Source organism: Manihot esculenta, chromosome 9 (assembly GCF_001659605.2).
Source record: "Manihot esculenta cultivar AM560-2 chromosome 9, M.esculenta_v8, whole genome shotgun sequence".
Classification (NCBI taxonomy): domain Eukaryota; kingdom Viridiplantae; phylum Streptophyta; class Magnoliopsida; order Malpighiales; family Euphorbiaceae; genus Manihot; species Manihot esculenta.
The window spans coordinates 10160664-10231460 of record NC_035169.2 but is presented as its reverse complement, the minus strand read 5'-3'; the positions used below and the strand labels follow the sequence as shown (position 1 = coordinate 10231460).

The 70797-nt window shown below is 35.8% G+C and overlaps 5 protein-coding genes across 15 annotated transcripts in view; 1 reads left to right on the top strand and 4 right to left on the bottom strand.

The window, feature by feature from the left end:
- Positions 1-13224, bottom strand: part of LOC110623074 — a 21862-nt gene extending 8638 nt beyond the window's left edge. For 4 of the 5 annotated variants that reach the window (XR_006351967.1, XM_043959711.1, XM_043959712.1 and 1 more), the window contains exons 1-17: positions 13008-13224; positions 12101-12894; positions 11895-11972; positions 11565-11769; positions 11343-11451; positions 3556-3648; positions 3244-3336; positions 2895-2987; positions 2635-2727; positions 2430-2511; positions 2291-2350; positions 2167-2219; positions 1903-2069; positions 760-970; positions 524-581; positions 212-268; positions 1-107 (exon numbers count right to left, since the gene is read on the bottom strand). The exon at positions 1-107 is cut by the window's left edge and continues 139 nt beyond it. Coding sequence is in view for 4 of the 5 variants with exons in the window: in XM_043959711.1 (XP_043815646.1) it covers positions 1-107; positions 212-268; positions 524-581; positions 760-970; positions 1903-2069; positions 2167-2219; positions 2291-2350; positions 2430-2511; positions 2635-2727; positions 2895-2987; positions 3244-3336; positions 3556-3648; positions 11343-11451; positions 11565-11769; positions 11895-11972; positions 12101-12868 (2327 nt within the window). In the remaining variant the exon portion in view is untranslated. The remainder of the gene's footprint in view (positions 108-211; positions 269-523; positions 582-759; positions 971-1902; positions 2070-2166; positions 2220-2290; positions 2351-2429; positions 2512-2634; positions 2728-2894; positions 2988-3243; positions 3337-3555; positions 3649-11342; positions 11452-11564; positions 11770-11894; positions 11973-12100; positions 12895-13007) is intronic. The other variant, XM_043959710.1, reaches the window with a different exon arrangement.
- An 18653-nt stretch (positions 13225-31877) lies between these two features.
- LOC110622421 (UDP-glycosyltransferase 73D1) lies at positions 31878-33521 on the bottom strand. Its single transcript, XM_021766915.2, has one exon. It carries the CDS (start codon positions 33460-33462, stop codon positions 31969-31971), a length of 1494 nt encoding a protein of 497 aa, XP_021622607.2. The 5' UTR covers positions 33463-33521; the 3' UTR covers positions 31878-31968.
- A 24408-nt stretch (positions 33522-57929) lies between these two features.
- On the top strand, positions 57930-62900 carry LOC122724525 (aspartic proteinase 36). Of its 5 annotated transcripts, none has more exons than XR_006351969.1 (10): positions 57930-58313; positions 58965-59094; positions 59195-59442; positions 59936-60163; positions 60264-60426; positions 61158-61231; positions 61353-61449; positions 61578-61798; positions 62049-62120; positions 62246-62900. XR_006351969.1 is itself a non-coding variant. In XM_043959719.1 (10 exons), exons 1-10 carry the CDS (start codon positions 58087-58089, stop codon positions 62410-62412), a joined length of 1470 nt encoding a protein of 489 aa, XP_043815654.1. In that variant the 5' UTR covers positions 57930-58086; the 3' UTR covers positions 62413-62900. The 5 variants fall into 5 exon arrangements, 2 of the variants coding, with proteins under 2 accessions (XP_043815654.1, XP_043815653.1); XR_006351968.1 differs by having other exon boundaries at positions 61575-61798; XM_043959719.1 differs by having other exon boundaries at positions 61578-61641.
- A 1551-nt stretch (positions 62901-64451) lies between these two features.
- LOC110622763 (peptidyl-prolyl cis-trans isomerase FKBP16-4, chloroplastic) lies at positions 64452-68274 on the bottom strand. 3 transcript variants are annotated; one of them, XM_021767385.2, is made up of 10 exons: positions 68093-68274; positions 67869-68006; positions 67584-67639; positions 67439-67494; positions 66974-67031; positions 66734-66808; positions 66470-66559; positions 66077-66154; positions 64965-65005; positions 64452-64839 (listed from the first exon to the last, which is right to left on the bottom strand). In XM_021767385.2, the coding sequence occupies exons 1-10, from the start codon at positions 68169-68171 to the stop codon at positions 64812-64814; spliced, it is 699 nt and encodes a 232-aa protein (XP_021623077.2). In that variant the 5' UTR covers positions 68172-68274; the 3' UTR covers positions 64452-64811. The 3 variants fall into 3 exon arrangements, with proteins under 3 accessions (XP_021623077.2, XP_021623078.2, XP_043815655.1); XM_021767386.2 differs by having other exon boundaries at positions 67584-67636; positions 68093-68270; XM_043959720.1 differs by lacking the exon at positions 64965-65005.
- A 253-nt stretch (positions 68275-68527) lies between these two features.
- LOC110622367 (protein CHUP1, chloroplastic) lies at positions 68528-70384 on the bottom strand. Its single transcript, XM_021766851.2, has 3 exons — positions 70245-70384; positions 69297-70139; positions 68528-69206 (listed from the first exon to the last, which is right to left on the bottom strand). The coding sequence occupies exons 2-3, from the start codon at positions 70122-70124 to the stop codon at positions 68745-68747; spliced, it is 1290 nt and encodes a 429-aa protein (XP_021622543.2). The 5' UTR covers positions 70125-70139; positions 70245-70384; the 3' UTR covers positions 68528-68744.
- Between the last annotated feature and the right edge of the window lie 413 nt (positions 70385-70797).

The following is a 70797-nucleotide window of genomic DNA, read 5'->3' as shown; positions in this document are numbered from 1 at the left end:
AAAAGTGAGATGGGGAGTTTTTCAGATCCACGGACTATCAACTTCTGCAAAGTAGAATGGATCCTACAACAATCTGGACAACAAAACCATTTCCCTTTTGGCAATTCCTGTCAAACAAGTAAGCATTGGACAACCTGAACACTGGACATGAAACTGAGTTGATAAAAGCAAATATAAGTTAAAAGGAAAAGCGAATTCTATAAGCACATACCTTTAGGTTTGCCATTTTATGACTCCTCAAACAACCCACATGAAATTCCTTCTCACACTGTCACAGGATGAGAGCAAAAAGAGAATGATGACCGATAACCACTGGAGCGATTAATGTAATTTCACGTATGTAGCACTTGACACTTGACAACTTAACATGACAAGAAGATAAACATGAACAATAGGAAGAATACCAATTAATGGTAAATTTTGTCTTTTTATGTTGACAGATGCAAGCAAAAACAATTCATTGAAATTCCATAGAAAGCATTTGCAGTGAAAAGCATTAGACATGAATGGCAAAGACGATTACCTGATCACACAGTATAATTGTACGTGGACCAAACCCAGATCTGCTAAAATCATAAGCTCTGCATAAAGCACCAAAAAAACAACAAAAGAAAAACAAAGATATCTATGTTAAATGGGGTTAATAGAAAAGAAAAAACACATAAATAGCAACAAGAAATCCGTTCAAATTGCCTATGCTTCAATCATGGGGCTTATGGTTGACAAATATGCTTCAATATCTAGCACTGTAACTTTTACCTGCATAGCACACATCCACTAAGTTCTGCTTCTATGTTTTTGACAATAAGAATGCATCTCTTGCTTATTTGTTCTATGGGATCAACTCCAGAAACCCTTCCAGCCGCAACAGCATTGACATTATGTTCTACAAACTTTTCCCTTTGGAACATATTCTCGCAAAATTGGCAAAACCATTTACCTCGGGGAATACTTGACAGAGATGCACATCCTACACAGGCCAAAGAAGACGTGTTCATCAGAGCCAACTCAGCCAAATCACTGCTCTGGAACTAAATGATAGTATTTCCTATGTTCGATCTACTAATCATTCTGAGAAGACCCAGATACATCTTAAGGAGGAGAGACTACAGCTCCCCTTTCTCCTAATAAATTCTTGTCCATTTTTTTTTTTACACATTAAAAAAGACAATTTTTTATTAACTTTCTAATTATACCTATATCAAAGACATTAAATTTTATTAAATATTAAGAGATATTTTGAAAATAAGATAAACTTAAATAGGATTATAATAATCATATTGGACAATGGACAATAATTTGGGGGCAACAAAAAAAAATTGACAAAAATTACGGAACGGAGAGAGTATAAACTATAAAGTTTATAGTCCCTTAATTCTCTCACTGCCTACTATGAAAGTCATGGATCATCTCTGTTTTCTAGTAGATCTGATCATGGTTATAAAATAATTTCTAGCCAAAAGAAAACTTTGAACCTAAAATACAATTAGAGAATTACATTGAAGGTAGCAACATGTCAACATTAATGGAAAGATTGCTTTTCAAATTCAATGATTGATACATAATAGTTACTTGGTCGCTCAGAATAATATATAATCACTATGGAGTATGGAGGATTTAACAAATTATGAAGAGCAACACTCAAAATGTTGCCTGGATTTTCAGAAATAATTTTGTTTCAACTTATTAACGTCCAGTTGCGATAAAATCCATGCAATATAACTGAACATCTCGTATAATAACAAGATTCAATCAATAGCGGCCTCTACCCCCCCTGCCCCACAAAAAAAAAAAAGAAAAAGAAAAAGAAAAAAATAAAGAAGAGAAAAAGAAAAAAGGGAGGAAAAGAAGAAGAAGATTTGAACATTTCCAATAATATTAGGAATAACGTTAGTCGTTCACCTTTATGGAAGGCCCTTGGGCACCCATCACAAAGGACAAGACTCCCACCATCAGCACAGACAATGCATAGATCATCATTGTCCCTGGCAGAGTACTTGCGACCTTTTGACAGCGATATTGCCAATTCATGAAGTGACACACCATTAGAAGTATAAATATATGCATACCTATCCAGAAAACATAGTAATGACTTCAGATCTAATAAGAGAAAGAAGGGTGAACATCAAAAGCTACCAGATATGAGATATCACATTGTAAACTTACGGCTTTTTGCGAGTAGCCCACCCTGCATGAGCTTCAAATGTTGAGGGGCTGACCTGCACATAAGTTTAAATAATTCTGTCTCTGATGAAAAATTAAGGAACCATGAAGTTAAAGTGAGAAGTACCTCACAGTTGCAGCAACAACAAAGTATTCCAAAGCCCCTTTTGTAACCCACAAGCAATTTCTGTTAAGAAGAATTAATTTAGTTACACACTAAGATGGTGTAAACACATCGAATAATAAATGACCATTATCTCAACCACCTGCCCACGAGCATAGTATGCTACTTCAGTCCCATCAGGCAGTCCACCTTCCTCAAAAACCAATTTATGCAACCTCTGATCTCTTGCGAAAATAAGGTAGAAAACACAAGATTACTTGCCAAAACAGTAAGTAGTAATTAAACCATGCTACAACTGGAATCAGTCAAGCAAAGGGAAAGGGGAGAGGGGGAATAAAAGAACCAACTTCATTGTTATTCTCCACTGGCTCTTATTTTGTGAAGAGACACCTGCTGATGCACTTTTCAAGGACTTGGACATTGCAGCTAGTTTTGGTGTCCTGAAAAAAGGAGAATGGGAAGTCATACCATTTCAAAACAGTTATCCTTTGGGCTCTCTTCCTATTTGAGAACCAAATATATCATTCACTTGATAGAAAAAGAGGAAAAACTGAAACATGAATAAGCCATTATCAAATCCACACAAGATGATGAAAACAAATTTAACCTCGGCGTTATCTTCCATTGCTTCCTTTTTCGCGAGGAAAGATGCAGAGAAGCATTTTTGGATGACCTTTTCATGATGTCTGGTTCAGATGGCCTGAATCAACAAAGTCAGATTCTTAAGATCTCTGAATTACCAATGTCCGACCAACCAAATGCACATGGAAACAGCATTTAACATATATTTATGCGCCTTCCACACCAAATGCACATGGAAACAACATTTAACATATATTTATGCGCCTTCCACACAGTTTTAGATTTTAGAACAAAGAAGAAACATTGAATACTAGTAAAAAATGGAAAGCCAAGAATATGTTATACAAAGCTAGAGAACAAGATAAGATACTAACTTTGTTGTTATTTTCCAGTCACCCATTTTCCTTGAAGACATTCTCGCTGGCACACTCTTTACCGACTTCATGTTTAAATCTCGTTTTGAAGACCTGAAATGGTGCAAAACAGTATAAAAATGGAAAGATAGCCATTATCCATACACAAACTAAAAGGCTGGACTGGGAAACATCAGAATAATACATTATTGGGTATCCATATTCATTCAAACAAGAATAAACTAATATTTATTATCCAAGATTAAGACGCATAAACCGAAGAACAAATATGGAATAATACGAATGAAATACTAGATGTATTAAGATACCAACTTTTTAGTACTCTTCCTTAGAGTATTATCTTGTGAGAGGGTAGAGATAGAAGCACTTCCAGAGGCCTCGACAGACAGAACCGGCCCTGCTAAGCTGAAACAGCATAGATGGGAGAGATTAGCACAACTACATACCATTTTATTTGCATTTTTGCAACTAGTTAGATGAAAAAGCGCTTCCTTAGAGTTTCCAGGTTAAGCAAAAACACTAGCATCTAATGCATACAAACGCAAAACGTATCTATGTAGTTATTAACCTTATTTCATTTCCACAACACTCCAAAACAATTAACTTCCAGAAGTTGATAGACAAACAAAATGACATTCAATAACAATTTACCAAAGAAAGGGACATCTAATCTGCAGTATTCACTGGGGAGCTCATACCACACAAAATAATACTCACACTCACTTAGCTCTTCATTTTTCCCTATGGTGACCAAATTGGATAAGGATACATGGATATGGTAGTGGCAAGCAATCCAACACTTTAAATTAGTAATAAAGAATAATGAAATTAAATAGGCTTAGTATGACATCGATTCATATCTGCAAGGGATCCTTGGTCCATGAGTCCAAGTACTATAGATACTGACTGGAAGAAAGCCCGGAATAAGCTGTTAGGTCGTCTAACCTAAAATCACTGGAAAGTAGACAATTAAAACTTCTTTTATCGGTTCTTTCAAAAAAAAAACTTCTTTTATCGGCAATTTTCACATTCACATGTGCTGAACGCCTGAAGCACAAGTTTGGACCAAAATTATATGAAAGAAAAAGAAAGAATTTTATGCATTATATAGCAATAAGATCTGACCAAAATTACGCAACACACATTACTAAAAGAAGAAATACAAACTTAAACTAGAACTGCTACCTGACATAAAAAATTTTATAAAAAAAATAAATCACAAATGTGTTTCAAAAAAAAATCTGGAAACTTGGAGGTCACATCTTAACATTATACCAAACATTTGGGATAAAATGCTAAAAGGCCAGGGAATTTAAAGGAATGAGTAGGCTACTCTAAAACTCTGCCAAAACTACAATCTGGGTGGAAGAGGGATGTTAAAAATGGTGAGGCATGCAAATACCCACAAATCAAGGTGATGTTTGAATTTTAGAAGGGTCAAGGATTTTGATTTCAAACTTGGCTATAAAACTAGCAAAAACACATTTTATTAACATGCATCTAAAAAAATCAGCCTGCTTCTCCTGAAACATTGATAAAGTAGCAGACTCTTGAAGGTCAAATGAAATTCCATCTTCTTAAGGATATGGAAGACTCAAGGAGAAAAGGGTAACAGAAAGGAGGAGGTTGTAGGGAAGAATTAATGTGCTGGTGCATGGGGGAAAAGAAAGTGTATAAATACCAGATTCCAAAAGCTGAAGAGAGCCTTTTACAATCAGCATTTCTCAAGTGCAATGTATCTCTATTCCTTTCCCAATTCTTCTCAAATTATCACAGGAACACAACTAACAAAAACAACAAAGAAACAAGGAAGATATAAATGGTTGATAAACAACCCCCAGGAGTCACTCCCATGCAGATATTACTCTGCCCCTCTGAACAGAGAATATACCAGATTCCAAAAGTATGCCTTTCTTATGAATTTCTGCCCCTAGTTGTACTCTTTCTTTTCCCTTTTTCCAGCTGGCACTTCACATATTCTAGCACCTTAACTCTCTCCACCAACCTCCCCCTTTCTGTTATCCTTTTCTTCAAGAATACTCCATATCCATGGAACACCTAAGAATTACTTTTATCTTGTACTGCTTCAAATTTACCAAGTTAAATTTGTGCAGATGACAAGGATAAATACCATGACTATCTCCATTCTTGAATATGCAAATCTATAACTGACTAAAACTGGCACCCATGATTACAATACATAGTCAATCGAGACACCACTGTTGTTAGAATTTTATGATTATCGTTTCAATTTGATTCCCCATCCTAGCAATAAGCATCTATGCATTGAATAGCAAATTTACCTAAATCATAATTAAATTAAAAGAATTGATAGTAAATGGGGTGAATCAATATGAATCAATTGATTACGTTGATTCTTTTTCTCCCAGAGTTATTAGACCCTTTAGTTTCAAAATTTTAAGATTTCACTTCTTTTTTTCTAAGAAAAGTGCACATAAACCCTTACTTGGTTATTTTTCTTCCACCGGTCATTCTTTTCCCTCTCCCTCTTCTTTATGTTTTTAATTTTCGTCTCTAATTGTAGTTATCAAGTTATGGTACTTTATATTAACATATTCTGACCTTCTAATTTAATCTACTAGGTTTTTTATTATTTAATTATTTGATCAAATTTAAATGAGAGTTTTAACACATGCACAATGAAATCATTGTCTACAATTTAGGAGTTTACAATTGATATTGTGGGTCTGGAGTTTAGAGTTTAGGGTTCCACTATATCATAGGATAAGAAGAGTTTTATTATAAAATATACTTTTGATTAGCTATATGATAATTTTATATTATTAAAACATGTCATTGTGATTTTCTTTTTATACTTATTTTTCAGAACATACATCATTTTTAGTTACTTTCGAAAATTCTTAATGACTTATTATTCGATTCTCAATTCATTGTATTCACAACATGAAGATTTCCATAGTCCATACAAATATTGATCTGACAACAACGAGAGATACAACTTTCAAACCCTCTGTATTTTTTAAAGCCTACACCCCCCTCCCCAACTTTACTACTATGGTACAGAACAAAAGAAGACACTTTTTCTTTTAAATCAGAGTCATTTTGTTTATCCATCATGACACATTAAATGTAAAATAAAATGAAGAATTTTGGGAAGTTTAGAGTATTTTTGTATTTCACTCTTGATCTTTACAATTGGTTTACATGATTATTTATACACAGAATTATATCTAAATAAGAAATAAATAATCAAATAATAATTACAAAGATAATTAAGGATCATAATCAAATCAAATCCCTAGAATCAGCAAATAAGTCAACACTCTCCCTCAAGTTGGTGCAAAGATATTGCACATGCCTAACTTGCAAATCAAATTATGGTAGATCTTATTGTTGAGCCCTTTGGTAAACACATCCGCAAAGTTGGCCAATAAAACTAAGCTTAAGACATCGTCTGTTAATTTTTCTTTAATGAAGTGCCGATCAATCTCAATGTGTTTCGTCCGGTCATGTTGGACTGAATTTTGTGCTATACTAATAGCAACTTTGTTGTCACAATACAAAGTTATCTTGTCTCCCTTGGGCAACCTCAACTCCTCCAATAACTTCTGCAACTATAAGAGTTCACACACACCTTGGGCTATTGTTCTATATTCTATTTCAGCACTTGACCGAGCAACAACACTTTATTTTTTACTCCTCCAAGTGACAAGGTTCCCTTCCACAACTGTGCAGTAGCCAGAGATGCATCTCTTATCATGGAGAGAGCTTGCCCAATCTGCATCTATAAAAGTTTCAACTTGGAGGTGACTATGTTTGGAGTAAAGGAACCCTTTCCTGGTGCAAACTTTAGGTATCTCAAGATGCGAAGTACAGCCTGTATATGAGTCTCGCGAAGGTCATGCATGAATTGGCTGACTAAGTTAACAGTATAGGCTATATCTGGCTGAGTGTGTGAGAGATAAATCAACCTTCCTATCAATCTCTGATATCTTCCAATATCCACGGACTCACCAATTCCCGCTTCCAGCTTGTGATTACTTTCAATGGGAGATTCTGCTGGTTTACGCTCCAACATACCAGTTTCTTCCAAATCTTTGGGAGATAAAGATTTCTTTTTCTGATCTAGCCACCTCAATACCAAGGAAATATTGCAGTTTTCCTAGATTTTTCATTTCAAATTCTTGAGCCAACAACCTTTTTAGTTGAGCCATTTCTTCTTTGTCATCACCTGTCACTATTATATCACCAAAATACACAATAAAAAAAGGTGATCTTACTCTTGTGATGTTTAATAAACAGAGTGTGATCAGCATTTACTCTGTTGGTAACCAAATGACATTATGGCTCAAGTAAACCTGTCAAACCAAGCTTTGAAAGATTGTTTTAGCCCATACAAAGCCTTTTTTAACCTACACACCTTTTCTTGTGTCTTCTCATTAGCGAACCTATGAGGGATTTCCATGAACACTTCTTTCTCTAAATCTCTATGGAGGAAAGCAGTCTTCACATCAAACTGTTGCAAATCCCAATCCAAGTTGGTTACGCAACATAATAGGACTCTAATTGAGTTCATTTTTGCAACTGGGGCAAATGTCTCTTGATAATCCATTCCATAGGTTTGGGTGAATCCTTTAGCAACCAATCTGGCCTTAAACCGTTTAATTGTACCATCAGCTTTGTGTTCTACTGTAAACACCCACTTACAGCTAACTAGTTTCTTCCCAGGTGGGAGAGTGACAAGCTCTCAGGTCTCATTTTTAGCCAATGCTTTCATCTCTTCAACCATTGCTCCCTTCCATTTAGGATCTGCAAGAGTTTTCTTCTAATCCTATGGAATAGACACAGAGAAAATAGACAAGGCAAAGACTATATAGGAGAGAGACAAGGATTTGATAAGAAACAAAATTAGAAATAGAATGTTTAGTACAAGATCTGACCCCTTTTCTTTGTGTAATAGGTTTATCTAAGTCATTGGAGCATTCAAAAGTTGTGGATAACTCACCAGAACAAGATTTTTTACTCTGAGTAGACTGCATAATGGCTTCTTCTACTTTGTCTCTCCTCAAATACCTCCTCAAATCTGACTTGTCCAAACGTTCAATTCTCTGTCCCTGATTGGACATCTCCCCCTATCTACTAGAACTCAAACTCTCTAACTGAACCATATCATTCAGAATGACAGAATTCAGGATCACCTCTTCTTGCTCATTATTCTCCCCTTGAAGATGTGAGTGGGTGGTACTAAAGTAGGGTTCAGTTTCTCGGAAGGTAACATCCATACTGACAAAGTATTTCTTAGATGAAAGGTGATAATACATGTATCCCTTGTGTCAGAGAATACCCAACAAACACACATTTAAGGGTCTTGGGGTTCAACTTACCTGCCGTCCTAGTATGGACAAAGCAAACACACCCAAATACTTTTGGTGGAACAATGTATGAATTATTCCCTTGTAGAACCTCCAAACGACTCATAAAGTCAAGGGCCTTGAGAGACATTCTATTAATAAAATAAGCAGATACAAGGACATCTCCCCAATATACTTTGAGTAGATTCATAATGAACATAAGAGATACAAGCTACCTCCAATAGATGCCTATTTTTCCTTTCAGAAACGCCATTTTGAGCACTATTATAAGGACAACTAGTCTGGTGTACTATCTCATTATTCTCAAAATAAGCAGAAAAACTATTATCCATGTATTCGCTTTCATTGTCAGTTCTCAAAATTTTCATCTTAATTTCAAATTGAGTACAAATTATTTTATGAAAAGATTAAAAATAAGAAAAGACATCACTTTTAGGTTTAATCAAATAAACCCAAGTCATTCGAGTGCAACAATCAATAAAGGTGACAAACCATCGGTTACCAGATAAGGAGACAATTTGAGTAGGCCCCCAAACATCAGAATGAATAGTCACAAAAAAAATTTGGCTTTTATTATGATTCAAAGGATAGGAGGTCTAGTGTGCTTAGCATACTCACACGCATCACAAAATAGAGAACCAAACTAAGTTCTAGCAAACAAATTGGGATAAAGTTTTTCTAACATAAAAAATGATGGATACCCTAACCACCTGTACCACTGTATTATTTTCTGATTGACATTCTTATTTTCTCCAAAACAGGCTTGAGATACCAGAGAACCTGAATCACCTTCCAACATGTATAAGCCATCTTGCAACCTACCATTACCAATCCTCTTCCCTGTGCGAAGATCATGAATAACACAATGATCAGGAAAGATTTCAATCTTACAGTTAAGAACATTGGTGATAGCACTGACAGATAAAAAATTGATAGGAAAGCAAAGAACATGAAGGACAGATGATAATTTAATATTGGGTGTGCAAATAACAGAACCTGTTCTGGATATGGGAGTAAAAGAGACATCAACAATTCTGACACTATTTTGGTTAGAGAAGGAAAATAACTGAGAAAGCCTTTACAAGAGCATGTCATGTGTCTATTCACACCAGAATCAATAATCTATAGAACATTATCAAGAGAGAAAGCATTACCTGACTTTACAAAGTTAGAAGTGGCATCAGAGGATGAAGAGGTGTCAATATGAGACAGGAGGCGCTTGAGACTCTGAATTTCACTAGGAGAAAGGAACTCAATCGTTGTTGTCTCCTTAAAAGGCTCCTCCACAGTTTCTGCTAAATTAGCGTGAGTTCTAGAGGTACCTCGTTTCTCTCCACGGGTAACTTCCAACAAGTCTCCTTGATATGCCTCGGTTTCCCACAATAATCACAGTACAGATGATCTTTCTTAGAATTAGGAGGCTGTGGTGTACTCAAACTAATAGTCAACCCAACCCTTTCAACTAATGTAGTATAAAGCATAGCATGTAGACGACTTTCCTCTTATTGAGCATGGGTGTGGACCTCTTCTAGAGAAGGAAAAAGATTTTTTCCCAACACTTGGACCCGAATTGGATCATATTCGTTATTCAACCTAGCAAGAAAATCATAGACCCGCTCCTTTTCAATCATTCTCCGAAATTTGACTGCATCTCCAGTGCAGTCTGCTTGGAAGTCTTGATAGTAATCAAGTTCCTGCCATAAACCACATAACTCAGAATAAAATTAGGAGATAGTCATTTCTCCTTGCTTAGTACCATGGATTTTATTCTGAATATCATATATTTGGACATCATTACCAATCTTGGAATAAGTTAAGAACAAGGCCTTCCATATTTTTGCAGCAGTATCAATTAACAAATAGGACTTAGAGATATGAGATTGCATAGAGTTAAGTAACCATGTCATAACAAGATAATTATCCGAGTCCCATTGAGGAAAATCCGGATCACTCTCATCCGGTTGCTTCTTATTATCAATGACATAGCTCTGCAGTCCTCTAGCCTTGATAAACAACAAACAAGACCTTGACCAAACAAGGTAATTGGTTCCATCAAGTTTTATGGGACTAATTTGCAAAGAAGGATTATCACAGTTAGGAATCGAGACTCTTTTACCTTCTACTATGGTAAAGACAAATGAACATTGAAAGAATAGGGGTTACCCAAGGTTGTATGCACAAGAGAGCCCAACCGAATCACTAAAAGACCGGTAGCGGCACGGGAAGGCCAGAAAGACGATCAGAATCGTCGCCGGAGTGATCAGAGCGGCGAAGTAGCATCAGGCGATGTATCACGCACTAGGAAGGGAAGGCGCGTGAGCCTCACGCACGGGCTTTTCCGGCGACGGTCCGGCGATTCCTCTGGTGCGGCAGTGAGAGGTGAAAAGGCTCCAAGATGGGTTAGTACCAAAAGGTAGATTTAGAGTTTTGAAACCCTAAAGAGGAAAAAATTGAATTTAAACCTTAAAATCAAAAAAAAATCTCTCATGCCATGAAAAATTTTGGGAAAGTTTAGAATATTTCAGTATTTCACTCTTGATTTTTACAATTGATTTACATGACTATTTATACACAAAAAATTATATCTAAACAGAAAGCAAAAAATCAAATAATACTTACAAAAATAATTAAAGATCATAATCAAATCAAGTCGTATCCCTAGAATCAACTAGAATCAGCAAATAAGTCAACATAAAATAATCCACCACGAAAACCAGAAAGCATATAAGAAATGCAATTGCATACCTAATACTTATACTAGTTTCACAAGCTGGGGTGCTATCAGATTCCTTTGACTCCACACAAGAGTTGCATAAAGGCCCTATTTTGCCAACACAAATCGTAGGGAAAGTACCTTGAATTTTTAGCACCAAAACACTTTAGGAGAAGATTTCAACATCATCAAGCAGCTCTAAACATTTGACACAATTTGAAGTTTGAATTGAACATATGAAGAGAAAAACTCACCTTTGCATCTCTTACAGGTGAAAGTTTTCTCTTTTGGCAATCCACTAATGGCATTCTGAATTGTTTCTTCTAGAGAATCCAAAGGAGATATACGGCATGCATTCAGAACGTCAAGCAGGCTCTTCCCATTCTCAAAACAAATGTACTGAGCCGCACGTCTGTATTGTTTGATGGCATGAATCTCAAATTGTGATGGTGGAATAACCTAAATTAATTAGAAAAAAGAAAAAGAAAAAAGAAAAGAAAAAAAAAAGAAGAAAGAAGCAAATTAATGAAGAATTCATCCATTCATGAAAACAAATTACATGTTAAGCAAAACAGAATACTCACTCTACATCCCTTGCAGAGAGAGCATGAACACAGAATTCCAACATCTTTGATCGTACCCCGGAGACAAAATGCCTGAAACTAAGTGCCCAAAGAGGAAAAAAAATAATATTTTTTTTTGTTAAAAAAAAAAGGGCAAACTACTAAACAGAGTAACAGGGGAGAACAAATGACAAACAAGACCAGACAGGGCATCAAAGAAAAGAAACCTTCTTGCCGCCCATGTAAACAACGGGCACCCCCTCAAGCAAACGAGTCTCAAAGAGCTCCTTGACTGTCATTGGTACATTATCCAATGCAATCTTTTTAGACATTTTCAATTCTAAATTCTTCTTTGGAGGGTTTAATGCACTTCCTTCAGCTACCGTCTCCACATGTATTTTTGAAATCATTTTGCTGTCAATATCTTCTAATCCATTTACTTTTACCTCCACAGGCTCTAACTTCAAAGTTGACCACGTCAACCGTCTCAGCGTATTGTTCTTCACCTCAGTACCCCCAGCAACCAATTTTGGCGCCTCTCCGGTGCCTCCTTCCTCAACTGGAATTGGCCTAGGTTCACTCATTGGTTCATCTTTACAAAAGGGCAATTCCACATTGCTAATAGATTGCTCTCCGCTTACAGTTCCTACCACCTCTTGATTCCCTTCAATTACAGTTTCAACTACTGGGCACTTCCAATCTTCATCAGGCGAAGTATTTATTCTATTGGTTACATAAAGTTGTGGCTCCTCAAGGGTATTAATCCTTTTATTTAGTACATCCTCACTGATTTTATCACATTCACTAGCTTTACTCTTCTTCACTCGAGAATAAACAATGAAACCATTCACCTTAGCAACTTTGAACCTCTTACAGTCACCATCCTCAGATACTTCCGACTGAGAATGTGTATCAATTGGGAGAGTATGGTTAAGACCAAGTGAGCCAGCGAGCTGGGACTGAACTCCAACCACAGAAGGTAGCTGTCTCTTCATGTTCACAAAATAATCAAGCAGAATCACTGCAAAAAAAAAAATAGGGAGGAAACCAAAGAAACCGACGAATCAAGAGAGAAAACACTAAATTGAGAAGGAAAAGAGGTTGATTCTAGGGTTTGGAGAGAGGAAGTCCTACCTGAGTATCAGATGGGAAGCATGAAGAATTGAATTTGAAATGGAAATGGAAATTCAACGAATTGAGGTCGAATTAAGGGGATTTTTGAAGGGTTTTAATTGAATTGATTTTGAATTTGATTAATTGGAAGGGAAGCAAAGGTGGGTATTATTGGGAGCCGAACTGGCCAACAACAGATAAGAGCATACAAGTTGAGAGAGAAAGAGAGGGAGGCGAAAATGGCAGGATCTGTAAATAAATGCTATTATACCAATATTTACCTTAATACCCCCGCTGGCTTAATGCTCTAGTCAGAAAATGTTGAATTTAGCTTCTTCTTTTTTCAATTTTTTATTTAAATTAATTTAAAAAAATCAATTTAAATTAAAATAAAACCTACAATTTGTTTTTCAATTATTTAGATTTGATAATATTAAAAATCAATCAATTAATCCCTACTTGATTAGTTAATAATCTTAGTTTTTTTTTTTATTGAAGCTAATATTCTTAGTTAACTAGTTGACTAATCTGTGAGAATAATAATGGTGAGGTATGATGTTAGAGTGGCTATAGCCATTCTGATTCTCAAATTACTCATCTAAGGAAATAAAGTGCAAATAATAACTTTAAATGTTTAGTGATTATAAAGAATTATATACCTAGTAGATTTATATTATTTTGTTTATAATTTGAGATAATATATATAATTTTTAAATTATGCACTTTTTATATTTGTATTTTTAATTTTTTTTAAATATTCTATACTAATGATGTTTTTATAACTATATTTTTTGTTTGTATTTCTACTAAAAATTAACGGTAAAATTCAATTTTAATATTAATAATTCGCTAATTAATAAAAAAAATTTTAATTAGAGTAATATTTAATCTTAAAAATTAATATAAAGAAAAAAAATATTTTTATTCTGTGATTAGATCTCCGGCGCCCGTTCAAATCAAATAATAAAAATAAGATGGATGAAATAATTTTATTTAAATTTTTTATTTTTTAATTTAAAATTTCTTATAGTAAATTAATTTTTTGCATCAATTTTTAATAAAAATATAAAAGGGTGATACAATTATAAAAAATTATTAATATAAAATATTTTTATCGAAAAAATTAATAATATAATTATAAAAAGTGCAAAATTTGGATTTTCTATTTTTTGGAAATTCAAAATACGTTATTTATTTATAAAAAATATAAAGACTAATGTATATTATATATTTCATCAGCTAAATATCAAATTGTAGTTTATCTTTCAATTTAATTAAAAATTAAATTACGATTACTGCATTAAATCAAATATATATAAAAAAAACTTCAATTCAAAAATTTTAAAAAAAAAATTTTTTACTAAATCAATAAAATTGGTTCATGATCTTTTTCAAATAAATTAAATTGAAATTATTTTTTTAGTAATTTAGATATTGTAGTACAATTGTAAAATTGAATGTATTCCTAGGGTTGTGAAATTGTTCGGTTCACTTCTGAATCGAATCGTACTGAAAAAATTGAAAACTGAATTGTAAAAATAGTAAAAATCAAAAAAATTGATTATAAAAATATAACCGAATCGAATCGAACTGATAAAAAGCTGTTTGATTCGGTTTGATTCAAACCGAAATCTGTAATTTTTTTTAATTTTCTGCTTTTAATTTCAGTAGAATAATTTAATAAATATTTCACATAAATTTACCAATAAATATTGTCTGAATACATAATAATAATACTTAAAAATCCATAAAAATGCATATAAAATTTAAAAATATATATATAATCAGTATTTCACATAATAAAAGAATGTATAAAATCGGTTATTTGGTTTGTCGGTTATTTAACACGTTTAAATCGAACCGAACTGAAAACTGAATAAGCTGAAAAATACTAATAAAACCGAACTGAATATTTCAATTAACCAAACCATTAAACCGAAATTGATCGGTTCGGTTCGGTTTTTCGGTTCAAACCGATTTATGCTCTCCCCTATATATAGCCACTATTTTTTCATGATTCCAAACTACAATACTTTAATTTATTTTATTTGTTACTATTTTGGCAATTTGATTAGAGAAAAATAATATATCATGATTCATGAAATGGATAAAATTAAATTAATTATTCTATTAAGTATTGATACCTAAGATCCAATCAGAGGTCGAGTTATGTGTATATTTTAGTAAGTTTGTTTTGTTTCTTCACTCTTATTTCTTTTTTTTCTTTTTCTTTTTTGTCATCTACTAACGTATAACTGTCGTTCTGCGCTCATAATCTCCTATCATAGTCATGCTTGCCGTACGTACGGATGTATTACATCATTTTCTACCATTAGCGGCCATTTAATTCTATTCGACTCCACTTAGACACGATCCCAGGTATCACAGGGTTTGTTGTTCCACGGGGCTAACGGATATTTGAGGCCAAGTACCCCACGTGCAGGTCCACGCCTAACCTGACTCGTCGAGGTAAATCCTAGGCTTATACAAGGAGTAGACCCGTGTATTGGGCCCTAATAGAACTAAGGCGTAATCTTTCTAGCGCAGGCTTAACTAAGGCCTGGACGCCCAGGGCCCGACCATCATCAAGTGCCCCTTTACCGCTTATTTATTATTCCATGTTTTATGAGGGGATAAACTTCGAGATACCAATTATTATCGTGCGGCTCTAGGAGAGTTCTGTCAAAACATCCCTTCTTTGCCTTTATCCATTTCAAACTTATGCTCTTGCTTTCACTCGTTACTCTGCCTCTTGCGCCGCTTTTGCTATCTTGCTCTTTATCTTCTCTTTAATCTCTAATTTTCCAATTCGAGGTACGTCTTACTCCTCTCATGGCTTTTACTAGGATTTTCGATGTAGTGGGTCTGTTGTCCTCTGTTATTCCTTCCTCCTTCTCCCACTATTTTTTTTGTGACTATTCTGGCACCATCATCTTTAAAATTAGGATTCCTTTGCCTAATGAATGAATTGTTCTTCTCTACCCACCGCCGGCGGGCCTGATAGATGCTCAGCAGGAGGCATAGCTTGGTTTTTTTGTCAAACAGCAGGACTTCGGGCTGTTCTTTCCTTTTACCCCTTTCTTTATTGAGATTTTCCATCATTTTAGGGTGAATTCTCAAATGTTGTCCCTAACTCTATTATGTTCATGTGTTGTTTCGAGTCTGTTTGTCTGTATTGGAGTTTTGCCCCTTCTATCGAGTTGTTTTGTACTTTCTTCCACCTTTTTCGGTCTATCCATGGGTTTTATTACTTTGGTCTCTAGGTTGGGTTGTCTATATTCGCAGGGCATAAGGATTCAATTAAAGGTTGACAGAAAATTTTGTGGTTGTTGAACTAAAAGAAGGCTTAAGGGTTAATTGGGATATCGACTTCTCTTGGTGAGAAGTTCCTCAGGGCTGTAATGACTTGTCTAAGTTTAGCCTAGTAGACCAAATTTACCTTCTTCAACTGACCTCTATAAAGAAGAAATACAATGTCGAGAAGTGCATATTTATCTATAATCTGTGGGACTATTGGGAAGCTGATATTTTTTGGTTCTCATTCTTTTTATGTTATTCATTTGTTGTTTCGAGCTCTGACTGGATTGATATTTTCTTTTTAGCTTCCTTCGTACCAATAGATTCCATCAAGCTTCCCAAGAACTTCACTCTATCTAGAGACAGCATGAAGGAGACTCTGGTCGCCTTTAAGGCCAACAAGTCTGTGGCTGATGTGACCAGGGAGGTTTTCCAGGCTATAACTCCCACTTCTTTAGCTCGTCGCTCTATTCCCACCCTTGCACCTTCTCTGGCTTTGGAGTCCATGTCAGGGGGCTCTCGTTCAGTGGCTTTTAGGACGTCAATCCCTCCTAAAGCGTCTGCTTCTTTCAAGGCTCCTCCTACTTCAAAGGAAATCCCTAAGTGTTAGAGTCCTAGAATCCCAAGGACCAAAACTATAATTTTCCAAATGAGTGTCAAAATGCGGGCCCGTGACATTAAGGAGCCTATCACGATTAGCAAGTCGGCTGAGAGCAGTTCGGATGAGAGCACCAGGACTGCTCCCTTGGATGTCCCATCTATTCAAGCCGTGGGTACTATCATAATCGAAGGCAGGGCTAATAAACGTAGCTGAACTTCAGAACCTGCAGGGCCATCCCTTTCCCTTCTTGTTGATAAGGGGGAAAAAGCAATAGAGCATTTGTCGTCTGCCTGGACAATGAGTTACTGAACACCCTGAGGTGACTGTTGAGTCTACACCGACTTCTATGGTCGGGATGTTGTGTGAGAGGATATTTAGGGGGGGTCCCCGATGCTTCTGACCCCCGCTTTCTAGCCCTTGTCAACTATCTGACCTGTGCTACCAAACAACAGGCGGTCTTTAGCTCGTGCTCCCTGGAGGATCTTAGGGACAGTCTAAGGGAGATGTTCATTATGGTAAGTTATTTGTCTTTCTTGAAAGTGTTTTAATTTCCTAGCTTTTTTAACTTTACTTTCTTTTTTTTTTTTACAGTCCTTTGGCATGCTTATGGAGATTGATTCCCGGAATCAATCTCTCCAGAGCTCGATGGACCAGTGCACTGCTAAGGCATGCTAGGACAAAAATCTGATTGCCATTAGTTAGGCTTGTGGGCACATTATCGAGCTCCAGGGGAAAATTAAAGGCCTCACCGAGCAATTGGGGGAGATGAGGGAAGAGGTCGCCAGGACCTCCCAACGGGCTTCAGCGGCAAAGTCTCAGCGAGATGAGGCCTAGGCCCAATGCACTGAGACCTTAGCTTGTGCTACTATCCTTCTACAGAAGCTTAACAAGCCGATCGAGGACCTGAAGGGCATGATTTCGATAGCAGAGTAGTCTCAACTTCAGTAGTAGCAACTCCGCCAAAAGGTTTCTGCCTTGGAGGAGAGGTGTGCCTCCTTATTAAAGGATGACCAAGCTATAGAGGATAAGGTTCAGCAGGCCTGTGAAGCACGGTTGTAGGAGTACAAGGACTTCACAAAGCTAAAGGAGAAAATTCAATAGGCCTGCAAAGGACAGTTGAAGGAGTATAAGGGCTCGGCGGAGCTAAAGGAAAAAATATATAAGGAGGCCTTTCGCATGTTCGCTTCAGGCTTTAACTAGGGCCTTAAAAATGCACGTGATGCCCCCTCTGCTCCGTTGGCTTATTTACGAGCCCCCAAACTCGATTCGACGGTGAAGAGATCTGCTACGAAGAGGACGATAATCCCTTACCTAGGAACCCCCTTCTTTGCCCCCTTCATTGCCTATAAACGACTTAGTTAGTTTTGCTCCCCCTTTCCCCGCTGCTTCTGTAACCCACTCGAATATTGTAGGGAAAGAGTAATTAAGTTAATAAATTTTTGAACCTTTCTGTTATTTTGTAGTTGTTTGTTTTATTTTTCCTATCTATTTGAATTTCATTTGTATTCTTATACTTAGATTATTTTTACTCTGTGAGCAATACCGAGCTACTCGTTTGATATTTTATTTGTAAAAATGTCTATTTTGTTTGTAAAAATGTCTAACTTATTGTGTTTTGAATTCTGTTTGTTGAATGTCTTAGTTTTTTTTTACTTTCTGGCTCCGAGCTACTCGTTTGATATTTTGATCATAAAAATATCTAAGTTATTGCATTTTGAATTCTATTTGTTGAATGTCTTATTTTTTTATGCTTTTTGGCTCTCTGAACCCTTTAGACGGCCGGGTTGTGAGCTCTTTCTCCAGGCTGATTTGGCACTAGAGGCAAATTTTTGAAGTCAGCGTTTCCTGTAATTGCCTTAGCCTTTATACAGCTTTTTGTCTTGGTTCATATTATTCCAAGGTTTTTTCTTTTTATTTTTCTTTATTCGTAATTCGGTATTTGTGGTGCCAAGGTCCTTTTCTAAGGTCAGTGCCTTGCTTTAATTTTATTCTGGTTTGGCATTGGGGGTATTGAGTTCCATCTTCGAGGTCGGCATCTTGCCTTAGTATTATCTTTGGTAAAGCGTTAGGGATGCTGAGGTCTTTTTCTTAAGTCGGTACCATGCCTTAGCTTTATCTTTATTTGGGCCTTACCGAGATCCTTTTTTGATGTTAGCACTATGCCTTAACTTTATTTTTACTTGGACCCTTGGGGGTACCGAGATCCTTTTTTGAGGTAGGCACCATGCCTTAACTTTAATTTTAGTTGGGTCTTAGGAGGTGCCAAAGTCCTTTTTTGAGGTTGGCACCATTCCTTAGTTTTATTTTTAATTGGCCTTGTGGGTGTCGAGATCCTTTTTTGAGGTCGGCACCATGCTTCTGTTTCATTTCTTTTGGCTTATATCTTTACTAGTACGGGCCTTTAGCATGGTTTTTATCTCCTCAACCGATTTTGTGGTGCCGACGGTTTATTTTCGAGACCGGTCACCCATCTCATTGAAGTCTTCATTTTCTCAACTGGTTTTGTGGTGCCAACGGTCTGTTTCCAAGACTGGTCACCCACCTCATTGAGGTCTTCATTTTCTCAATCGATTTTGTGGTGCCAGCAGTTTTATTTCTAACACCGATCACCCACCTCATTGAGGTCTTTATTTTTTCAATCAGTTTTGTGGTGCCGACGGTATATTTTTGAGACCGGTCAGCCACCTCATTGAGGTCTTCATTACTTATCAAAAGTGTTTTGAAAGTAGAAAAGAGGATTTTTATTCAAATTCTCACTGTAACAGTTACATTGTACATCTTATGGAAAATACATCTTCAAATATTGGATGTTCCAGGTGTGAGGTTCTGAATTTCCCTGTAAATCTTCGATTCTATATACTCCCAGGCTGATGACTTTGGTGACTCAAAATAGTCCTTCCCAGGTCGGTGCTAGCTTTCTCATAGCAACTCTTTTTCTTGTGGCTTCTAGTCTTCTCAGGAACAAGTCTCCAACTTTCAAGTTAATCTCATAAACTTTCTGGTTGTAGTACCGAGATGCTTTCTGTTGATAGGCGGTTGTTCGCACTTGTGCTTCATCCCTGATTTCCTCTAGGACATCTAGGTTGCTCCTTAATTTCAACTCCATTAGTGTCTTCATCATTAAACTGAACCCAGTGAGTGGGGATCTGTAGCTCTACGGGAACTACGGCTTCTATCCCAAATGCTAATGCGAATGGAGTTTTCCCTGTTAGTGTCCGAGGTGTAGTTTAGAGTGCCACAGGATGCTGTACAGCTCAGATGCCCAATTCTTTTTAGTATCGTCTTATCGTTTCTTCAGCCCTTGAAGGATGGCTTGATTCATCACCTCGGTTTGGCCATTTATCTGCGGATGAGTTACTGAGAAAAACTTATCTCATATACCCATGTTTCTTATAAAATTCCGAAAAGAGTTGCAGTCGAATTGCCTTCCATTGTCCAATATGAGTGTCCTGGGTATCCAAAACTGGCACATGATGTTACCCTACACGAAGTCTATTATTTTTCGAGCGTTGATGGTGGGCACAGCCTTTACTTTAGGCCATTTGGAGAAATATTCCACAACTATGATCATGAACCTCTTCTGCCCCACAGTCTTAGGGAATGGTCCTAAAATGTATATCCTCTACTATGAGAATGATCACGAACTAGATATGTTTGACTGTGGCATACCCGAGCTGTTGATTGCATTAGCGAACCTTTGGCAGACATCAAATTTCTTCATAAATTTTTCAGCTTCTTTCTTTGTTGTTGGCCAATAATACCCTTGCTGAAAAATCTTATTCGCTGACGTGGTTGCTCCTTCATGCACTCTGCAGACCCCCTAGTATATTTCTTAGACTATTCTTGATGCCTCTTTTGGCCCTACACGCCTTAACTGCGGACTAGACTTCCCTCTTCGATATAGAGTCCTTATTGTTTGGTAATTAGCGGCTTCAGCAGCGATTCTCCAAGCTTTTGTTGTGTCTTTTGGCAATTTTTCGACTTCAAGATACTCAAGATAAGGGGTCATCCAGCTTCGTTCTTCGTCAACCTGCATAATGGAGGCCACTTTTCAAAAGTAGGAATATCGATTTGCTAATCATATACCTCATCTGGGAGTTTCTCTAGCTCTTCTACATACAGTTTGTTGAGCAAGTCTGCCTCTTCATTTCCTTCTCGAGGTATTCGTCTATATTCAACTATAATCCCTTACTCACCGAGCTCAGCTTCCAAGACTCGTACTTTAGTTAAGTACTTTTGCATGACCAAGTCTTTCACCCGGTATATCCCTGTTATTTGGTTCACCATCAGTTGTGAATCATTTTTTATTCTGAGGTAAGTTGCCCCTACTTCCAAGGCTATTTGTCTTCCATTTAGAAGAGCTTTGTACATGTTATTGGACGCTGGAAACCTGAAACGCAAGGCATAACATACTTTGAAGCCACCAGGCCCTTTCAGAAGGTTCCTACCCCACTACTTGTAGAACTCGATGCCCCATCTACAAATAGATCCCTTACAAATTCATGTTGGGGTTTGCTTCCTACCCCTTATTCCTATAAGGTCGGCATCGCATCATTCTATTCTTTCTCTATCATGCTGAAGGAGCATTCAACTATGAAGTTGGCTAAGGCCTGTGCTTTAATTGCTATCGGAGGTTGGTAAATGAGATAGTACGGGCCGATTTCTATTGACCATGCTAGCATCCGCCCTAAACTTTTAGACCTGTGCAGGATCTTTTTCAAAGGCTGATCAGTCATTACCACTCCTTGGTGATCTTCCAGATACATTTTGAATTTCGTTACAACTAGTAATGGAGCAAATGCCACTTTTTCTATGTTCTTATACTCGACCTCAGTGTCCTTAAGTATCTTGCTGACATAGAAGACTGACTTTTGGATCCCTGCCTCTTCCCTTACCAGCACGACAATTACCGCCTGTTCTAATGCAGATAAGTAGATCAACAACTCTTCTATGTCAGAACATGCGGTAAGTGACTACTGAGCACATGCGGGGAGCTGCTGAGCATATGCGGGGAGCTGAGATATTCCTTAAGGCTCTTGAAGAAGGGTAGGCATCTTTCTGCAAACCTGGACATAAATTTGTTAAGTGCCACTACTCTCCTTGTGAGCCTCTGTACATCCCTCATGCAGGTCGGCTTAGGCATATTCAATATGGCTTCTACCTTTTCTGGTTTTGTCTCTATGTCTTTTCTGTAATACCCGGCTAGACTCCGGTATCGAAATTCCTACCGTCTGGTGGAATCTCGGATGTCGGAAGCCTCTAGTAGGGTAAAACCATGTTTTTATAAAAATGTTTTAATGTGTTTTATGTTTTAAGCATGAAAGAAAATGAGTTTTTTGCATGAAAATAGCATTGGAGGAAAACTCAGGTTCGGCTGCCGAACCTTAAGTTCGGCCGCCGAACATGCATGCGTTGCGGGTGTGCTTTAGGCCCCCGAAAGCATAAGTGAGGGAAGTCCAGGTTCGGCCGCCGAACCCCAAGTTCGGCCGCCGAACATGGCATACATGCGGAGGCACATTCGGCCCCCGAATGTGGTCTGGCCAGCCACTATAAAAGGGTCCCTTAGCCGAAAACGGGCGAGCTTTTTCCCCATTTTCGGCCAAGGTGAGTCTCCGCCGCCCCTCACCCATCTTTGGGCATCTTTCCTCTAGATCTTTCAAGGTTTTCATTTGTTTTAACTTTATTTTGAAGATTTGAGCATTTGAGCAAAGTTTTGGAGCTTGGAGGTTCAAGAACCCAATCTCTCCCAACTTTGAGTTTAGGACGTCTCCCTCTCGATCTTCAAGAGGTAAGAGCCGATCTTAAGCTCATTGCATGTTTTAAGTAAGTTTTAAGTAGATCTATGGGTTAGAATGCATGTTTAGGTTATGGTTATGCTTTTGGAGTTTATGGGTATAAATGTATGTTCATGAACAATGTGAGTTTCTTGATGTGTTGTAGATGGGGTTTATGATGGTTTGAGGCCCCTAGGAACATGTATGCTCGTGTTTGTGTGTTGTAGAATAGGTTTGATGCATGTTGGAAAGGTTTGGAGGCGAAATGTGCATAGGGAGCCAAGTTTCTGCCCTTTGGCAGAAACCAGGTTCGGCAGCCGAAGGACTTTCGGCCGCCGAATATGGCTGGGGAGGCAGCCTTTCGACTGCCGAAGCTTGCCCCCGAAAGGAGACTTTCGTCTCTGTCTGGCAGTTTCGGCCGCCGAAGGTGCCGCCGAACATGCATGAGTTTCGTCTCTGTCTGGGAGTTTCGGCCGCCGAAGGTGCCGCCGAACCTGCCTGACTTTCGGCTCTGGAGGGACTTTCGGCCGTCGAAAGTGCCCTGTCCAGGCCTTCCTTGCATGTTTTTGTATGGTTGTTTCAGGATGTTTTAAGGGGTTTTTGGGGAGTAGTTTAGAGATATGTTCTAGTATGTTTGGTCCCTCATTTGAGTCCACCTGTGTAGGTTCAGACCTGAGGAACCGAGGACCCCAGCAGTGAGTTCAGCTGCTTCGGTGTTGTCAGTGTCAGCCAGAGGTGAGTGGAATTAAACTTAATCTTTTAAATTAAATGTTTTATCATGTTTCATGCATCATGATTATGCAATAGGATGATTGCATTAGTTTCCACGAATATGCCGCATTGCATCGATTGTTGTTGATGTGGGTGAATATTGGATGACCCAATTAGTCCATGACAGGAAGACCAGGACCCCATTCTACGGCCTGGCACTATGTAAGGAAATACCAGGACCCCATTCTACGGCCTGGCACGGTTATGGGACTCGAAGACCAGGAGCCCGGAGGAGGCCCTGGGGCAAATGGTAAGTAATGTATGTTATGACAGGAAGACCAGGACCCCATGCTACGGCCTGGCACAGAGTTAGCTTGGACTAGTTGGTGACAAGTTCACCCAACCCTTATGTGAATTGTCTGTGTTATGATGCATTTCATTGGAGCATAGTGTTATTATGTTTTATAGTTCAACTCACTGGGCTTTTAGCTCACCCCTCTCCCTTTTACCCCCAGGCTTGCAGGTACAGGATAGAAGAGGAGGTCGGTTAGAGTAAAGCTTGTTTGTGTAATAGTTAGAATGTGGACATGACAAATCGTAGTATGATGTAATGTAATAGTACAGTATAGTTATGTAATGATGTTTATGGATTATTAGAGGTGTGCTTGACCATAGAATGTCGTTATCCCTTTTAATACATGATCTTAGAGATGTTATGATGTTTATGTAAACCAACTCGACATATGTTATGTCACCCATTTGGGGGCACTGATGAGATCCCACTGAGGGATCAATGTTATGGTTATGTTATAGTGCATGCACAGGTTGAGTTGGCATATGAATGGAAAGAAAAATTTTAATTTTTATGTATGTTGTTGATCATGTATGGGATTAAGCAGGTTCACAGGATGCATGTTAGGCTTGCTACGGGTCCCGGCGGCCTTAAGTCGACCCGGATCCTAGCGCCGGTAGCGGTCCGATTTTCGGGTCGTTACATTTTCCACTGACCATGTAGCCCAAAAATTTTCCTCTGATGAAAAAAACACACTTTGTAGGATTCAATCTCATTATGTACTACTACAATACCCAGAAGACTTCTTTTAGGTCAGTCAGATGTTGCTAGAAGATTCAGCTTTTAACTACCATGTCATCGATGTATACCTCTATGTTTCTCCCTATCTGGTCTTTGAAGATTTTATTCATCAGTCACTGGTATGTTGCTTCGGTGTTTTTCAACCCAAAAGGCATATTCTTATAGTGATATGTCCCATCTTCAGTTATAAAGGAGGTATTTTTGTAATCTGAGTTATCCATGGGAATTTAGTGATATCCTAACATAGCATCCAGAGATGATAAGTAATCAAAACCGGCCGTAGAATCGACTATTTTATTAATATCAGGGAGGGGATAACAATCTTTTAGACAAGCCTGGTTTAGGTCGAAGAAGTCTATATGCATCCTATACTTCTTATTTGCCTTTTTTACTAACACAGGGTTAGCTAACCACTGTGAGTACATTACTTTCCTAATAAATTCGGCCTCTTCTAATTTCTCCACCTCCTTCCTCGTAGCCAGTGCTTCTCTTTCCCAAAAGCTCTCTTCTTCTGTTTCACTGGCTTGGCATCAGGGAAGACGTTTAGCTTATGATTCATCATCTCGGGATCGATCTCTGGTATATTCGAGGGTTTTTAGGCAAAGCTCGAGGCATGCCCCCTGATCAAGGCTTTTGCAGCTTTATTCTAGCCTTCTTCCAGGCTTGAATTGATGTTGAATACCTAGGCTTCTTTTCTGAATAGTGAGAAAGTCTCCAGCTTGTGAATTGGTCTAGTCCTAGCCTCCTTTCTCTCGTCTCTAACTTCCATAACTTTAGGGTTTACCTCATCTGGCTGGGTGCATTGTTCCCATACTGCGGCTAGGTATACTGCTTTGGCCTCCTCTTGCCTTCCGCGGACAACTACAACTTTAGCCTCCATTGGGAACTTTATGGTCAAATACCGAATGTTGGTCACTGCTTTAAAATCATATAGTATTGGTCTTCCAAGATAGCATTATAGCTTAGGGGTAACTTCACTACTAGGAATATGGCATAGTGAGTCCGTGATAGGGGAGGCTCCCCTAGAGTGAGGGCTAGTTTTACTTTTCCTTCCACCGCTATCGGGATTCCCCCTGTCCTTTGACTGAGGCTTGGTCCCTAACGAGCTATTCTTAGGGTATTTTTATCTGATGAAAGACCCGGTAAGGTAATAGATTCATCTTGCTGCCGTCGTCCACTAGTACTTTATGAACCTTAAAATTATGGATGACTACTTCGATGACCAATGCATCATCATGGGGCATCTGCACCCCCTATGCATCCTCTTGGGAAAAGGAGATGGTTATTTGGGAGTGCTTAGCGACTTGCATCACCTCTGCATTGCTTTCATTTTCATTTCTACCTCTCTTCTTCCCCCTCTTACTCATACGGCCTCTAGTCCCTCCTACAATCATGTTGATTTTTCCACTAGAGCCGTCATTTATTGGTGCTCCGATCTGTCTCCTGGGCCTTTCTCCAACCACACCTTGTTGTTGCCTCTAGCCTTCTAGATTCTTCATAAAATTCTGAAGATGGTCTCTCTTAATCAGCCTCTCTATTTTGTTTATTAACTAATAGCAGCTGTTTGTTTCATGGCTGTGTGTTTTGTGCCATTGGCAATATTTATCCAGGTCCCTCCTGCTTGCCTTTGCTTTTCATGTGCTTGAGCCATTACAAAAAATCTTTATCCTAGACTACTATAAGCACTTCGACTCTGGACACGTTTAGAGGAGTGACTTGAGTAGGGAGTTGGGGTTAATAAGGTCTCTGTTCCTTTCTTTCTTAGCGATGTTTATTCAATGCCTCCAGTCCTCGATCATGTCTCCTCTCTGACCTGTCTTGTCTCTTGTTCTCCCAACCCTGCCTCTTTTCTCTATCATCCCTGATAAATCAGCTAGTCATCAAGGCGTCGTCCTTCTTTATATATTTCTTTGCCCTTTTCATCAGCTCTGACAGGGTAGTAGGGGGCTTCCTGCACAATGATCCAAAGAACTCCGGGGAGGTTTTGCCCTTCTACATGGCTCCTACCACCCTTCCCTCATCTAGCTCGGATATCTGCAAAGCTTCAAAGTTGAATCTGGCCACATACTCTTTCAAGGATTCATTCCTCCTCTACTGCACAGTTTTTAAGTAGCTCATTTTTCTTTCCAGAGGAACTCCAACAATGAATCTGCTGATGAACACACTGACCAAGTCTATAAAGTTCTTGATGCTCCCCGACTCTAAGCTGTTAAACCATGCCCGAGCTAGTCTTATTAAGGTGGTAGGAAAGACCTTACACATTAGGGCGCTCAAATGAGTCTGCAACTCTATGAATGTCTTGTAGTTCAAGACGTGCTCTCGGAGGTTTTCCATCCCGTCATAAGCTGCCATAGTTGGCATCATGAACTTCTTTGGTATGGTTTCCTATTGAACCCATTTTACAAACGGCAATAAGCTTGGCAATAAGGGACTGTTGTTGCCTCATGCTCCCAACTCTATCAGTAGTTGCTCTTTCAATCTTTCTAGCTTTTGGTCTACGTCTATGTCTGCGTCTTCCCTTTTGGGCCTCTTCTCCAGGCGGCAGTTTCTTTCTAACTCTTCACTCTCTAACCTTTCTGCTGGTTCGAAAAAGTAGCTCTCAACCCTATCATTCTCGATAAGGTCCCTCTCTATCCTGCCTCTAGTTCGGGCCGTCAGCTCATTTCTATGACAGGCTTCTTCGTCTCCATCGTCTGTCCTTCTATTGCTCTATTGAGGGATTTGATAGTTCAATGTGGATTAAGGATCATTGGTGTTGAGCCCCTCGGCTACAGGTGGTATGCTCAATGGGGGCATTAAGCTCTCTTTGCTGTAACATTTGGCCTAGCCAGTGGGCAGTGTTCTGTAATTGGAGAGCCATACTTTTCTTGGTCAGATAGGATAGTTCGGGGCATGGTCTCGGCTAAGCTTGGTGAAGGGTTAAACAACATGGATGGCTGATTTGCTGGGGCGGTTGGGTTAGAAAATGAGAACTGTGGACCTTTCTGAATTGAACTCAGGTTGTTTGGGGTGTTTTGGGTTTAGTTTTCGTTGTGATTGCTATGTGGATCTCAGTAGGTGAAATGAAGATGAGAACTCCAGTGATGATAAGATCTCATTTGTCTTTACAAACGGCACCAATTGATGTCTGAGATCCAATCAGGGGTCAGACTCTTGGTATATTTTGGTAATCTTGGTTTGTCTCTCCCCTTATTTCCTTTTATTCCTTTTCTCTTTTGCCCGACGTAACCGCCGTCCTCTACTTGTACATTCTTGTCATAATCATGCTGACCGTACGTACGGATGTATTGCGTCATTTTTTACAGTCAGACGGCCATTTAATTCTATCCGACGCCACTTGAACACGATCCCGGATATTATAGGTTTGTTGTCCCGTAGACTAACGGATATCCGAGGTCAGGTTCGCCCACGTGCAGAGTCACGCCCAGTCCAACTTATCGGGGCAAATCTTGAACTTATATAAGGAATAGGCCCATGAATTGAATCCTAATAGAACTAAAGTCCAGTCTTTCTAGCGCGAACTTAGCCAAGATTTAAGTGCTCAAAGTCCGACCGTCATCAAGTACAACGGTATATTTCTTTAAATTTATTAAATACAATTATTTAATTATTAATTTTGTATTATGATGTAATAAATTATAGTATTATTGTTATTATTATTAATGAGTGCAACATTTTTTACATTAAAAAACGGTATTAATATCAAATAGAATCAATAATGCTATTTTTAGTGTAAAATTGTTCGATAAATTTTACATTATGAAATATTTACATTTTTAATGTAATAGTTTTGCAATTCACTAAAAAATAAAATTAAAATAATAATGTTATTCTCAATTTATTATTGCAAACGTTTTCCTTAAGAAAAACGCTAAACACTCATTCCCTCCAATAAAAAGGCAAAAATGAAATTAATTGCTCTCTTTAAATAAAATTTGGATTTCTTCGCTCTACACGATTTTAATCGATAGGGACAGCTGTATGCAGTACAGATCGAAATAAGTTTGGTTTAGTTTTCTTTTTAATTTAATGTAATTTTAATTTTAAAAATTTAAGTTATTTTAATTAAAAAAAAATTGACAAAACAAAACAAAGAAATAGAAAAAATTATTTTTAGAGGTATAGCGTAATTAACGGATTTGTCTCTCTATTTTTAGAATTAACACTTTTATTCCTTGAGATTTAATTCCATCAAAATTTAAGATCTCTCCGTCAAAAATTTCTATTAAGTAAATGATTTTCGCCTGGTTAAAGAAAAGAAAATAAATATAATCACAAAAATACCCTTATCAATAATAAAATGAAAAAAATACTATTTAATCCCTATAATATGGAAAAACTCGTTATTTAGTCTCTCAATTTTGAAAAATATATTAAAATGTCCCTAACATTTTAAAAAGTCTACTAGTTAGTTTCTCTATTAATTTATCACTAAATATTTTACTATTTAATCTCTATAGTTTAGAAAAAAAAATTAATTAGTCCCTCAAATTATTAAAAAATTTACTAATTAGTCACTCCATATCATAAAAATTTTAGAATTTTTTATAATATTAACGACTAAAATTAACGGAAAGACTAACTAGTAAATTTTTTAAAATATCAGGGACATTTTAATAAATTTTTAAAATGGCGACCAGTGATCGACGACGAATAGTATCACAAAAAATATTTATATTGAGTTTTAACCTTTTATTTTTAATAATTTAAATTTTATATATTTTGATTTTTATTATTTTTGCTGAATTTGAATCTTAAATTTATTAAAATTTTTATTTGTTTATGGAGATTGAGTTTGAGATTTTCTTTCTTGAATTTTGACGAAATTAAATTTTAGAGACTAAAATGTTGAATTCAAAAAAATAGAAGGACAAATATGTTAATTATGTAATATCTTAGAGATAAAAATGTATTTTTTGCTTTAATTCTTTGAGAGAGAGACCTATAAATTTGTAGGAATTAAATTTCAGGGACTAAAGTATTGGATTCTAGAAAGGGTAATTCGGTCATTTTTCCTATCACTAACGGCATTTTTTACGGAGGTAGCTCTAATTTTGATGGAATTAAATCTCATGGACGAAAGTGTTGAGTTCTAAAAATAGAGGGATGAATATATTAATTATGCTATAACTCAGAGACTAAAAAGTAATTTTTCCAAAAAAAATATTTATCAAACTTATGTAATGGCCTACTAAAGCAGCCCAAATGCTGTAAATGGACCGTAAAGGCCCAACACAAATGAGTCAAAGTCAGATGGGCTGAGATTAAGGATCCATAAAATTTTTGGAATGTGGATTATAGGAGGAAAAATACACAAAAATATCTACATCCATTGTTTTCTTTGCTTAAAAAAAAAAAAATTGTCTCAGTGTATCTATAGATATACGCCAAAATGATATTATATAATAGATAATTAGATAAATTCTTTAATTTTAAATTAATTATATACTATTAGTTCTAGCATTAAAAATTTTTTTAAATGAAAAATGAGAAATATTTGGAATTGAGCTTTCCATTAATGAGAGAAGAAAGGAAGAATATGATTATTATAGTTAAAATTTTAACTAAAAAGATGTAAATCAAGAAAGAAATAGCAAATTTATTACCATAAAAGTTTAGCCAAAAACCAAACCAACACAGTTTACAGTCTGACTCGTTTTCCTCTCCATAGCCCAACTCACTTGAAGCTATATAGCCAAGAGAGATTTTGCAGCAGAGAGGAGCAGAAAATGCCAAAGGATTGAAGTTGCCCTATAAGAGAAACCGCCCTTTGAGAAGGCGATTCAGCTTCATTCTTCAACGTAAACCTCTCATTATTTCCACAATTCTCGATGGAGAGAATTGCAGGAAACATTAAAGAGGTTGACATTGCCAAACAAACTTCTGGATGATGATAACCAACCCCATCTCCCTTTATTTATTCTTCAGAAAGTACAGGAAGTGGCCGGCTGGCTGGCCGGCCGGCCGGTGAGCAAACGAGTCACATAAGGGGAAGGTGTCAAGGGGGTTTGTATATGAAGCCTTGTGCTGGTTGTTATAGGTTTTATCTTCTTTGTCTGGGTCAGGATGGCAATAAAAGTTTAGATGACTTGATAAGAAAGTAGTGTGGTCACTTTTGGTTAAAAATGAAAGCTAATGAGTTGTCTCGCCAATTATACCAAGAAAGAGAAATGAAAGTCGAAAAAGAAAAGAAAAGATGGAGGTTTCATGTTTTAGCATCTTCCAGGGGATATGCCATTGGCCCATTGCCACCTTAATTTGTTATCTTCTTCTAATGACAGCATACACCTTGAAATGGAACAGAAGAATTTGATCTTTTAACAGCAGAATTGGGTATCTTGAAAAGTGTAATAAGAATATTATTTTATACCAAAAATCCCACAAGGTGGTGACAAGCTATCCTCCACGTGGTTTTGTTGCGTTATCCTACTCCAGGTCTAATCACAACTACACTTTCAAGCACTAGACTGCATTAGAAGAAGTGCAATTGTATGCATTAATGCAGGATTTCTGAACACTCTCAGGTGTTAAGGAAAACAGAGTGTTAGTGTTTAGTGTTTTGGTCTAAATATTAATAGAAAAAGAATAAGCTCAAGGCCCAATATACAATACAAGTTGAGAAAGGAAGAAGCCTAGCCAAACCATTCCAGAAAAGTGCCAATGGCCCAAATTAATTGAAAACTCTAATGCCATTATGCACCTATCACCACTTGTAACCGCCGCCACCATCTTGCTTGAAAATGGTTTACCACACGATTGCCGGCCACCAACAAAGAAACATACAGGCTGAAGAACAAGCCCAAACGAGTATATGAGGAGTAAAGATCAAGGCCAGGCCTTTACAAAAACAAACTGACCGAAAAAGGTCACCCAAGGTAAGGGAGAGAAAGCAAGCATCGTCATACAGCTCAGTCGCATTATTTACTCATAATTTCACATCGATTTAATATAGAAATAATTTATTTCTTATTTAAAGGTAAATTAGATCTGATTCAAATAGAAAAAATATATATATATTCCAAAATCAAAATTCATTAATCTCTTATTATGTTTTTATTATTTAACATGTGTAACATATTTTTGTCAACATAATTTTCAATATTCATGACTTTTTTTTAAAGTTTTATTAATGACTTTTAAATATTATAAAAATTTTCAAATTCAGTTATAAAATTATTAATTTTACCATTAATCATAACAGGTGTTATACCACTATAAGCAGCGTGGGAATTATGTATCAGATTAGCAAATGAGATGGCAAAATCAAAATTCATTCTTCTCTTACATTGATAATTACATAGTTGATCATAAATTACACAAGAACAAATCCCCTCGTAGCACAACCAAGCTTGCTTCCATTCAGGTTCAATGCACAGAAGCCGAAGCATAAAACGACATATACTTCCCAAAGATAGGGTTCTTTAGGTTTTTTTTTTTTTCCTTTTTAATTTCTCATATGGAAATTCAAGCTTTGATATCTAAAGTTCTATATTTCTAAATTAAAGCTCATTGGTATTGGTAGTTACTTTTTGCTTCAGTTTGATGTTTGATAACATCTTGAATTAAGAATGACAAATTCAAGTGAGAAGATCCACCAAATTCCATAGATTTGCTTGCCCTTTCTGCAAGTTCACTTGCTCTCTTCCTTCTCTTTTGGCCTTCTTCTCCTCCATCCATCAACTCATTCACAGCCATCTCCACTTCTTCTTTCTTCACTAAAACTCCAACTTTTTCTTCCTCTCCCCATCTTACAGGAACCTCAACGCCAACTCGGACACCAATCCTTAAAATCTCCACAATCAGCTTCTCATTAAAGAATTGCTCAGAGAATAAAGGCCACGTTATCATTGGCACTCCAGCACAGACACCTTCGATGGTTGAGTTCCAACCACAGTGAGTTAAGAACCCACCAATTGCTGGGTGAGATAAGATGAGTACCTGAGGAGCCCAGCCTTTGATCAACATTCCTCTTCCTTTGATTCTCTCTTCAAATTTCTCCTTCATAAACCAGGCCTCTAGTTCAGAAGCTTTCTCACCAGTTTTTGCTACCCAGATAAATGGTTTCTTAGATGCTTCCAAGCCCAAACCTAGTTCTATCAATTGTGATGGTTCTAGCCGACACAAGCTACCAAGACAAGCATAAATAACTGACCTCGGTTTCTGCGAGTCTAGCCATTCTAAGCATTGTTTCTCATCAATTGAAGCTTTGTTTCCTCTCTCGAACTTGTCAAGATTCTCTTTGTTGCATAATGAAACTGGTCCAATGCACCATATTTTCTTCTTTATCGCCTTCGCGTAAGCCTCGGGGCAACCATGTTCGAGCTCTTGGAAGCTATTTACCACCACCCCATAAGCCGTTGATTCAGCTTCTTGCATCTTGTTTCGGACATCATCCAAATCTGGTAAACTAACAAATGATCCTGGAAGCTGAGCTCTTGTTACCTGAAACTTGCGAGGCATTCCAGGCACCACGAAAGGTTCCGAATCTGAAGAGACTGAAAGATGAGCATTGTGAAGTCTTACATTATGAGCACTCAACAGAGAGAAACAAGACATTCCATGAAAAACAATCCTCGGAATGTTGAACCTCTGAGCAGTTTTGGATGTCCAAGAAAGGCACTTGTCTGAAATTATGCAGGTTGGAGGAGGCGTAGCTTTTTCAAGAATGGTTTCTAAAGGTTGCTGTAGCCTAGCAAGAGCAAGATAGAATTTCTGGAGAAGGTCTCTTGAAGGGAGAGTGTCAAGATTCTCATAGCCTATTGGGAGACCGACCTCTTGGCAGGGAAATGGGATTTGTACAAGATTAATTGAGAGACCTGCAGATTCTCTTGCTCTAATAATCACCTTCTGAAATCTTGATGCATTGTGAGGCGTAGTGATCAAGCTCACAATCACCCCATGAGCTGCGATGAGCCTAGCCATGTCTATTACAGGGATCATGTGACCCTGAGCCATGAGTGGGATTAGAACAAAGTGAGGTTGGCTGGCCATTGAAGCCATTGCAAATGGATGAAAATGGTAATGTTGCCTAGTTGTTATTATATGGTGATCATAGATTAAGTAGTATAGTATATGCCTAGAGATCAATGGTTTTACATTTAACTCTAGGGCTAAGTCTTCCATTGTGAGCTTGACTTTGAATAAGTCTATTAAAAGAGAAGTAGACTTGGTCTACTCATGATATTTTGAGTTCGATTCATCACATTTTTTAGTTCAGTCAGTCAATATCGATACATTTTATAATTTTACAGACGTACATGAAATTAGAAATTAAAATGTCAATTGCATTGTACTACATCAATCAATAGATTTGAGGTGTATTAATGCAAATCTATAGAATATGTCAATTAACTTGCTTGACATTTATAATGGATAAGAATGACAAGCAACATAGAAATATTTGTATTTTTGGGAAAAAAAATGTCAAAAATACAATCAAGAGCCATCTTTGTTTCGCTTAGAAATAACACTTGCAAGAAGCGCAAATAGCGATGCGAAGTATCTATAGAAAACACATTAAGTATAAAAAAAAAAATAAAATAGAGAAAAAATTAAGCAAGAATTCTTCGGCTTCCTTGAGATCTTCTTTGAGTCGGGGCTGGTGGTAGAGATGTTAGGGGTGATGAAGGTGGTGCATATGGCGACCTTCTTGATAAAGATGGTGGAAATGATGTTGGCGGGAATAAAGAGGCAGCTGTTGGGGTTGTTGGCGGCGGGGATTGAGGGACTGGAGTACAAAAGTTAGAAGTGGTTGAAGGAATCTCTTATCAGGCAAAGTTGTTACAAGAGGGGTGATGTAGGTGTAAAATTTGACAGTAAAGAAGGGGCTTGTGGTGATGGTGGTGAGGTAGTGAATGATGTAGTTGGTGGAATTCTACAGGAGGATCAAGCAACAGAATCGATCTCTGTAGGCGCTGATCGAAGAAGAGAGATTGATTGCAACTACGAGCTTCATTCATTTTCTTAATGTATGTACCGGTATTGACTCATTAAACTAAAAAAATGTATGTACCGGTATTGACTCATGAGTAGTTTCTTATCGTCTTTAAACATGCCAGTGTTGTACCGCATTTACTTGCTTCATTCTCATGCAAAGAATATAAACTTGAAAACAATTAATGCATTTATTTGGTGAGATTCTTCAAATTGCTTAAAGAACATCAACTTTTCATGAATGTAGATCATACAGAAAAATATTCTAAGAGAATTATTCTAGATAAGGATGATAAATTTGTGAACCTGTGCTATTATTTTTGCACGTAATTATAAACATTTGGAGCATTCCATTCACGATTAAATATAAATATTTATACTATTCGATATTGATTTAGGGATAATTTGACAAAATGAATCGAATCTGGTTCCATCGTAAAAATTCGTTCAAGATGAAAGTATTATTCAAATGTTTACATTTAATATTAAATCTATATTTCCAACTAATGTGAGATAACATGGATCGATATCATTTGCAGATGAGTGGAAACGCAAGAAAGAAGGAATACATCTATGTCTATTTAATGTGAACGATTTGCCTGAAGGTCTTTATAGAATATATATATCGATTGAGACGCCTCATACAAAATATTACCTGTAAGAATTATTGCTGATAATCGCTGGCCCCAGATACCCAAACCACAGTTGATTCCATGTGGAAAGGTTAGACTGTAACTTTATCAAAGTCCAATATGCAGATCTGTCCTCTAGCATGTAGCTCAAGCTTCGCTCAGACAGGTCGGAACAGGGCAGGGATCAGGCCTTCATGAAGGAGGTCCAGCCCAATCGACTTGAATGATTCGTGGGACAACAGAACCTTAGACATCCGAGATCGTATCAACATAGCATCAAAGGAAATTAAATGGTCGTTTGATGATGGAAAAGGACACAGTAAGTCCATACGTATGGTCCCGCGTGATAATGACTAGGTATATAGGTGTAAAATGATGATTATGTGTCACTAAAAGACAAAAGGGAAAAGAATAAAAGAAGGAAGGGATGAGCCAATAAGACTAAGTTCATTCACATATACCCTAATCCTACCCTTGATGTAATACCCGGCTAGACCCCGGCATCGGAATTCCTATTTTTCGGTGGAATCTCGGATGTCAGAAACCTCTAGAAGGGTAAAATATATTTTTCTAAAATGTTTTCAAGTGTTTTAAGGTTTTAAGTAAGAAAGAAATTGAGTTTTGAAAGAAAAGAAAGTTTTGAAGGGAATTGCCAGGTTCGGCCGCCGAACCTCAGGTTCGGCCGCCGAAAGTGGCTCCCTTTTGCTATCGCCGAATGTCAAGTTCGGCCGCCGAACGTGGTAGAGTTTTGGAAGCACCTTTGGCCTCCGAAGGTGGTCTGGCTAGCCACCTATAAAAGGCCCCATGTCCGAAAATGGGCGAGTTTTCTTCCCCATTTTCGGGCAAATGTGAGTCCATGCCCTTCCATGGTTAGTTTTGATGATTTCCTTCAAATCATTCATGTTTTTGACAAGTTTTAACTTGGTTTTGAAGATTTTGAGCTAAAGATCAAGTTTTGAAGCTTGGAGACCCCGGAGCTCGATTTCTCCCATCTCCGAGTTTGGATCGTCTCCCCTCTCGTTTTTCAAGAGATAAGAGTAGATCCTATCCTTCTTTTATGATTTTAGTAAGCTTTGAGAGGTTTGAAAGGTGTTGGATGCATGATTAGGTTAGTTGTAAAAGGTTAGGATTTATGTGAGTTAAATGATGCAAAGTATGTTTATTGTTTGTTAAAATGTAATGTTGTTGGGGTATAGGCTAGTTTTAAGCCCCTAAATGCTTAGGAGGGTGTTTATGCATGTTTTTGCATAGTTTGGTTTGAGTTTGGAGGATTTGGGAGGCAAATTGTGCATGAAAGGCTGAGTTCTGCCATTCTGGAAGAACTCAGGTTTGGCAGCCGAAGCCATGTTCGGCCGCCGAACCTGCCTGTGGTGGCATGTTTTGGCCACCTAAACTCGCCCCCGAAAGTTGGACTTTCGGCTCTGGAGGGGAGTTTCGGCCGCCGAAGGTGCCGCCGAAGGTGCATGAGTTTCGGATCTAGAAGGGACTTTCGGCCGCCGAAGGTGCCGCCGAAGGTGCATGGCTTTCGAATCTGGAAGGGGGTTCGGCCGCCGAAGGTGCTGCCGAAAGTGCCCTGTTCAGCCTTCCTTTGCATGTTTTTTATGAATGTTTTGTGGTGTTTTAGAGGGTTTTTGGGGAGATGTTTAGAGTTATATTAGTGTTTGTTTGGTCCCTCATTTGAGTCCACCCGTGTAGGTTCGGACTCGAGGAACCGAGGACCCCTGCAATGAGATAGCTGCTTCAGAGTCTTTCCAGAGTCAGCCTGAGGTGAGTAGAATAGATCTTTATGTTTCAAAGTAAATAAATTTTGAGCATGTTCATGCATCACGAATGCCATATTATATACTAGGTTGCTTGCATTAGAATTCACGAATATGATGCATTGCATTAATTATTGTTGATGTGGATGGATGTTGGATGATCCATTAGTCCTCGATATGATATGATATGATATGATATGGTATGGTATGGAAGTCCAGGTCGAGGCCCATTCTACGCCCCTGGCACCATTGAAATGTGTAGAGGACTATTGGTGACAAGTCCATCCTTGATGTGAATTGATTGTGATGTGATGCATTTCATGAAAGTATATGTTTTAAATTACTGTTTTATTATTCTGCTCACTGGGCTCTAGTAGCTCACCCTTTTCCCTTAACCCCCAGGTTTGCAGGTTCGGAATAGACCAGGAGGTCAGCAAGAGTAAAGACATAGTGTATGTAATAGTTAGTTGTGGACATGAAAGATATTGTAAAGTATTGTATAAATTTGTATTGAGGATTAGTATTGTGCTTGGCCCTAATGTATGAGAATCCCTTTTGATACATGATCTTTGTATAATTTTTTTAATGTTAAGAAATGTTAGACCAAGCTTGATGTATATATGTTGTCCCACTAGAGCATTTGATTAGGGCTCTTGTGTGGGGTTTATGTTATGATTATGATGCATGCACAGGTCAAGCTTGGTGAATGAAAAAGTTTAAAATTTTTATGTAAATGTATGATCATGTATGGGATTATCAGGTATAACAGGTTGTATGTTAGGCTTGCTATGGGTCCCGGCGACCTTAAGTCGATCTGGATCCTAGCGCCGGTAGCGGTCCGATTTCGGGTCGTTACACTTGAGAAAAATAGATGGCTTACCATGAGAAGCATCTCCCTCAAGCTGTCCCCGAGGTCATCCAAAGAACGAGTCTTGAATGCCGCCCGTTGCTTGGTGGAACAGTTAAGGTGGCTGACGAGAGCCAAAAAATGGAAATCTGAAGCATCTGGAGTTCCCTCAAACATTCTATCACAGAGCACCTTGGTTGCTGAAGCCGGCGTAGACTCAAGAGTCACTTCAGTAGCATTCAAGAGCTCATTGTCAAGAGCCCAAGACAACTGCTCTACTATCTTCTTCCCTTTGTCAGTAAAAGGGGGAGGGGCTGTCTTCATAGGCTCCATAATACGAGCTCGCTTGGCAACCCTACCTTCAGTAGTAGGCTCTGAGGTCCGGGCTTGCTTGCTAGCTGCTCCCCTAATGATAATGGCCTCCATAGCTTGAAGAGATGGGACATCTAAAGGGACAACCCCAGTGCCCTCCTTTGAACCGTTCTCGGCAGACTCGCTAAGGGCAATAAGCTCCTTGGAGGTCGATTTAAGAGTTGCTGGAGTTTTAACTTGTAATACCCGGCTAGACTCCAGTATCGAAATTCCTACCGTCCGGTGGAATCTCGGATGTCGGAAACCTCTAGAAGGGTAAAAACATGTTTTTGTAAAATGTTTTCATGTATTTTATGGTTTTAAGTAAGAAAGAAATTGAGTTTTGAATGAAAAAGACCATTGAGGGAAATCCAGGTTCGGCCGCCGAACATGCATGAGTTTTGGAATCACTTTCGGCTTTCGAAGGTGGCCTGGCCAGCCACCTATAAAAGGATCCATGGCTGAAAATGGGCGAGCTTTCTCCCCTATTTTTGACCAACGGTGAGTCCATGCCCTCCCATGGTTGGTTTTGATGATTTTCCTCAAATCTTTCAAGTTTTAACAAGCTTTAACTTGGTTTTAAAGATTTTTGAAGCTAAGAGCAAGTTTTGGAGTTTGGAGGTCCAAGGAGCTAGATTTCTCCCATCTCCAAGTTAGGATCATCTCTCCTCTCGATCTTCAAGAGGTAAGCTTAGATCTGACCTTTCTAGTATGTTTTAAACAAGTTTTGAGGGGTTATGGGGTAGAAATGCATGTTTAGGTTAATGTTGAGTTTATGGATAATGTATGTTGTTTGAGTTGCTATTTGTGTTTGTGTTGGGGTTTAGGTTAGTTTGAGACCCCTATATGCTTTTTTTGCTTATTTGCTTGAGTATGCATGTTGTAGAATAGCTAAATACATGTTTGAATGGTTTGGGAGGCAAAATGTGCATGAGGAGGCTGAGTTCTGCCCTTTGGAAGAACTCAGGTTCGGCAGCCGAAGGACTTTCGGTCGCCGAACCTGCCTGTGGAGGCAAGCTTTCGACTGCCAACCCTGCCCCCGAAAGTTGGACTTTCGGCTCTGGAAGGGAGTTTCGGCCGCCGAAGGTGCCGTCGAAAGTGCATGACTTTCGAATCTGGAGGAGGGTTCGGCCGCCGAAGGTGCCCTGTTCAGCCTTCCTTTGCACGTTTTCTATGATTGTTTTAAGGTGTTTTAGAGGGTTTTTGGGGAGTAGTTTAGAGTCATGATCATGTATGTTTGGTCCCTCATTTGAGTCCACCTGTGTAGGTTTGGACCCGAGGAACCGAGGACCCCAGCAGTGAGATAGCTGCTTCAGTGTTCAGAGCTAGCTTGAGGTGAGTAGAATGACTCCTTATATTTCAAAGCAAATAATGAAAGTTTTAGCATGTTCATGCATCACGAATACCATGATATATATTAGGTTGTTTGCATTAGAATTCACGAATATGTTGCATTGCATATTATGTTGTTGATATGGATGAACATTAGATGATCCTTTAGCCCTTGTATGAAATGATATGGTATGATATGATGATGATACAGTACGGAAGTCCAGAAAGACCCATTCTACGTCCCTGGCACTTTGGAATGTTATGATATGTTATGTAAGAGAAAGACCAGGACCCATTCCACGTTCTGGCACTAATGGAAATGTATAGGGCTATTGGTGACAAGTTCATCCTTAATGTGATTTGTCTGTGATGTGATGCATTTCATGAAAGCATGAATTTTAAATATAATGTTTTGCTATTCTGCTTACTGGGCTCTAGTAGCTCACCCCATTCCCTTAATCCCCCAGGTTTGCAGGTACGGGACAGACCAGGAAGTCAACAAGAGTAAAGTCATGTTTTATGTAATAGCTAGCTGTGGACATGAGAAAGTCATTGTATTGTAAAGTATAGTAATGTAATGTAATGTAAAGAATTGTATTGAGGATAGAATTGTGCTTGGCCCTAGTGTATGTTAATCCCTTTTTGCACATGATCTATAAAAGATGTTTTATGTAACCAAGCTTATTGTATGATATGTAACCCCATTGGAGTATTTGTTGAGGGCTCCAGTGTGGGGTTTTATGTTTATGAGTTTGTGCATGCACAGGTTAAGCTTGGTAAATAAAAGAAAAAGATTAATATTTTATGTATATGTTTGATCATGTATGGGATTTAACAGGTATACAGGATGTATGTTAGGCTTGCTACGGGTACCGGCGGCCTTATGCCGATCTGGATCCTAGCGCCGGTAGTGGTCCGGTTTTCGGGTCGTTACATAACTTGAGCCGGAGCTTTAGCAAGGATGGAAGCCCTCGAAGCTGCAGATTGAGAACCCCTGAGGCAAGCACCAACGCCAAAGTCAGGGCAGGGGCAGTAGTCTGATTTGCAGTCGCAGGGGCCATGGCTTGAAAGACCTCTCGGGTTACATCCGCCACTGTCTTGTCACCTTTGAAGACGTCCAGCGTGGCTTTCATGCCTTTTGGGATAGGGAGAAGTTCTTCAGAAGCTTGATGTTATCCATAGGAACAGTAGAAACTAAAAAAGAGATGTCAATCCGGTTAGACTTCAGAATAACAAAAGAAAATACAACAAGGAAGAAAAGGAAAAAAATAATAATACTAGCTTTCCAGCAGTCCCGGAGGTTGGACATGAATATATACTTTTCAACGTCGTACTTCTTCCGTACAGAGTTCAATCAAAGAAAGCAGACTTAGTCCAATAGTGTCAGCCTGGGGAAGTTGTTGCAACCTTGAGGGACTTTCCCTCAAGCGATGAAAGGGAATGTCAGCCGAAGTCTCGCTGCATGACAAAGAAGACTAAGCTACATCCTCACTAAGTGTCTATTAAGCCCGCCGAAGGTGGATTGGAAAGGACAATGCTTTCATTAGGAAGGAGAGCCCTAATCTTATATATAGTGGTATCAGCGTTAGCCTGAAATGTTGATTTCTGATCTCTCTTTCAGCTTGACTACCACAAAGGCCTCAATCCAGCCCTTTATCGAATCTTTATATCTAGCAAAAATGGACAATCCTCCTCGGGACCAAAATAATAAAATCCATGATTGGATCTAATAAGGTGAAAGAAGGTAGAGAACAACGCAACAGAGAGGGCGAAACCCCAACACAAACAGACAGACTCAAAACAACACATAAACATGATAGAATTGGGGGACAACATACGAGGATCACCCCAAAGCGACGAAAGACCTTGATGAAGAAAGCGGTGAAAGGGAATGTCAGCCGAAGTCTCGCTGCTTGACAAAGAAGACTAAGCTACATCCTCACTGGGCGTCTATTAAGCCAGCCGAAAGTGGATTGGGAAGGATAATCCTTTCATTAGGAAGGAGAGCCCTAATCTTATAGATAGTAGTATCAGCGTACTCACGAGAGAAGAAATTAGAAAGGAAAGAAGGGGTAATGGAGGACATTAAACCCACGACATCGAGAATTCTAACGAAAGCCATAAGAAAAGTGAGACATATCTTGAATCGGAAAAGCAAAGATTATAGAGAAGAAGGAGAACAAGTTAACAGAAGCAGCACAAGAAGAATAACCGAGAATAAAATCAAAAGTATGAATTTGAAATGGATAAAGGCGGAGATAAAATGTTTTGACAAAAGTACTTCTAGAGCTGCGCAGTCATAATTAGGCCTTTTGGATTTACTCCCTCATTAATCATGAAATAGTTAATGAGCGAGTAAAAGGACACTTGATAACCGTTGGGTATCAGATATCCCAGTCATAGTTGAGCCCATATTGGAAGGCGAGGCCGTAACCTCATCAAAGCCCAATACGCAGGTCTGTTCTCCAGTACGCAGCCCAAATCTCGCTCGGACAGGTCAAATAGGGCAGAGATTAGACACACGTGAAGAAGGTCCAGCCTAATCGACTTAATAAATTTGTAGGGCAACAGATCTCTAAACATCTGAGATCATATCAACATTGTGCTGGAAGAAATTAAATGGCCGCCTGATAATGAAAAATAACACAGTATGTCTGTATGTACAGATTCGCGTGACAATGACTTGGTATATAAATGTCGGACGATGATTATACGTCACTAGAAAAGAAAAGTGACAAAAATAAAAGAAAGAAAGGAATGAACTAACAAGACTAAATTTATTCACACATATCCTAATTTTATCCTTTATTAAATTTCAGAATATCAATTACTTATAAAAAATATAAAATTAATAAACGTTCCATACAGTTGATGGGAAATTATATTATACTCTATCTATTTTATATTTTTTTACATCTATTTTTAATGTAATTTTTTAATTATATTTATTTTAAATATATTAAATTTTATTAAATATTAAGAAATATTTTTAGAAATTTTTTAAAAATAAAATAAAATAAAATAGAGTTATAATAGTTAATTTAGAATTAGGTGGATATAAAATTATTGATATAATTTTGCCAAATAATATATTTTATAAACTTGAAGAATCTTATTTATATAACTACGTATAACATCACAACTAAACAATCAAAATTAAATTATTTATTATCTTAAAAAATATTTTCAAATATAAATTATTTTGTAAATAAATAAAAAATTTAAAATATTTTCAACATGATTAATAAGTAATTATTTAAGCACAGTTTCATAGTCATTCTATATTAATTAATTTTCATTTATCCTTTATTTAAAATAAAAAATTTATATAAAAATTTAAATTAATTTTTTTTAATAATTTATTTTTTCCAATTATAGAAGTTAAAAGTGCGTAACTAATGCAACCCGGTTTTCAATGAGATTTGCTGGATTTGATATAAAATGGTCTAACGCGAAGTTGACTTGGACTAAGTCCTCCTGATTCAACCAGTAAGACTGAGTTTTGTTCAATTTTTTACACAATTTGAATTGATTTTGCTTTTATATTGACTCAATTTTGTCGTGCTAAACGCGTTTCAATTTCAAGCTTTTTTTATTAATAAACAAATCTAAATTCATTTTATATTTTAAATGTTTAATCAACTAAATTCAAATAAATTCTTTTTATGAATTTCTCAACTAATTTTTTTATTTTTTAAATAATATATAATTTTTTATTTTTTATTTTTTTATTGCGTTCGATTTACGTAAAGGAATAAATTTTGCAGTAGAAAAAGATAGGTCTGGCCGGGTCTAGAAAAAGACTCTCCAGTAATTCCAGTTTTTTTTTTTCTTTTTCTTTTTCAATTTTGAGTTAATTTGAATATTGAGTTTAATTTTAAAATTGTTTTAAAAAAAATGAATATAGCCTTAATTAATTTAAGAATATCCTTTAAGTGTAAAGACCAAAAAATATTATACTAAGTTAATCTTTTTCAAATCAAAACTTTATAATTATAAAAATACTATAATACCATTAAATTAAAATTAATATAAAATAAGTTTTGATTTAAGATGAAATATAATTTTGAAGTATAAATTTCGTACTTCAATTTTGTAAAAGAAAATTTAATTAGATAAATTGTCTATATAAAAAAATATTCACTCAACCACACATAAATATATGAATTTATAATTCTTTTTATATAAATTAAGAAAATGTAGGTGATATTTGTCCCATAAACATTTTTAAAATTAGAGCGAGTAGTATTTGATTCAAATAAAAAAAATCAATCGAATCGAATTAATTTGAAAATTAAGTTCGACCTTTTATTCATTTCGATTCGATTTGATTCAATTTTTAATTTTAAAAATTTTAATTATTTCAATTCGATTCAAAATCATAAAAAAATTTAAATACTCAATAAAATCGATTAGTGATAATAGTATATTAATTTTAATAATATAAAGATATTATATCATATTAAAGTTAAAATATTCTAATTAAATTTTAAAATATTAAAAATAAAGTGTAAAAAGTAAAAAATTTATTAAAAATTTAAATCGATGAAATCGAATCGAATTGAATCGAATCAAATTATTTGATTTGATTCGATTCAATTTTTGATCAAAATCGATTCGATTTAATTTTTATAAATACTAAAATTTTAATTTTTAATTTATCCAATTTAATTTAAAACGAACCGACGGAATGGTCACCTCTATTTAAAATAATATCACTCTTATAATACTATTTATTTTTTAAAATATTTCACTTTACTTTAATAATATTTTATCCAAATAAAAATTTAAATTAATATTCCCATTAAAATTTTAAATTTCCTCTAAATAATTAATTTTAAATATATAAATATTGACCCATTAATAAATAATTTTGGATTCACAACTGAATTAAAAAATAAAAAACTATTAGGGCATAGACGTGTTGAACATGATTGAACAACAGGAAGTGGACATGAGACTTCCGTTTTCCTTCCTTGCTCTGTCAATTAACGGTTGCCCTACGTAAGGGTTCCGCATTAATCATGCATGCCGTCTTTCCTTCCTCTAGTCCAATGCTCATAATAATTACAAAACACACTAAATACATAGCTATTATTTTAAATTAATATATTAAATACTCCTTTTAAAATCATTATCCGTTAAATATTTAATAAAAATTATAATAAAAAAATTATTAAAATAATAAAATTATATGTAATAATATAAAAATAATTTTATAATTTTATAAATAATTATTAGTATGGTAATATTTAAATAATTTTGCAATATATCTTTACAAAATTAAATTTTAAGTAATAATCAATTAAGTTTCAAACTTTTTACCAATTAATTCAAAAAAAAAAAACTCTAGAAGCGCGCATATTTTAAAATTCAAATGAACTAGAATTTTTTTTTTTTTTTAAAAAGCCCATTTTTCCATACGATATATATTTTTATATAGACTGATAGAAGATTGAAAGCTATGATGCCGTGGAGTTTAAGATTGAATATTATTATAATTAAAGTATTTTTATTAATTTAAAATTTTTTTGTATTAAAAATATATTTTTTATTAATTTTTAATGGCAATATAAAAAAATATAATTATAAAAATATAGTTAGTATAAAATATTTTTATTTAAAAAAATTAAAGGATATAATTATAAAAAAATACATAATTTAAAATTTTTATAGATATTATTTCTAATTTTTATTGATAAAACCGGACTTATAAGTATTTTTTTTCTGGCCTTAAAAGCAATTGTATTACGGAAAATAATTTTTTATATTTTTTAGTATTTAATATATTAAAAAGTTAATTAATAAAAAATATAAATTTATTATTTTATTTTATTTTTAAATTAAAATTAAATAATAAAAAATAAATTATTTTATACAAACCCAAACGACACCTTAATTCTATCTTCTTGTTATAAAAGTTATACCTAAAGAGATTTGATAACGACATTAAGTAATTTCTAAACGTTATGAAAAATTCAACATAATTAATTATTTTCTTCCAGTAATTTGCCAGCAATATTTAGTTGGGCAAGAACGTTTCATTTACTTCAAAAACTAATAATCATATAATAATCTAAATTATTTTATTTTGTCACAGCACAGACTATAATAAAATAATATTTATATTCTAGAAGAAATCTTTGGCTTGGACAGTGTAGATGGAAATAAAAACTACCCATATTAGGTTTAAATTGAAAAAATTGATCGAATTGATTTAATTTAAAATTTTAATTTAATTTTTTATTTATTTTGATTTGATTTAATTTTTAATTTTAAAAATTTTACGTATTTTAATTCGATTTAATTTTAATAAAAAAATTAAACAATTAATTTTTAAAAATACAGAGGTTAAAATATTTCAATTAAATTTTAAAAAATTAATAGTAGATTTTAAAAAATAAAAAATTTATTAAACAATTAAATCAATCAAATCGAATTAAATAGAATCGAATTAATTGAATCAGATCAGTTTAGTTCGATTTAATTTTTAATCAAAATCAATTTGATTCGATTTTTTTAAATATCAAAATTTTAATTTTTAATTTATTCGATTCGATTTAATTTTAAATCAAACCGATCGAATGTTGACTAAAATGGAAATCATGAAAGTGGAAATTTCATGGTTTTTTGCTGCAGTGAATTGGTGGTGCTAGAGAGTTGCAGTTCAGCTGAGATTTATTGGACTTTCACTTTCATTTTTGTCTTTTGGTTTGAGTCTAGAAATTGACCATTTGGATAAAAGATGTCATGAGATTCTTAAGCCCAACACAAATTAATGAAGCCCATTACTCTTATAAATTAACCAAAATCATTCCTAAAAAACATTATCATTAACAAACATATGTTACTTTGCAAAACTTATTGTTTACATTTGCTAAAAAAAATGAAAATGTTTTAATTATTGAACATGAAGATGCACTCAATTGACAAACAATTTCTTTAAGCAAAGCCTATGCTCTGAGGTGGCAATGGCAATACCTAGGTAATCATAATTAGAGCTTCAGAATCTTTATTGTTATTCGATTTAAATCGAAAAAATTGATCGAATCGAATTAATTTAAAATTTTAGTTTGATTTTTTATTCATTTCGGTTCGGTTCAATTTTTAATTTTAAAAATTCAGTTATTTCGATTTAGTTCGATTTTAATGAAAAAATTAAATCGAATCGATTAGTGATAATAGTATATTATTTTTAATAATATAGAGAGATTAGATCATATATTAAGGTTAAAATATTTTAATTAAATTTTAAAATACTAAAAATAACGTGTAAAAAATAAAAAATTTATTCAAAATTTAAATCGAATCGAATTGAATTGAATCAGACCGATTCGATTTGATTTTTGATTAAAATCAGTTCGATTTGATTTTTATAAATATCAAAATTTTAATTTTTAATTTATTCGATTCGATTCAATTTTAAATCGAACCGACCGAATACACACCCCTGCTTTGAACTGTAATTCATTTATTTTAGAACATGGAATAAGACTTTTGAACTATACAAAATAAAAGAAAGTTATCCTAATAGAGATTGGCTCTACAAGAAAAGCTATCTTTTCTTTTATGAGTATTAAATTATTGTCTATATATCATTCTTACCAAACCTCTGTCTGCTTATATTTATGCCATAAGAAAAAACATTATAGTTTATTTTAAATCCAACTTCATATTTTCTTTATAAAAAAAACAAATTCATATTTATAATTTTTATAATATATTTATCTTTTAAAAAATTTAAAATTTATAAAAATATAATATAGTTTTTTACTATTGATAACCGTTGGTCTTACACCCGTTTGGACCGAGTCAAGATCCACAAAAACATATCAGGCCTGTCCAGCGGTTTCGGCTTGGGCTCTAACATGCATGGCGGGCCGGGTCGTCCACGAGCCCAATCCCGGTAAGAAGGAAGCCGGCTCGATGATGGAATATGGGAAGAAACGAGCAGGCTCCGTCCCTTCGCAGCCCTATTCGTGTGCGTACTGAAAAAAATTAAATAGCCGCCTGATATAGATAGGGTGACTGACGACACTGTACAGACCTATCCGACAGAGACATATACTATAGAAAAGCCGAAAGGCGTCATTAGCAAGTTAAAAGAAAATAATAAAATGAAGAAAAAAAAGGAACGCTGGACCTTTTTTTCTCTAAATCTACACATACATACGAAAAAATCATATTTTTTGAATTTTAGAATATTAATTATATTATTTTGTGAAGTTTATTTGGAAGTAAAGTCTTAGGGCTGTAAATGAGCCAAGCTATTCGTGAGCTACTTGAGACTCGACTCGATAAAAGCTCGATCTCAATTTTGAGGCTCGTCACTTAAACCAGCTGAGCTTGAGCTCCATAGTATTCGGCTCGTGGCTGGCTCGTTTTTAGGCTCGCGAGCTGGCTCGTTGAGAAGGCGTTGAGAAGGCGTTGAGAAGGCTCACGAGCAGGCTCGTTAAATAGGCTCGTGAGTAATATTGTTTAAATAAATTAGTGAACCAATTCGTTAAATAAATTTATGAACAAGTTCATATATTATTAAAAAAATAAAAATAATTATAAAGTTATAAAATTTAAACTATTATAAATACTTGAAAATTATAGTATTGAAAATTATAAATAATTAAGATTAATTATTATAATTAATATTCTTTAAAATTAAATTATAAAAATCTTTTGTGTATAATTATTATAATAAGATTCCATAAAATTAATGTATAATCACAAATAATTAATATTAATTATTATAATAAGTATTCTTTAAATTATAGTATTACATGATAAATTGAGTTGTAAAAATTATATACATTTTAAAATTAAAGTATAATTATAAATTTTTTTTTATATAATTAAGCATACAATATAAAAGATAATAATAATTATCAAAGTATATTAATAATAATTAATTAAGGTTATATGGATGTTGAAGTTGAAATTCAAGTTAACTAATTGAACAAGTATGAAGATGATTATGAAGATAATTAAATTATATTAGCTTGTTTCAACTGTTGGAAGTTGGAATCAATTTTATTCGTTTGATATTAAATTTTGTGTGTAATCTAATTTTATTATGTTGTTGAATTTATATTTATTTGTGTTATTTTAGTTACAAATTGTATTACGTAATTTTTTTTATGTACACTCTCTTTTTTTTATATTATTTAAATTAATGATGATTAAAAACTGATTAAAGTGTAATTATTAATTCGAGTTCGAGCCTGAACTTGAGCTCAAACCAAACTTTTTAATTTTGAGCTCGGTCTCGAACTTTTTTAACGAGTTTCTTAATCGAGCTTTCCGAGTTCGAGCTCGAGTTTTATTAACCAGCTTCTTAATCGAGCTTTTCGAGCTCGAGCTCGAATTAGGCTCGTTATTAAATCGAATGAGCCTTTTACGAGTCGAGTTCGAATCGAGCTCGATTATAATATTTAATTCTCGAGCCGAGCTCGAATCAAATATTAGAGCTCGAGATCGAACTTCCAAATTTTTTTAATAAACGAGCTTGAGCTTTACAAAATTCGGTTCGGTTCGGCTCGATTACACCCCTATAAAGTCTACTTTAATTGATAGTAAATATTAAATGAACACTGAAATTGATTTCTTATTAATCTTAAGAACAACTTAAATATTGTTTAATAAAATAATTTGATATGACAAGTAAGATCATAAAGAAAAATCATAATATTAAATAAACACTGAAATTGACAGCGCATACTACATTCAACAAATTATAAATATGTCAAAAAAAATCATTGTAATCATGCTTCATAATCAAACATGTATCACACTCAAACCAAAACCATCATTATTATTATTATATAAGAACAAATTTCCTTATATTAAAAAATATTGATAATATAATTAAAAATAAAAAATATATATATAAATAAAAGAGTCCGTTAAAATTATGAAATTTAATCAAATAATTTAAATATCTAATCATATTAAATAATAAAAAATTTAACTTGTACAAAGAAACTAGATCTCAAAACGAGTTGGTACATTCTTTTAAAACTCGTACCACAGATATATTAAATATATTTGAGAGTTGGTACATTTTTTTAAAACTCGTACCACATATATATTAAATATATATAGAATGAACCGTGTTAATGTTGGCACCAATCCAAATATGAACTAATGAGATTTTGAGAGAATAAAAGGATTATATCATTTCATGGCGGATCAGTGAATTATTAATTGATTCGAGCTGAATTTGAACCAATGTAAATATATTGTAAATGAATTTATGATCCGTCCCCATTTAACAACTCGAACATCGATCCAAGAAAAACTATCTTCATTTAAATGAGCCATTTAGTAAACCTGTAAAAAACTTTCTAATTATATTCTATAAAATGTATTATAAACGATGCAGGCGTAACCGAGAATATATATATATATATAGCATAACCGGAATTGAAAATTTTTAACTTGCTGAATTTATTATTATTACTCTCTTAAAAAATCTAAATCTCTTTAAACTTATTATCTGATTCATTAATTCACATTTATTCCAGTTATCTGCTTCTCATTAAAATAATTTTAATTCATTGATTTTTTGGTTGGATTGAACCATTGTCAAAATATTCTCATTTGGTGATTTATGGATCTCAGCTCACAAAAATAATCTTATTTTATTTTGTATTTGCTTGTATATCATCCTTTATATATATTGCTTGATTGTAAACTAAACAACTAATGTAACTAAATTATTAATTTAGAACTAATAAATTTTATTTTTTTTTAGAAAATAAAAAAGAATATATACTTTTTTTTATAAATATTAAATAAAAATATATAAATAAAATTCTTTAATTACACAAAATGAAATAAAAATAAACGTATGAGAGGAATGGATTACTATAATTTGTATGATACTCAAACTTAGTGCCATTATATACTTTAATTAATAGAAATATTTTAATTTAATAATTATAAAATTAGACTGAGCTGAAATTAAACTATTTAACACAATTGCATAAGAAAAAATTAATTAGTTTGCGATATTTTAATGAAATTAGCCTATGAAAAGCAAGCCAAATAATTTGTATCTTAAAATTAGCGCAACGCTCAGCCATTTTAAGATGGACCCCACCCAATAGCTTTTCACGTTACAATCATACGATCGCAACTAGCTATTGCTTTACAATCGCCAATGGCCAAAGCCCAGCTGGCAGCTGTGGCTGGTGAAGAAAGGGGTGCTCTACACGCGCCGTGCGCGGATTTTGGTGTGAAAATGATATGAAACCATAACTAATCTAAACTTAAATTGTCATGCCGCAGGACAAATGGATGAAATCTATTTTTTGTTTTTTTACTCCTCAAAAAATTACTAATTTTACCCAAAGTTAAAATTTTAGTTTAATTTATTGGAAAATTTTGATTTTGATTTTAACATCAAATTAATCTGTTTTCTTTTAAAAATCAAAATAATATATTTAAATTTCTTAAGAATAAGATGTTAATCATTATAATTAATAATAAAAAATTAATATTTATTATTAAACAAATTTTAATATTAAAATATAAAATTACTATTCTAGTCCACACACAAGTCTTTTAATTAAATACTTTAAAGAATTCAGATGGCAAACGCTCTCGCCTTTGACGATGGCAACCATGCTACCTCTATGGAGGAGGACGATCTGATTGATAGGAGTACAAGGAAAAAACGTAAAGAGCTGCCTGATGATGATCTGGTTAACTACCTGGATGTAGAAGACCAAGAGGTTTTGGATGGTGGGACAAGGAGGGATGATAAGGAGTCGGAGAAGCCTAATCTCCCTAAATCTTCTTTTAAAGACACGTTGTTGAATCAACATATGGGGACTAGGGATGTTTGTTTTGATGATGATTCAATGAGTAAAGCATCATGTGAATCTGATGATGAGGGGGATGCTACTTGCCCTCGGGTAAAAATAACGCCAGAAGAAAAGAATAGGCTCAGACAGCCCTGGCGAAACTCTTTGATTCTTAAACTTTTGGGACGTTCGATTGGTTATGTTTATTTATCAAAAAGAATCTCGGAGCTTTGGCGTCCGAAGTCTCATTTCAATGTTATAGCTCTTGATAATTGCTATTTTTTAGTAAAGTTCACTAGCAAGCAAGACTATGATCATGCACTTTTGGGTGGACCTTGGATGATTGCTAATCACTATCTTACAGTACGGTGATGGCATCCTGAGTTTGATCCGTATGCTGCTAATGCTTTAGAACGACTTACAGTCTGGGCCAGGATTCGTTGCTTACCTATTGAATACTACAATGACGAGTTCCTTTTGAGAATTGGAGGCTTGCTCGGAAAACCTATTAAGGTGGATCGAAATACAAGTATGGTGAGTAGAGGACACTATGCCAGGATTTGCATTGAGATTAACATGGACAAACCCTTGGTGGCCAAATTCAAGCTTCGCCGACGTGTTAGACCAGTGGAATATGAAGGGCTCCACCTGGTGTGTTTCAGTTGCGATCGATATGGCCATGAAGTCGAGAAGTGCCCGGCGAGGGGAGGCTCTGGCGGTGCCGGTAATCCTGCGGGGAAAGCCCATGCCAATGATCCGATTGATTTGGATAAGGACAAGGGAAGAGCAATCCCTAATAATCCGATGATTGTCAATGATTATGGGGATTGGATGCTTGTCAAAAAAGATAAGAGAAATTTCGAAAAAGTCTCTAACAAAGTTCTAGTCGACAAGGAGTCTTCTAAGGAGAAATTTTCTGCTAAGGAAAAAGGGACAAAACCTTTGACGGACCGTTCTAATCGATATGTTGCTTTGGAGATTAATGAGCCAGCTCCTATTGAGCCCATGAGATTACCCCCCTCTAATACTATTGATAAGGGCTCATCCCGAGCTGGGCCGTCCTCTAGTGGCCTGCAAACTAAAAGATCTGCCAGTAAAAATCCAATGAGACCTGATGCTGGAGATACTGGGATAGATATTACTTCTATTCCTACCAATTCTTCTTTAGTTTCGAATAAAGTGGCTAATGTTCCTCAACCCAGAAGAGCTACGGAGGAGACAGAACATGTCCTTGTTTTTGGAGGGAAGAAATATGCTTTGATTTCTCGTATTGTTACCAACCGGGGTATTTTTTCTAACCATGACAACACTCATGCAAATGGTAACCTAGACATTCCTAATGCGGAGAATCAATTTCTGCATCCCTCTGCTCTTAATATTGACGAGAATCTGGAAACGAATGCGATTCAAGAGATGGACATTATTTCGGAGACTCCACTTGAGGGGGGTAATGCTTTAGCCTCTCGTCTGGGGGGAGAGATGGTCAATTGATGTCTTCGTGTCTTTGTTTTTGATTGGATTTTTTGCCAATGGGGATTTCTCTTACCATTACTACTATTATTTTAATGATAGTTATTTCTTGGAACTGTCAAGGCGCCGCCTCCCCTACCTTTCGGAGGGCTTTCTTAGAATACAAGAGACTTTTTAAACCTGACATCTTCTGCATTATGGAGCCTAGGGTGAGTGGCACTCATGCAGATGCTATTTGTGGTAGGTTGGGTTTTGATAATTGGATTCGAGTTGAATCTCTGGGCTTCAGTGGCGGTATTTGGATTTTCTGGACTGAAAATGACTTTAGTATTCAACTTATTGAATCTCATCCTCAGTTTGTTGCTTGTAAAGTTCTGCTTGTGTCTGGTGTTTCCTGGAACCTTTGCTTTATTTATGCTAGCCCCTATAGCCCATGCAGACGTATCTTGTGGACCGACTTGAAGCTTGACTCTATTGATTTGAGTGATGAATGGATGGCTTTGGGTGATTTTAATTGTGTCCCTTTCCAATCTGAGCTTCAAGGATACAGTATATTTAATATTTCTGGAGCAAAACTTTTTTCGGATTGGATTTTTGATAATGGTTTGCTGGATATGGGTTTTGAAGGCTCGGCTTTTACTTGGTCCAGGGGTCTGTCTTCTCATTCCCTCAAAGGGCTCGGCTTGATAGAGCCCTCTGCTCCCCTAATTGGCAATTTCGTTTTCCACATGCTTATGTTACTCATCCTGCCAAATTTCATTCGGATTATTGTCCTCTGGTGGTTTCTTTGAACAGACATGTGCACCGTATGGAGGGTCCTTTTCGTTTTCAGCTTGCATGGATGAACCATGCAGATTTGGGGATGATTGTTGGTAATACTTTAAATTCTTCTACTGACATTCCCGATTTTATTAAGAATTTGGCTTCGGATTTACGCCTTTGGAATCGAAATTCTTTTGGTAATATCTTCAGCAGAAAGAAACGTATTTTGGCTCGGATTGCTGGAATTCAGAAAACTCTCTCTACTGGTGGTCCGCAATATTTATTAAAATTGGAACTCAAACCAAAAAAGCAGTTGGAGGATATTCTAGAACAAGAAGAACTCTTTTGGTTCCAAAAATCCAAGGAAGATTGGATTGTTTCTGGAGATCGGAATACTCGGTATTACCACCTTTCTGCTTTGATTCGTAATAAGAAATCTCCGGTCACTCGGCTAATGGATGATATGGGTAATTGGATTGAGGATTCTGTTCAGCTTCAGGCTCTTGTGAGAGACTTTTACTGTAATCTTTATACTCTTGATAGAGCTTCAGAGTTAAATAGGGCCAGGTCGGGCCTTCTTACAAGACTCAATAGCACACATAATCTCATTCTTAATGAGGATTTTTCTAGGGATGAGGTTACTACTGCTCTTAAGTCAATGGCGCCTTTTAAAGCTCCTGGTATAGACGGTTTTCAGGCCGGGGTTTTTCAGAAAATGTGGAGTTCCATTGGGATGCAGGTTAGTGACTTTGTCCTTAGTATCTTAAAGGATGCCCCTCTGCCTCTGGAATTAAATGATACCTTGTTGGTGTTGATTCCCAAAGTTGCCGATCCTGAGAAACCATCACAATTTCGTCCGATTAGTTTATGTAATGTCCTTTATAAACTAATCACGAAAGTGATGGTCAATCATCTTAAGCTTGTTTTGCCAGATTTGATTGGTCCCGAGTAATCCAATTTTGTTCCTGGAAGGCAAATTATTGACAATGTTGTGGTATTTTAGGAAACTATCCATTCTATGAAGACAACTAAAGGATCTACAGGTTACATGGCTTTGAAAATTGACCTTGAAAAGGCTTATGACCGTCTCAATTGGGAGTTTATTGGGTGGGTCCTTAAGGAATATGGTTTCTCAGATTCTTGGATTGAAAAAATTTTAAAATGTGTCACCTCTACCTCCATGTCTGTTTTGTGGAATGCCTCTAGCTTAGATAAGTTTTTTCCTTCCAGGGGTATTCGGCAAGGTGATGGGTTGTCGCCGTACTTGTTTGTCATGTGTATTGAATATTTGGCTTCTCTTATCCAACAATCTGTCTGGGATGGGTCTTGGAAGCCGATTCCTCTATCTAGGCGGGGCCCCCTTATCTCTCATCTGATGTTTGCTGATGACATGGTTTTATTCGCTGAAGCAAGTTTGGAGCAGCTTCAACATATTATGGCTATTTTGGAAGTTTCTCGGCTGTTTCAGGGCAGAAGGTTAATATTACAAAGTCTAGCCTTTATGTCTCTCCCAACGTATCTGCCTTTTTGGCTACTTCTCTGGCTAGCTTTTGCGGTTTCACTTTAACAAAGGATTTGGGGAGTTATTTGGGGGTTCCCATTGTGCATGAACGTATTAATAAGGGCACTTTCCGCTATATTCTAGACGGCATGAAAAAAAGACTTGAGGGTTGGAGGGCTAAAACCTTATCCATGGCGGGTCGTACTACTTTGGTGAAATCTGTGCTCTCTTCTTTGCCTATATACCCTATGCAATGTAACTTGCTGTCGGTTTCGCTTTGCAAGGAAATGGAACAAGTGTGCAGAGACTTCATTTGGCAAGGTAGTAATCAATCCCTTAAAGTTCACTTAGTTGCTTGGGATATTTTAAAACGTCCTAGAGATCATGGAGGCTTGGGGATTCGTGACTTTTCTACTATGAATAAAGCTCTTTTGGGAAAATTGGCTTGGCGGGCTATGGAGAATGATGATTGCCTTTGGACTAAGTGTTTCATTAAAAAATACTTACAGGGTAGATCCAAATGGACCCCTAATGCTGCAGCTTCCTCATCTCATATTTGGAAAGCCTTTTGTAAAGGTTATGGGAGTATTAAGGATGGCCTTATGGTGGATGTTAGAAATGGATCCTCTACGAATTTTTGGTTCGATTCCTGGCTTTCCATAGGGCCTCTTGCCCAATTTGCTTTGATTCCCATTGATGACTCGATGGCTACTGTAAGTGTGCGACATTTTTGGTCTCCATTAACGGGTTGGAATTGGGATGTTTTGAAAGATTTACTTCCGGATAATATTTTGCAATTTATTCAGCCAATTTGCCTTTCTAATGTTGCTGCAAATACTGACTCCTTGTCATGGAAGTGGAGTTCTAAGGTAATTTTACCGTTCGCTCAGCTTATAATACTCTCTATGGAATCAATAGTGGTCATGGAAATCCTCTATGGAAGATGATTTGGACACTTAAAGTCCCTCAAAGAGTATTTATGTTTCTTTGGCAGGTTGCCCACAAGAAGATTATGACAAATATGGAAAGAATTAGAAGGGGTTTCACCTCTCAAGGTATTTGTCCTATATGTAATCTTGGCCAGGAGGATATTTTCCACTTACTTAGGGACTGTAGAGATGCGCATAATTTTTGGATTAGTATTGATGCCTCTTGTTTCTATCCCCATTTTTTCACCATTGTCGACTCTACTGAATGGATTTTTGCTAATTTAAAGTCTAACTACACCCAAATTGATGGACAACAATGGAACATTATTTTTCCTTTGGGAATTTGGTACTTATGGAAAAGAAGAAATAAGGTGATCTTTGAGAGTCCTGCGCAGAACCCACCTATGTCCAAGCATTTTATTTTACAGCAGGCTCTTGAGAATACTGAAGCTTGGAAACGTGCTTCAGGAGTGGGCCATACTATTTCTAGATCGTCCACCACCTTTATTTCTTGGTCCCCTCCTGCTATGGGATGGATTGCTATAAATACAGATGGTGCAGCTAAGGGTTGTCCAGGACCTGCGGGTTGTGCTGGGGTTTTTAGAGATAGTAATGGTGATTGGATTCTTGGCTATCAATCTGCCTTGGGTACTTGTAGCTGAGCTTTAGGGCATTCTTTTGGGCATTCGGACAGCGTGGGATAGAGGATGGAAATTTGTGCAGGTTCAAACTGATTCACAGGTGGCCATGCAATTAATTGAGAAAAGCTTAGATGGAGCAGGCCGGGTTAGGAATCTAGTTTCTGAGATTACGACTTTGGTGGGTTATGTATGGAAAGTTTATTTCAAGCACATCTTTCGCGAGGCTAACTCTGTGGCGGATTGCTTAGCGAAATTGTCAGTTGGAGGCCCTCTTGGGATGCAAATTTTGGAAACGCCTTCTATGGAGTCTCGGTACTACTTGCAAGCTGATGTTATATGGCCTCGTGGCTTTGCTTAAGGGCTTAATACCCTCCTTACTATGTAAAAAATATAAAATTACTATTCTATTATTAAAAATTAAAATTTTTATTTTTTAGCAAAAAAGGACTAATTTAGTTTTTTTTAATTATTTTGATCATACATTAAAAGACGTAGGTAAATTGGGTAAAAATTTATTTTTATATAAAATTAAAAATTACCCCAAAATTAAAGGAGAAGTATGAAACTTGCTTTTAAAATAAGAAATATATTTAGCGATTTTTGTTTGCCTCTGTGATCCCTTTGTAACTCAATACTATTATTTTTCTTTTAATTTAATTTTTTCTTTTCTTTTTCATAGAAGATGATCTGCGTCAATTGACTATCGATGAAAAAGAAGATATTATTGTCCCTATTAAGAGTTACAGAAATATTCTGATCGTCATTTATGACTTTTATATGGCGGAAAGGTTTCTCCCATACAATCCAATATATTTTATTTTTTATGAAAATAAAAACTTTTAGTTCTCATATAAAATTTTTTCATAATTTTTTATATTTTGATATTTACTTCTCAGTCAATAGACAAGAATTAGAAAGAGATATTTCGTTAATGTGGAAGAATCATATGTATATTTTTGTGATTAGTTTTTTTTTAAATTTTATTAATTCAATTGTTTCGGAAGGTAATGTTGAATAAATATTTACTAGTTATTATGAGTTTTCGGAATCATAATCACGACGTCAATCTTGAAATTTCATTAGAACTTTATCTTGTAGAAACTCTTTTTTATAGTTTTATTCGAAAGATTTTAATGATTTATATTCAAGATGAGAAAAAAAGAGAAATATTTTTATTAAATTATCTTATGTAAAGATTTAAATCTACATTTAACAAGTATTTTTACCTATTTTTCTTATTTAATAGAAATTTATTAATATAACCATCCGTTTTATTAAAAAAAATAAGAAACATATTCATAAAAATAATTAAAAATATTATTTTTTAAAATATGAAATATAAATTTAGAGGTGTAGGCGAAACTTATCGCAAAAGATTTTTTTAAAAATAATGATTAATTTCCATAAAGAATTGCAGAAATTAAAAAAGAAGGGTGTTTTTCGAATGTCCAGCTCAGAGCTGAGCAAGCAGCTGATTAGTCTTCAGTCATCTCCATAAATAAGTAGCTTAATCCAAGTTTGAAACTTCCTCCACTTAACCACCATTTCTCCTTCAGTTCTTCTCTCTCTCTCTCTCTCTCTCACTCTCGATGCATCAGAGAAAGAGCTGCCCCTTCCATCACCCTCATCTATATCTTTAAAGAAACTACCTATAACAGACTCAAAATGCGGCCTTTGTGGCCGTTCTTGATCTTGGCAGTTCTGCTGCCTGTGTCGGTGGTTTACTGTGCTACTCTTCTCCCTCTTCACAGGGCTTTTCCTTTGAACCACAGACTCCAACTTGACCAACTCAGGGCTCGGGACAGACTCAGGCATGCCCGCCTCTTGCAGGGCTTTGTTGGCGGTGTCGTCGACTTCTCAGTTCAAGGCTCTTCCGATCCCTATCTCGTCGGGTAATTTTGTCTTCTTTGATTCGCTGTTCTTGTTCTTTCTGGTTTGCATTGATGGGTTTTCGTTCTTTTTTTTTTTCTTTTAATAATTTGTGGTTAATCTTCACGAACGCCTCACAATTAATGTATTTCATTGGTAAATTTGGTTCAAGGTCTTTCTTTTTATTGATTGGGCTAAGCAATTATCAACATATTTTTTGTTTCCTACATATACATGTGCTCTTTGCACAATGGCCAAAAGTATAAGAAAAGTAAAGAAAAAAGATTCAGATGTTAGTTCATGATGGTTTGTGTAAGAAAAAATGGATTCTTTGCTTTTCTAGTTTTCTTCGTAATTGTCCTTCTCTGTAACAAAAAAGAGACTTTGACAATTGATTGAGTTTGATATAATCAAATTTATTGCTTGATCTTTATCATCTGAAATTGATTTGTGATAATGCGATTTATATTGTAGACAAATGTTTTTGTTGGACTAATTTTGTTTTTGCTCTCCTGGCTTTGGGTGCCCTTGTAATACATCTGTCTCGGTTCACTTCAGTTTTTTCTGCAGTTTCATACTTAAATTAGGACAATATTGACTACTTGTGTTTTTCTTTTTGGTAGTTAATTATGGGCATTAACTATATTGTTCTTGGTTTCTTTGTTTTGTTCCAGACTCTATTTTACAAAAGTGAAATTGGGCTCTCCTCCAAGAGAATTTAATGTGCAGATTGATACAGGAAGCGATGTCTTGTGGGTTACCTGCAGTTCCTGCAGCAATTGCCCACAATCCAGTGGCCTTGGAGTAAATTCTGTTTCTTTACCTTGCCATCGGCACTTGTGCCTAGTGAGTTTTTGTATTGAGAGACTGAAGTGTAGTTTCATGTTTATATTGTGTTTTTCAGATTCAGCTCAATTACTTCGATACTGCCAGCTCGTCAACTGCTGGGCTAGTCCCATGTTCCCACCCCATTTGTACTTCAGAAATTCAAACCACAGCAACTCAGTGCTCTCAGAGTAATCAGTGCAGTTACTCATTCCAATATGGAGATGGAAGTGGGACAACGGGTTACTATGTATCTGATACATTTTATTTTGATGCTGTTGTGGGAGAGTCCTTGATTGCTAACTCTTCAGCCAGCATTAACTTTGGGTAAGCTCTTATAACTCATACAAGGATGGAAGATGCAAAGTTATAAGAATTATTAGGGTAAAGAAGAGATGGGTGGAGGAGTTAAAAACAAGACTTTGCATACACTATATTCTCTCAATGGAGCATATCATATGGAATTGCCCTGGAATAACCTTGATCAACTGTAGTTGCAGCAATGTGCTGTGAAATATAATCAGTTATTGTGTTCCTAACCAACAATATCAATACCAATTTCAGCACAAAATTGACCTATCTTTTGCCATAACCCCTCCAATAATGAAGATATGCCTTTGTTCTTAAATGATCGTATAACATCATTGTTGTTGGCTATTTGACAATATAAGTAAGTATGCATCTCTTGGCTGCTAGTGCCCTTTGTGACAAATTAATTACACGACTTCTGCTCCTCGCCCAATTTTTCTCTTATATTTTTCTTCATTTTTTTTTCTCGTTACCTGAAGCTTATTGGTCTATATGTTGGCATTGAAAACAGATGTAGCACCTTCCAGTCTGGGGACTTGACTAAGACAGATAAAGCAGTTGATGGAATATTTGGATTTGGCCAAGGTGATCTCTCTGTCATATCACAACTGTCATCGCATGGGATAACACCAAGAGTATTCTCTCATTGCTTGAAAGGTGAGGGCAGTGGTGGTGGCATTTTGGTACTTGGTGAGATTTTGGAGCCAGGAATAGTTTATAGTCCCCTTGTGCCATCACAGTATGTCATTTTCCGTTTGAAACCTTTCCTTTCTCAAACAGCCTTCTTTTGTTCATTATTGAATTTCCAGTAAGTTTGATTGCTTCCTCAAATTTTTCAGGCCTCATTATAATTTAAATCTTCAGAGTATAGCTGTCAATGGACAATTGTTACCCATTGATCCAGCAGCATTTGCAACATCAAGTAATCGAGGAACTATTGTCGACTCTGGAACAACTTTGGCATATCTTGTGGAAGAGGCTTATGATCCTTTTGTCAGTGCTGTAAGTAATTAACTGTTAAAGTGCTTACACGCTATGGGACTAATGTAAGAAGATTCACAATTCCTCTTATGAAACAAACTTTAAATTTCAAGCAGTATTGCTTTTAGATACAGGGACCCATTTTTGTATCTTTCTGAACAAGGTGGAGCTAGTGTGATTAGGTTTCTGTCATTTAAAGCATAATTTGGTCAACTAGAATCTGATGGATTAATGATTTGGTGTTTTGATTCCATCGTAAATGTTCACTTTGTTATGTCCATGGTGAGAAATTTCAGTTTTTAAGTAGGTCTTATTCTTATGCTAGAGTGGTTCTTCTCACTCTCTCTCATTTTATCCACTCTGTTTTTCAATTGATGTTATAAAAATCGTCCAAATCCATCATTAAAATTATTATATATTCTCTTTCATTTTGATTTTTGTGACTTATTAGCTTTAAAATGATGAGAGAATAGCTGGTGGGACTCTCATATGATTTTTAGTTGGTCTTTCAAGAATTTGCATTGCATAGGAAATACAATTCTTATTTATTTTTCTTTTTGAGAGGAAAATTACAAGACCTCTTAAATCGTAATCTTCAAAATCTGGTTGCAAGCTGATCAATAGTTATTATGTTAGATTAATGTAGCAAAGTTATTGAATTAGATTACTTAGCTGAGATTCTTCAGCATTGATTTTGTTCAATGTGGCAAAGTTTTGTGAATGTGAAGTTAATTTGCTTATTGCTTGAGTAGGTAACTGCTATGGTCCAACCATCTGTAACTCCCATGATATCTAAAGGAAGCCAGTGTTATCTAGTCTCCAACAGGTTCTTTCGTCTCTCTTATTTTCAAGTAGTTATTCATGCTTATGCTTGACATAAGAAAGATTCTGTGCTCCCAACACCATTCCCTTGAGAACCAAGTAATACTTATATGTTGCTTATGCAGTGTATCTGAGGTATTTCCTCCAGTCAGTTTAAATTTTGCTGGTGGTGCATCTATGCTGTTAAAGCCAGAAGAATATCTTATAAATCTTGGTTTCTATGTAAGTTTTCACATGTTGGCTTTTAGTTAATTAATTTTCCCCTAACCATTAAATTAGAACATGTTTCTTGTGTTGCTTTGGTAATACCATTGCATAAAGGATAATTGATCTCAAACTTGTTTTAGCAGGGTGGAGCTGCATTGTGGTGCATTGGTTTTCAGAAGGTTCAAGGAGGAGTAACAATTTTAGGAGGTTAAGAGCCTGACCTGGCCAAGTGTACCACAAATTGTTCAGTCATATTGTATCAGAATTGCATAAATTTGCTATTTATCTCACTTGTTTCTACCTCCTTATTCTTGGGTATCAGCATTCCATGGGAGTCTTTTTTTGCCCTTCAATTTTTTCCATGGTATTACAAGGATTGACCATTTTCAAAAATACATGAATTGGGTTTTCAACAAACTTTTGATCTTTTCTATAATTGAATCATATCTGTTTCCCTCGACGTGTTACAGAAAAGGCTCATGAACTTGCAACGTTTATCTATAAAGCAAAAAAAAAAACAAAAAAGAAACTTATAGACTTCAAATCCCGTTATTCTTACTCTCTAACCTCTGAAATCTTTTGAGTTTAATGACTTCGTCTGTTTTGCAATGCAGATCTTGTTCTGAAGGATAAAGTTTTTGTCTATGATTTGGCTCGTCAACGGATTGGATGGGCTAACTATGACTGTAAGCCTGATACACATTTCCTCTCTCTCTCTCTCTTTGTGGTGTTTTTTTTTTTTAAAAAAATTTAATTTTGCCTTTCTGAAACTGTTAACATGTTCCTCTGATACTTCTTATTGTTTTCTCAGGCTCATCATCTGTGAATGTCTCTTTAACATCTAGCAAGGATTTCATCAATTCAGGACAACTGAGTGTGAGCAGCTCGTCGAGAGACATGCTCTTCAAGCTGCTACCTCTGAGCATCACGTCTCTCCTAATGCACATATTAGCATCGACTAATTTCCAGTTTTTGTAATTAAACCTCAGGTTTGAAATTCAATTCTTTGTCCAGTTGGAATTGGCTTAGCCAGCTTTTATTTATAGTGGTGGCCAGGCAAGTCCTTTACTTGGATTACAGTGGTAGCTGTTGCTGTTACATAATTCTTCTCTAGTTCCGATTGCTGATTCTGGGGCTTCTTCCATACTCGAGTCCTGCCGGAATTGTAAATTATCTTTGCATTGGGTTGGGTGCTGTATCATTACCAGGTTGTTAAGTAGAAGATAATATTTTGTCCCAGGAGAAAACAGATCTTCTGTGGGGACAAACCTTTGGGATAGGTAGAGATATAGAAAGAATATTGTCCAAGCTAGTCAATATTTTCTTATTATTTGCGTGCTTCTTTTGTTACTTGTTGGATATCTTTGTAAGTGTTCATTTCTGTGAGGTTTCTATTCTGATTCAAGAGTTGTAATTCTATGTTTCTCAAATGAAATACATGAAGCTTAGCCATTGTATGCCTTTTAGCTTTGGATTAATTTTATTAGGAAACTCATAAGGACCTGTCTGTGGCTACTTAAGGGATTTGTTTTTATCATCTTTAAATTTGTATTTTGTTTAAGATATGTTTCGACTGAGGATCTATGTTGTATTACCTATTGTTTTTATAATTTATAAAAATTGAATATGATTGAATTTGGTTTAAGAAGGATTTGAAGTATCTTTTGTAGTTATGAAAATCGTTTGAAACAGTATTAATCGAACAATGCAGGGATAGCATTTTTTTTTTGTCGAAGGGATAGCAATTTATTCGGAGCCCGTTCTGTTCAGCATTCTTTTTTTTTTTTTTTTCAATTTTATTCTGCTTCGATTTTGTGTGGGACGGGAACAAGGAGACTTTTACCTGCTCTGGATCCCTGAAAATCACTATGATAAATTTATTCTATCCATTCTTTCCTCCATGTTAATATATTGCCCGAGAAATGTTTGCCAAGCAGCTGTTGATCAATGACTTCCATGATTGCACCATTTTTTGCTTGTTGGCTCACATAAATGGACTACATTAACATCATCTTGATCTCGTAAGAAGTTGGTGGCTTTCTGGGAAGTCAAAAGCTCAAGCAACACAACTCCATTACTATAAACATCACTTTTACCAGTCAACTGGTAATTGCGGTAATACTCAGGATCTAGGTACCGTAATGTTCCTTGAGCACAGGTTGACACGTGGCTCAGCCCCGGGTAAGCCAATCTAGAGACCTAAAGTCTGCAACTTCTGCATTGAAGTTCATCATCCAGTGGTATATTTGTTGAGGTCGTGACTGCTGGCACACTGAAGTGATCGCTTGTTTTCAACATGTTCAGAGCTCTCCCAAGTAACTGTGACAGACTAGGAGTGCAATTGAGAGGAGAGACAAGGAGCTTCGGTGAACAGTTGAAAGTGTTAGACAAAGTGACATTAAAAGGGAGTGTCTGGTTTAACCATAGGCCCTCACTCATCAGCATATCTTGAGCAACACATGCGCCAGATACCCATGGTGATGGTTGCACAACCATCCGCTGAAATGAGGCCATGCTTCTGGGCACTAGATAAGAACTTCCATTCATTGTATCAAAATAAAGTCTCTGAGATTGAGTATCACAGCGAAGACGATAGTTTTGGTCACCATAGTTGGGATTTGTGCTCAGAGGATATGGTACTTCTATGGAGCCACAGTTTGGGCAGGTTTTCTGGGGATAACAGTAATGACTGAAGAAAAAAAAATAAAACGAATGTATATAGCTAAGAAGGAAAAGTATAATGGCACAAAGATGAGATGGGGTAAATAAAAGGCAAGAAAAATAGTACAAATGGGTGAATCTCACACCACTGATACAATTATTTGTAAAATGTGCGCATAATGCTAATAATATATAATTAAACAAAAGAGGACTCATCTCCTTTGTCAACACAAAGTAATTAACAGAGAACAAAGAATTTTCTTGCCCTCAGATTCAACGTGATTAGATGGATAATATTTTTATGATTCTGCATAATCATTTTTTTCTCATAGTTTTTGGAAATTCTTAAGCATAAATGAACTAAGAATCTGTGAGCCTGGATATAATGAAATATGTTCTGTGATAATTAACATGCTAACAACTTTTACACTCAATAGAGAAGTAGAATAAGCTGAATGCCAAGAAATGGGAGATAACTATGAACAGAGTACACGGTGAGGATAAGATCAAAACTAGTGATTTTGAAGGTACTTACAATAATACAAGTATCATGCTATCATTTTATGTGGCCAGGGTTTCCTTCAAATTCCAAGAACGTAAGCAATCCAGTCCACAACGAAGTTCAGAGAAGGATAGCAATTCACTTTTCCTGTAAGCTGTTGTGCCTACCTGGTTCATCCAAGTTAACAAAACAAACATGACCAGCAACAGTTGCATCAACCTTCAATAACTTTTACAGGGGACCTGCAAAACCAAATATTGACTCAGATATGCCCAACTAATACTGGAAATGATAGTGTATTTGAAATAAAATTTAATGCTTCCAGGCTTAGTTAGGAATAACAATCCCTTTGGCTTCAATCACTTACCCAAATGGACTTTGTTTAATGGCCAGCAATTCAACATCCAACTGCAAATTCCAAGGATATAACAGTCAAATAAATCCAGTTTCATTGATTCAACCCAAAAAAGATGCAATGAATGCTTATAACGGGAATATCTCCTTCACACATCTAGCATGGATAGAAAGCTTCCTTTGTTTTTCTCCTTAGACCTTAGTTGTGTGAAGTTTCTGAATTGCAACCCTCTGGTTTTCTACTTAGAAAATCTCTATGTACCAGAGAAACTGTTCGTCTTAAATATTTGCAAATGTTGGGATCACTTCATAATATTTACAGTGTATCTTGCAATAAGTTAGGAAGATAGATGTGATTTGGTTTAGTCTTCTTTTTAAGATTCAAAAGAAATAACAAACTTCGACACTTTATTAGTATTGGAAGAACAGAAAACGTTTTGCCAAGCTCACTTAAAGGCATAAACCAGTTACAGAATTGACTGAAAGAATAAGTAAAATGTTGGAGGAAGATTCAGATAAGACCATCTTAAGAGACAGAGTCACCAGACTTGCCAGACTAAAACATTGGAACTGTTAAATTAATAATGCATAATAAAACGGAAGATAAGGTGGTGATAGATATAGGCCTGCACATGCCATTTTCTTAATAGAAATGTTGCTTAAAAGATCAAAGCCATTCCAATTCCATTTCTTATCATAAACGTTGAACTGACTTCAGGTCTTGCAAAAATCAAATGGATGCCCAATTCTCCTATGTGATCAATTTTTAGAGAAAAGAAATAGCAACTTAGAAAGCAATAATATTTTCCCCCTCCCATTGTGTTTTCAGCATTCTGTTTTCTATGCTATGGTTTGATATAGGAATTAAGCATTACAGGAATGGTGAAATGCAAATGACTGCTGCAGAAAAATGGAAGCTATCAGGCATATAGAATATTTTTTTAATAGCATCACCGAATTAATCAAACACCATACATTATGACCTATGATAACTCTTATTTCAGTATTAAACTGGTGATGGATGATCAATTTGCCTTCAGATGCACAAAAGAAAGAAAAAAAAAAAATCCAAAGATCCATTTCATTTCCAGGCTACAAAACCAAGGGAGATGATAAATTGCTTACCTCTATTGTTGCATTTGGAGGAATTTCCTGAACTCCTTTATTTCCATATGCTAGCTCAGGAGGAACTATTAATAGACGCTGCAAAAATTTAATCAAACATGTTAAAAACCTTTTATCTAATAGTAAGTTTTTGCAGTTTTTAAGTGAACTCAGGTTTAATAGAGAAAGGAAAAATTTGCACAAATTCCATCTCCGAGGAGAATTAACTGTAATTTTGTCAATTCTCATACAATTTTTGTTCAAATGATGACATGGCTAGTAGAATATGTATTAGAAACTTATCCAATCCTAACTACAGCTTAACCTCTTCATATTACAGGCTCTTACTTGCTAATGTCACATACTATTTTCAAGAAAGAACAACCATATCATGTATCCAGAAATTGTTCTCACCTGCCCACCTACACGCATACCTTCAACACCAAGGTCCAATCCTTTAAGGACTGCTCCCCTCTCTGACTGGCCCACATCAAATCCATAAGGCTGAAGCAATTCAAGAGAAAGGAAAGAAGTTTTAGGAAACTTAAGACATATGATTGAGAAACCTATATTTAATAACTGTTCACACACATTCACAAGCATATATACCACAATGAATTTTGCTCTTTTTAGCTGAATTATTAAAGATGTTGGAACAGTTTCACCATGTAGACTTACCGTTCCACCTCCAACACCAAGTCCTTGTCTACTAGTCATGAATGTTATTCCCTTCCATTTGGCTACATAGTGAACCTAATACAAAGATAATTACATTAGCTGTCTGTATCAGATAACCAGAAAGACATGAAATCTTAATTTTTGAAAGTAGGACATCATAAGGTTTTCTCTTTTCTTTTCTTTTTTTTTTTTTTGGCTTTTTATGTGTAAGGTATCAATTTAACTGGACCACAACCGTACTGCAACCCGGGATCCCTTCACGGCCTTAACTCCACCCCCGACCTTCAAGTCATAGTACCTGAAGAACATCGTCATCAAAATCCGCAGAAATCCTTGAGTACACGGACTGTGTATAATTTATGGATAAGCATTCTAGATGCAGAATTTTTTCATTTAGAAAGAAAAAATGAAATAGCAAGTAGAAAAACAATACCAACTTATTCAGACCACCATAAGTCAACTTCCTGAAATTCTTATTATTCTTTTTGTTTTTCAAGATGTATCATATAGGCAACAGCTTTCTTTCTAGTTATGACAAAGAAGACTCAGGCTTTCTGGTCAACTCGTTAAAATTTAATTTTTCACCTACACGTGAGAATACATTGCACTTTGCAGGTAATCTTTTGATGTTGGGATCAGATGGCATCATCATTAAAATGGTTAAAACAGGAGCACAGAATACATAGTATGAGGAAGGACACTAACTTCAGACCATTGGGAAGGGTTGTAAATTCACTCTCTGGTATTTTTGAAGCTCTAAGCTGCAAGAAACAAAAGATTTTCAACTTTAGAAATCCATTTGAAATTCTGTAACAGCAAACTGATCACCTCCAGGAAACAAGGGACTCACTGCTCTTCTGCTTGTGCTAGCAGCCTCAGACACATTGCAGGTATGAATTCCAACTGCTGAGTTACAATTAAACCAGATACAAAGATAATGAATGTGAATTAAGCAATGAAGATAAAAAAAAATGTAACACATAACCAAAAATCCTTTCAATCGCCAACTATAGTAATAGATGTCAAGACCCAACTGGCCAAAAGGAATAATTCAATTCCAATGGCCATAAGATAAGCAGGATTTTATAGAAATAACTGAAAGAACAAAGAAAAGGGCTAAATTTCATCAACTAACTGGCAGTAAGGAGAGTAGCAATCAATGCCCTTCTTCCTTCGTTGTGCCATGATAGTGAGGCGGGTTTCGTAATATCATCAGAGGAAGACAATGAGCAGCGACATGTAATCACACTTGAACTCCTGGATAATTTCCTCCCTGTGATTCGATTCAAACAATCCTTTGCTGTTCAGTGAACCAAATTTATGCAATTACAATACGAGAGAGAGACAGAGAGAGATTACTTGCACTTGCAATGGAGAGGAGAGGCTTGTGAATGAGATTAGGGTTCTGTTGATGACAAGGGAAGAGGGAAAGTTCCATTGAGTTGGTTAAAGAGAAAGAAATTAGTTAATTTTCCCTGTTTTGTTTGCTAATATAAGATTTTCTGAGAGAAGGAGAGGAAGATAAGTTTGGCAATACCATCCACATATCAGCCACTTCAAATATTGGAAACAATTTCTCTGCCATTGGATTTTGATGGCTACTTCCAAACAGAGGAGGGTCCCATTGGAAATTTACCTTATAAATATTGAACCAGTCTTCACTTTACTTTCAATCAGAACCAGAAGATTTCCAAAATTTCAAATCTTAAAAATGAATCAGCAAGTCATGCCTTTAATTTGTAGTCTTATTTCAATAATTATATTCTAAATTTATCAGGTAATTTACTAAGTAAATTGATAAAACTGAAAGTGCATGATAGAATTGCAGATGGGTGTACAGTCTCCAGAAGGAAGAACAGCTTCAAATGACCACTTGGTATTGAGTTTTGTGTGGTTTAACAGGTGTTGATTACATTGTAATAGCAATACAATTGTGGGTATTTGCTAATGATTTTTATCTTCCTCTAGATAATTGTGTACGAGGACATAGAAATTTCAAGAATTTCTTGATTTATGCACTAGAGCAAGACCTCCTTGCATGAGTTATATGATCTTCCTCTGCTTCTTCTGAAACAGAAAGCCTGCCAAGGCACTTGATTTCTTGCTTTTCTTTCATGTGATCACTCCCTTCCACCCATTTCTTAAGCTTATGAAGCAACTTTTTCCTTTTTGAACAACTCTGGTCATGGCTGCTGCTTGACCCACCTGTGTACGGTTCATTGAGGTTCAAAACTGAACTATCTGGTTTCTGCAGTAATCCACAGTCTCTTATCTCTTCACCTGCAGCTATATGTTCCTTCTTCTGCTCAGTTTGCTGCTCTTGTTCATGATTTCTCACCAACTCATGCCTTAAGCAAGCATTAGTCCATTTCAAGTAAGTTAGTTCTGCAAATTCAGTTGCTCTGTCTTTTTGTAGTTGTTCTAGTTCATGTACAAGCTGATTGTAATCTTCCATTGTCACAGCTGCATCAATCTGCAAAATAAGCAACTTTCAAGAATGCTAAAGATTCATAACCAATAAAATTCATCCGAAAAAAAAAAATTCAGAAATTCATTCTTAGACCTTTGATGTTGATGTGTCTGAATTTTCTGCAGGATTTAGCTTTAGCAGAAGTTCATTCTTCTCTTCCTGAAGTTGATCAACAGTGGTATGCAGTTCTCTAACTTCATCCTCCATTTTCTTTATAATGCTAGCCCTTGTTTCTAATTCATCATAGCATCTCAAGATTTCTGCTTCCGTTGCTTCAATCTTCAAGTCCTTTTCTCTTACTAAGCTCGATTGCTCTTTCATTTTCTTGGAAATCCTCTTTACTTTCCTTCGAAGAAACCCATTTTCCAGCTTTGTGAATTTAAGCTGTTGAAGAATTCTTAGATACTCTACCACCAGATTCTCAAATCTTTCTTTCTCAGCTTCCATTGAAGAAACCTCTCTATCCAAGAACTCAACATGAGCAGCCTCCACTACCAACTTATTCTTTATCTCCATTAGCAAAGCTTCTTCATCTTTCATGGCAAGACATTGAAGAAACTGAGTTTCCAGGGCCAACACCCTCTCTTGCAGCTTCTCAATTCTGTTTCTGAATCCTAATAACTCTCCTTCAAAACTAGCCTTATCATGAGAAAGATCTGAACTCTCTATTGAGCTCGAAGCTTGGGAACTTGTGATCATGTGTTCTTCATCAACTTTTGCAGAATTATTCAAAAACACCTCATGAGAATCAAAATTTTCCAGGGAATCCAACTTGGTTTCCAAAGAAGGATTTTCAGAAATTATATTTCTTCTTGATACGATCCTAGCATAGATAAAACCAGCCACAGAAAGAGCCAAAGGTATACCAGCTTTCAAGAACAATGGCTTGATAACCTGTGTCTTTGAATTTGAGCTCTCCATCTTCAACAAAAACAGCTACAAATCAAAACAAGAAATCAATATAGTTAATGAAAATGAGAATTGGGATGATGGGTTATCAAGAAATTATCTTAAAAGAAACTATGTTAAAAGATTCTTTACCTTTGGAGTTCATGGCTTTTTCTTTGATTAGAGGGATGGTGGAGGTTATTGTAGCTTTTTGACTAATCTCTATAGCACCATACGCCACCTTCATTTCATCACTTTTCTTGATGGTGTTTGGAATCTAATTCCTTTTTTTTTTTTCAATTAAATTGCTTTTTTTATAAAAAAAAAATTAATGATGGTTCCCTCCATGCCATTCTATTCATTATATTCCCTGCAAATTATAAAGCATGCTTGTTCATAAGTTGATCTTTAGAAAAAGATGTCAAGATCTTACTGAATAAAAGATCTCATCTTTAATGTAAAAAAGTTAAAATTGGAATTATATATTATGTTATTTAGTTTTGGACATTAAGTCCCATAAAAAATAGGAGAAAAAAATGAATTTTAAATAAATAAAATGGTCATAAAGAGTATGTTTCACAAGGTCATCTTATAATCAAAATCCAATGCAAACTCTTACCTTGTTTAATTATAATAGGATGAAAATGTAAATATTTTCCCATTTTTCTGTTTTTATTTCAATTCAAAAAATAATATATTTTATAGT

Bases quoted from the DNA above. Each gene is read 5' to 3' on its own strand.
- LOC110622421 (XM_021766915.2), bottom strand. From the start codon at position 33,462: ATGGCTTCAATGGCCAGCCAACCTCACTTTGTTCTAATCCCACTCATG.
- LOC122724525 (XM_043959718.1), top strand. From the start codon at position 58,087: ATGCGGCCTTTGTGGCCGTTCTTGATCTTGGCAGTTCTGCTGCCTGTG. The intron at 60,164-60,263 runs GTATGTCATTTT...CAAATTTTTCAG, and splicing joins AGTCCCCTTGTGCCATCACA to GCCTCATTATAATTTAAATC. The intron at 61,232-61,352 runs GTTCTTTCGTCT...TTGCTTATGCAG, and splicing joins TGTTATCTAGTCTCCAACAG to TGTATCTGAGGTATTTCCTC.
- LOC110622763 (XM_021767385.2), bottom strand. From the start codon at position 68,171: ATGGAACTTTCCCTCTTCCCTTGTCATCAACAGAACCCTAATCTCATT. The intron at 67,495-67,583 runs GTGAGTCCCTTG...TGTTTCTTGCAG, and splicing joins CTAGCACAAGCAGAAGAGCA to CTTAGAGCTTCAAAAATACC. The intron at 66,809-66,973 runs GTACGGTTGTGG...TCTTTGTATTAG, and splicing joins TGAAGGGATCCCGGGTTGCA to GTTCACTATGTAGCCAAATG.
- LOC110622367 (XM_021766851.2), bottom strand. From the start codon at position 70,124: ATGGAGAGCTCAAATTCAAAGACACAGGTTATCAAGCCATTGTTCTTG. The intron at 69,207-69,296 runs GTCTAAGAATGA...CTTATTTTGCAG, and splicing joins CAGACACATCAACATCAAAG to ATTGATGCAGCTGTGACAAT.